The sequence below is a fragment of the Tiliqua scincoides genome, chromosome 2 (genome assembly GCF_035046505.1).
Source record: "Tiliqua scincoides isolate rTilSci1 chromosome 2, rTilSci1.hap2, whole genome shotgun sequence".
NCBI lineage: Eukaryota > Metazoa > Chordata > Lepidosauria > Squamata > Scincidae > Tiliqua > Tiliqua scincoides.
The window spans coordinates 56,686,865-56,758,953 of NC_089822.1; the positions used below are offsets into that span (position 1 = coordinate 56,686,865).

Here is a 72,089-nt window from a genome sequence, read left to right on the forward strand (position 1 = left end):
CCTGAGGTAGCAATCAGGTTGCACATGCCCAATCGCGATTTGTAACCTGTGATGGACTTTTCCTCCAGAAACTAGCCCAAACTCCTTTAAAAAGCATTCAGGCCAGTGCTGTCACATCATGTGGCAAGGAGTTGCACAGACCACACACTAGGAAAAGGACTTATGAAGCAGGTGAGGCAGCAGGGTATTTACGTTCAAGCTCCCTCATCATAGGCAGCGTGTATCTTCCAGGACACCCGCCTCTGAGCCCCACAGAGCCCTGCAGCTGCGGGGTGTGTGTGTGTGGGGGGGTCTGGCCTCGTAGAGTCCTCCACACGCCCTGCAGCGGGCTCTGCCTAGGGTTTTGCGGGGGGCGGAGAGACGGCAGGCGGCGTCTTCCCGCCCAGCGGCTCCTCCCCACTGCAGCGAACGTGGCAGGAGGTGGCTGCAGAAGCCGCTTCGAGCCCGTCCCGCCCCCCGCCATTTTAGATACTGGGACCGGCAAGGAGTGGGGCGCGGAGGTTCCCCAGTAAGGCGCGAGCCAGAGACAGGCAAGGGCTGCTGCAGCCCCCCCCCCGCCAGAGTCGCCCCCACGGCCGCCGACGCGTCACTGAGGTAAGGACTGGGCGGGAGGGGCGCGCGCAAGCCGGGCGCCCGCGTTCCAACAGCCTTCCCCTCCCCCACGACACGTTAACGCTCCCCGCGGAATGCGCATTCTGAAAGGAATGGGCGTTGAAGGGCGAAAGCGCTGTCTAAATGGGCGCAAGGACGTGGCATTCGAGCGCGCGCGTATACGGCGCCTCCTTGGCATTGTGGGAAATGTAGTCCGTTCCCTCGCAGGGCTTCAGCCTCGCGGGGCCTGTTCGGGGGGGGAGAGGAGGGAGTGCATCCCCTGGTACGACCGAGAGACGGCGGATGGACGCAGAGCAGGCGTCGTTGGTGTTCGGTGTCAGTGTGAGGGGCCCGGTGGGAGTGGTGAGGGGAGGCTGCTGAGGGGTGCAGGGCTTCCTGCAGAGACAGCCTCCCCCGCCTGCTCAGCTCAGAGGGCGAACTGGGACCTGCTGTTAAGGTGGGTTTGCTTCAGGTAAAGGCCGTGGAGGGGGTGGGACTTCACAGGACAGCCCCCTTCAGAAGCCTTGCTGTGGATGGGCTGCCTTGCCCTTTGGATCTTTATAGTGGTCAGCGTTTCTCAAACTGTGGGTCGTGACCCAGCTTCTGGTGGGTCCCACAGAACCTCCAGTGAAAACACGGGTGATGGAAACATCAGATAACTCAGTGTTTCTCAAACTGTGGGTCAGGACCCACTAGGTGGGTCGTGAGCCAATTTCAGGTGGGTCCCCATTCATTTCCAGTTCTTATTTTTAATTTGTAGGTGTGCGCCACTTAACGACAGGGATACGTTCTCCAGTCCCTGTTGTTATGTGATGAGGTCATTAAGTGAACATCCAGTCCTATCTATTGCCTTTGTTGTGTAAACAGACACTGCCTGCCAGGCACTAGCTGGCTGCACAGGCTACTGGAGAGAGATTGCCTCTTCTTTGCATTAAGAGTCTCTCTGTTGTGTAAACAGACACTCTGCTGTAGGCTGTGGGAGACTCGATTGCCTCATTAAGAGCATCTTTATTGTGCTTTGACCACCTTCATATATGTGGTCCATTGTTAAGCAGATGGTTGTTAAGTGGTGCACGCCTGTACTAGACTTGATGCTGCCATGGTATGTGACTGCATTTGGGGAAATGTTACAGGTGTGCACTCTTCACAGCCTACTATGTATATACTTTTAACAGTGATAGTAAATGGGACTTACTCCTGTATAGGATTGGTGCCTAGGATTGTTAAAAAATTTCCCTGCTTGATGATGTCACTTCTGGTCATGATATCAGTGGTGGATCCTGACAGATTCTCATCTAAAAAGTGGGTCCTGGTGCTAAGAGCTTGAGAACTACTGAGATAACTCATTGCCTCAAGCCCTGAGGGTATTCAAAAATCAGATAGCTGCTAACTGCCCTGCAAAGAGCTGAGCTCCTGCAGTTTGCAAGCTTCTGTCAATATAGAGAGAGAGATAAATGTTTGAGCGCCTTTTTTTCTGGTGCGTTTCTGGTAGTTAATGAGGCTTACTCCCAGGAAAGTATGTATAAGATTGCAGCCTCCATCAGCCCCATGTAGAAATGCTTTGTCTCTGAGTATAGCTGTTTGTTCATTTCCGTAAGAATGTTTGTTACTCATTTTATGTGGGAGAAAGTAAACAAAACACTCAAGGAAAACTGTGAGATGAGGCTAAATTGGCCTCCTTCCCTGCTGAACCCAGAGTCTTGGGTGTAAGGCTAGTTGCCATGCATCCTTAACTGTGTCCTTTGAGGTGGATATGGTGGGAGGAATGGGGATGAGTTAAACAGCCAGATCAGAATTAACCACACTCCTGTCAACAACCCCACATGGTTCTTTAACTTCACAAACTGATTTTAAACCTACCCTTCCCCACTTTAATCACATATAAGGACATCCCTTTTTAATGGTAACTGGGAGGGACTCCTATCTAAGAGCATCTAGTCCAGTATCTTCGGTGGCCTACCAGCTGTCTTGGGGAAGCCCACAAGCAGGAAAGGCATACTTTTCTCCCCTCACTCCTTCGCTGTAACTGAAATACAAAAACTTACATCGTAGTCTAACATCATCACACTTATCAGGTGAACTATGAGTGAACCTGTGCAGAATGCTGATTGTTACAGAAGCCAACCACTCATGAAGCAACCTGCCTTTCTCCTAGCAGTGCAGATGATGAATGAAGCTATCTCCCCCTTCTTTGCGCAGAGCAGTCTTTCAGATAGGAAGAAAATAAATTTCCTTTTTAAAAAATACCACATTTAATATTCCAAAAAGCATTTTTGGTTTTTTTTCACCAAACTATCTGGATTAAAATTGGATTGAGAGTCAGGTACATCTGTCATTGCAGGAGCAAACGTGGGTGACGCAGAGCTCGCTTCATAGCAGAAAAACACTGAATTTGCTCTTGTATATAGGTATGTCCATATGCATTTAAAATGTTTAGAACAGGTCTGAAATGGATTTTATGAATGAAGTACTGAGATTATATGCCTAGCAGGTGGGCAAACAAACTGGCCATTTTAAAATTGCTAGTACTACAGCCTCACAGTCCAATAGAGGGGGACCCCTGTATAATTTGGGTTAGGAACTGGAAAGTTTAGACTTATATCCCAATGACTTATGAGAGGGAATTTCCCCCCATAGGAAATAATGTGAATATGGTAAATGGGACTATATATACATCTATACCCTACATTGGATATAGAGAACAATTTTCTTCCATAAGAAACCACGGAATAAGGTAGGAATAATTACTGCAAAGGGACACATGCAGTTCCTGAACACATTTAAACCAGTACGTACCCTACAGGAGTGGCCCACAAGTTGAAAACTTCATGTCATGTGGCAAGTAGTGTTCCCTGTAAGGAGTCTGCACTGGTGCCAGGGCCCCTTCTGTAGCTATGTGGCATCATTGCTGCTGGACATTTGGTGATATCATCACCAAATTTTCACATTGCCAAGCTCCGTACTGTGCAGAGCCCAGCTTGGGTGGCCGCTCAACTGCACACATTTGAGGAAACATTGGTGGCAAGTTGGTGGTGGGTTGGCTGGAGGTAGCCAACCCATCTGCTGCCTCCCCTAGCCTGCCACCTCCATGGAGTCTGGACCAGTTCTGTGCTCATCTTGCACAGTGGCATGTGAGAAATGGATGAGGAGAGCTTATGTCTGTCACTTAGCATCCAGTACTGCTGTTGCCACTACCTCCTCCTCTACTGGCTGGTGGAGGAGATGCTTGCAGCCCAGCATTCTCCTGCAGCTATTAAAGGAGGAGGCCACAATGGTACAGGATGTGGAGAGGAGGATGGGAAAGATTTACTTCTCCCTCCCAGTGCTACTGCCACTTCCGCCTTATCCTCTTCTTCCTCCTCTAAAGGCTGGTGGAGGAAAAGCTGAGCAGTGAGGTAAAAGAAAAGCAGGCAGGCAGGGCTATGGCAGTCAAGGACATGATTGCAGGGCATGTTACTTCTAGTAGAGGTTGGGGACTTAATGTGGGGAGACTTAGAAACGGGGCATCCGGTAACTGTTCATTTTGGGAAAAGTCTCTTTGTTTGCCCCCTACCCCCCCTTCAGCACATTTTTTCCTTTCTTTGCAGCTTTTTTGTTGCTGAAGGAAAATGATGGAAGAGAGTGGTATAGAGACAACTCCACCTGGAACCCCTCCACCAAGTACAACAGGGGCTACTGTCACAACCACCACTCCTATCTCACTAGGTATAAGTTGTTCCTAAGCAACCGGTCTTGTTTATGTGAACATTTTGAGACTTAGAAATTTTATAAAATAGACAATCAGATAATTAAAATCATTAAAAATATAAATAAATGAATGAAATTGATGTCAAAGCCTAATAAAATGAATTTCATACCTCCAAAATTCCAATGAAGCTCCCCAGCTCCAAATACTGCATATTTGGTATCTTATAACCCTAGCCACCTCCCAGGACTCCTGAGTTTTGGAAAAAAAACAATTTTTGCAAGATAAGGGGAAAAGTTTCACACATCCAACAGTCCTCATCAAACCCTGTGATTAACTTTAATCAAGGAGGTAGGCTAACAAGCCCACGACACATCTAAACCAGCCATGCACCCTCAATTGGGTGGAGAAACTAAAGCAGAAACCAGCAAGGGTCTTCAACCAGCAGTAGAGGACCACCTGATTGAGTCACTCCATTTAAGAATCCTATAGGATTCTATGGCGGGGGAAGGGTGTAAAAACCTTTTACTTTAGAGCCTTTTGTGAATCATTCTTGCTTTGTTCATTGCATTCTGCCTTGCTGTCTGTGGGGCATTAATCCACTGATGCTATGTTAAGCCACCCGCATTCCAGCTTCCACCTGACAGCCACTGTGCCAGCCAGCAAGCCCTTTTCTTTTCTGGAGTTTCTCCTTCTATCTCTCCGAGTCCAACTGAAGCTGTGGAGCCAGCATGGGCTGGCCAGCTTTTCTTTTGGACCGCTTCTGTCTCTCTCCCTTCCTTTCTAAGAAAGTCAGCTTGGCTGCCTTGTCATGCTACCTTCTATGCTACTGCCTCCCTTAAGAACATAAATTATGTTATCAGGTGTGCTCCCTGGGGCATTTGGTGGGGCCGCTGTGAGATACAGGAAGCTGGACTAGATGGGCCTATGGCCTGATCTAGTGGGGCTGTTCTTATGTTCCTGTGTTCTCTGTTTGTGAGTGCTGTGTGCAGACTATATCTGCTTTTTCCCTTTTTTGTTGGAGGTCTGAGATTAGCCTTAGGCCTCCTTACGAAACACACTCCTTTGACCAACCCATCAGGGACTCCAAAATCTGCTTTCAGAGGCTTGAGTTGTCAGTCAAGCGCATTTATTTCATGGGGGAGACAGTCTTCCCCACTGGCCAAGTGTGACCACTGAAGGAAGCAGCTTGGCTATGAAGAGAGCTGTGATAATGGAACCCTGTGTGGAAGTGGTGGTTATTGGTCATCAGTTGGCACTTCCGTATCAAAGTGATCCTCTGGCAGAACAAGTTGCTGATCAAAGCTTCACAGGGAGTTCCTTCTAGAACAGGTAGTCCATATTCTCCTAGGTCAACTGGATATCCTTTTATTAATATTGTCATCTTATCTAGATTTATTTAGAACATAAGAAAAGCTCTGCTGGATAAGGCAATGGCCTATGCAGTCCTTTATCCTTTTTCTCACAGTGGCCCACTAACTATTTGGTTTTTTTTATAAAATGTGAGATGAGCTATCCCTCTGGAATTAGTAAAAGTTATTTCCAGCCTTTGTATATCCTCTGGATCATTCATATAATACAAGCATTTTAAAAGGAAAGAGAAGCAAGAAGAAAGGGATTTCCCTGTAGCTAGGCTACTTCCACTCACATAAATTATGTAAACAAGAAAAATCACTGCTACCGACACAAATTTATTACAAAATTATCTTTTTTAGGATCTTGAGAGAAAGGATCTTAATTTTCCATAAATATAATTTCATCAACAAATTATACCACCAATGATTGGAAGGAAGATACATGAAAACATCCTTTTTCAAAGTTCAAGATCCATCAGCATTGTGAAAATGCAAATTTAAGACACTGTTTTAGTGAGAGTTTTCAGCAGAACTATTTTGAGTTTGATGTGGATCCTTCAGCCAGTCGCTTTAGCTACCTGTCTTCTCTTTAGGATGGAGGGGAAAAGAAAGCAAGGAGGAGGATTTCCCCTTTTTTCTAGTATTGCCTAGGAACCACTACCACGTAGGATGTAGCTATGCATGTGCCTTACCTAGTGTATATTCTTTGGTTGTCCCTCCCTGTTATTATATTTTCATCTCAATAAATTGTATAACATTGTACCTGTATCTTGTCTCTCCTCCTTATTAAATGCCAGTCCATTAAGTTGTGTCACAAGCCCTTGCATTGAGGTCCCTGCACACATGTTCAAATCCCTTGTGTGCATGTGCTATATGTGGCTCAGAACATGCCCAGTAACATGTTGCTTAATAGACTGATCAAACAGTTAAAATGTTTGGAAACGTACTTCAGGTGCATTTTAAAACTATGTTTTCTGGTCTACATTAAGGATACTGAGGGCGCAATCCTAACCTGCAGTTATGCCAGCATAGGAGGCCCTGGAGGGTCGCAAACGTGCCGTAAAGCATGTTTGCACCTCTGTGGGTGGGAACCGTGTTGGCACATTTAGATGTGCTGACACGCGGAGACAGGCAGAAACCTCTGCGACGGCTCCCGCGATGCCGCTTGTGTCAGCGCGCTCATGCCAACGCAAGCGGCAAAGGTAGGTGAGGGGGGGTGTTTCTGGGCAGGGGGAGGGCGGGCGATGGGTGGCCCCAGGGGCAGGTGCGTGGGGAGCTGGGGCAGGGCTGGGACCCGGCGGTTATGCTGGATCCCAACCCCCGTCCCCGGAGAGAACCTTGAGGCTTCCAGCCGCTCTGTTCTCCTCGGACTTGGGCCGCCTCCAGAGGTGGTGCAGGTCCAAGGAGACCCATTGGGGCGCACAGCCCTTACCCAGGGGTAAGGGGAAGAGCTTCCCCTTGCCCGTGGCTGAGCTGCTGCACCCAGTGAACATGCGTTCGCGCAAGCCTCCTGGCTTGCCTGCTCCAGCGCAGGTTTGGATTGCGCCCTAAGTGAATGTTTAATTTTCGCAGCAAATCTTATTAGGTTATTTAGGAAAATTAACTTGTAATATAGTTTATCTTGCTTTGTTGTGGGTGAACTGACTCAATATTGATTTGAAAGTGGTTGTTAACTTCTGACTTTTCAGGAATTCGGTTCTCTGAAGTGGTCACTAGAGAGCATAATTCACCAGCTTGCTAAAGATTTCAGTGTTGATGATATTGAGAAGTTTAGTGCAACACCACTAATGTCAGCTGTCTCTCTTCCCCCCCCCACCCTCAACTTTAGCTCGTCCTCTTCCTCCATCAACCATGTCTGCTCCCTCATCTTTTCCTGCTCAAACATTCTCTTCACCTATACCACCCACGGCATCCTCACTTCCTCCTATGGCTTCTCCATCTTCTTTGCCTTTTGTGTCTTCTGCAGCCATTTCAACTGATGCACCCCTTGGCACTCCTAATCCACTGTCTATGACCCCTCCAATCACGTCAACTTTCACTAGCCCTATTTCTCACTTCTCACCCCCTCCTCCACTAAGTTCTACTCCTGGCCCTATTGTTTCTCCACCTCCAACTGGTCCCCCCATTTCAGGTTTTTCTATTGCTTCAACTTATGATATTACCAAAGGCCATGCTGGTCGAGCACCACAGACACCACTGATGCCATCATTTTCTGCACCATCAGTCACAGGTAATGACACATTGTTGTAATGTGGGATCTCTTTTGTCAGTTTCTTTACTGTGGAAACTAGTACTAAATGTTTACCAGGAAATGTGGGCTGATTCTTAGTTACTCGTTTTGCCAAATTTAATTCAGTTCTGGAGTCTAGTTGGCACATATTCCCAGCATGTAGGTTTTACACGTGGTAAGATCTTTCTAGCCATCATGCAACTCTGTCTAGGCATTATTTTTATACATGCAAGGGAGTAAAATGAGTACTTTTAGTACTTTTCTCTGTACTTTTACTGAGAAAAAGTGTTTTACTTTAAGTACCTTAGTGCAGTGGTTCCCAAACTGGTAGATTGTGACCCACTAGTGAGGGAAGCACTTATCCTTGCCCTTTTAAGGGGGGAGCCCTATGGAGAGCTCCCCAGACCCCCCAAACCTCCCAGGACTCCAGTACTGGCTGGAGGTAAGTGAAAACTCCCATCCCATCCCTGGCAGCAGTGTGATCCTGGGGATTGTGTTGCTGCAGTCCCCCTGCCCCACCAAATACATGGTTCCCTTCACCTAAGAAGGACTTTGGAAACCACTGCCTTGGTGTATAGTTATGTTTCATTTCAGCTTGTACAAGTTCATAGCTTTGGTTCAGTTTCCGCACATAGATTTGCTTTCTTAGATATTATCCTCCAAAACCTGCTCCTGAATAATCTAGCTCAATTATGTTAATTTATTGCAGTATAATGGATCCCCAATTAAACAAATACTGTTTTGTAGAAAAGTGGAGAACTCAAGTATTGTATTAATTTCTAAAAACAAGAGATGCCAGGTTATAATACAGTGAACTGTGATGACTTATGCTATATTTTTGTTTGCCGCTGATTTTCAGGTGCTTTGACAAACCCTGTGATACAGCAGACTTCATTGCCACCATCATCAGCATCTGGCATTGGCAGTGGCTCTACAATTACTTTCCCAGAGGAACACGAAGATCCCAGAGTTGTTGGCATGCCGAATGAAGCATCCACTGGAGGACTGTGGGGCTTTATAAAAGTAAGGGTCACATTCAGATCCCAGTTACAGCAAATATCTCTCTTGCAAATGAGTCAAGGTGTTCGAAGTATCTGTTAAAACAGGCCTATGCAACAGAAACCCTGGGGATCATTATAGCCCCTTTTCTTTCTATCTGCACTCTCTGGGGGGATTCCCAGTGCTATTGGTTTGCAACCCTTTCCCGTATTTGTGGGAACATCCATGCACTCATCTGAAGGTGGGGAATCAGGAATGAATAGGAGAGTCTGAGCATTACTGTGACTATGTTGCCTCTTCTCCTCCCTGAATTCAGAGGTGTGCAGTGGAGTCCTCTCCAGCTTTCCCCAGTATCTTGCAGCTAACTAGCTGTCTTGCACTAACCATGTGAATCAATCAGTATGTGAACTGTTGGGAAAATGACACCTTTGTACATTGTTACCACTTATTTCTTGATTATATAAGTTAGGGTCCAATCCTGTTTGGCTCTAGTGCAGGCACTGAGCTCCAGCACTGGTGCTGTGTGTTGTAAATATGCTGGTACTGGGTACTGTAAACATTTACGCCACCATCAAAATAGGGAGCACCGGCCCAGTGCCAGGTAGAAGATGCCCCATGACCACCCGGAACAAGGTAAGACTGCTGAGGACAATGCAGCCTTTTGGGGCAAGGAGAAGCCAACCCAGGAGGGAAGTGGGATCCTATCCTCCATGTCAGGCTGAAAAGCCCGACACAGAGGTTTTCAAGTCTGTGCCAGCAAAACAGCTGGCACAAACTCGAGAAGCCCAGTTGCCGCGCCTGGGGATTTCCTTAGCTGAAATTAAATCCGGATAAGACAGAGGCTCTCCTCGTTCGGAAATCCTCGATGCAGGTGCTGGACTATCGGCTTGCGCTGAATGGGGTTGCACTCCCCCTGAAGGAGCAGGTCCGCAGCTTGGGGGTCCACCTGGACTTGCAGCTGCTCCTGGAGGTGGTGGCTGTGGCTAGGGGGGCCTTCGCTCAGCTTCGGCTGGTGCGCCAGCTGCGGCCGTACTTGGATCGTGCAGACCTGGCCACGGTGATCCATGCCTCGGTGACATCGAGGTTAGATTACTGTAACGCGCTCTATGTGGGGCTGCCCTTGAAGACGGTTCGGACACTGCAACTAGTGCAGAATGCGGCGGCCCGTGTGGTTACTGGAGGTAGGCAATTTTGTCAGTCCGCTTCTCCAGCGGCTGCACTGGCTGCCCACTCATTTCTGGGCCCAATTCAAGGTACTGGTTTTGACCTTTAAAGCCCTATACTGCTCTGGGCCAGGGTATCTTAGCGATTGCCTACTCCCGTACAATCCGGCTCGTCCTCTTAGGTCATCAGAGAAGGCCTTTTTACAAGTGCCGCCACCTAGGGAGGTACATGGAGTAGCGGCAAGAAATAGGGCCTTCTCAGTAGTGGCACCAACACTGTGGAACTCCCTTCCCCTTGACTTAAGAATGGCTCCCTCTCTTGAGACTTTTCGGCGAAGCCTGAAGACCCTTTTGTTTAAACAAGCCTTCTGAGTTCTCGGTCTTTTTAACATTTTTTTAACATCTTTTAATATTTTTTACAGGCCTGATTCTTATGATTTGCTGCTGCTCTATGCTCTTTTTTTACCTAACTATTTTTTGTCTGACTGCTGTTTTTATGATATGTGTTAATATGTTTTTATTTGTTTTAAACTATGTTTTTAATCTGTTTTAACCTGTTGTAAGCTGCCTTGAGTCCCTTTGGGGAGAAAGGTGGGGTAAAAATAAAGTTGTTGTTGTTGTTATTATTATTCCTTGGGAGAAGGGCCCAAAAGTCCCCTTCTACCAGGTCACCATCAGGTCACCACCAGGTCACTCTTGCAGTCACCGTCGTGGCACTGCTGCTCCTCCAGGCACCAGGAAGGATAGAATTGGGCTGCCTATTCCATTTGCATCTGGTTTTTCCTCTAAGAAACTGTGTGCAATGTACTTGGATTTATCCCATTTTATCATCCCAGCTAGTAGGTTAGGCAGAGATCAAATTATCAAGCACAGACTCTGTCTTTGGAAAATCCTTGCTCATGCTGTCGAAGTTAGTTGTGGGGGCATCTGAGTATTCTAACTATGGTGCAGCTGCCAATAAAGTGTTTCAATATCACTGTGTGTTTGCGCTCAGTTGTCCATGAAGACCGAATGATATTGCATCCTTCTCTCCCAAGGTAAAATATGTCCATTTGTATCAGTACAATTATTCCTGACTTAATTATTCCTTTTTCAGCAAACATCCATATGGAGGGCTCAGGTAACCAAAGAAAATGTGATTTATTTGATCTTCAATGCAGCCTGATATCGCATCTCAAACCCTTAACCCCCCCCCCTTTTCCACCTCTGTGCATCTGATGACACGGTGGTTTGTTCAAACCACAGTTCTGGGTTCAGATAAGTCACAGAGCAAGTAATTAAAAGAAACCACAATAGTTCAGCACCACAACTTGAGAAGGAAAAGAGGGAACACATGGACTTTGGTGGGTTCATGACCAAATATATTCATGAACCCAGCTGTAGAGGGGAAGGGAACTAATGGTTTACAGTTTTTATGCTAAAGGAAATGCAAAATCCTCACATTTGGGTTTGTTTTCTTTTTTAAAGTGCATGCAAATGGAATAACAATTTAAGGAGAAGACTAGCATTACAGCAGATTGAACAAAATAATGTTCATTTGTTCTACAGGGTGTGGCTGGGAATCCTGTGGTGAAGTCAGTGCTTGATAAAACCAAACACTCTGTAGAGACCATGATCACAACACTGGATCCTGGGATGGCTCCATATATCAGTAAGAAGACTAGCAAAAATCTTTCTGGTGGTACTGGTTAAGACTGTATCATAACCTCTCTGTAGGAGTCTTCTTTTGGGGGAAGTTGTGTCATGTTTTAAGTGAGGGGGCCTCATTTGCTCCTACAAAAGTGAGATTGACATCTTGTCAGGGCTTCCTTTGCCATGCTGCTCTACTCTCCTTCCTTCCTTGCAGGGGACCCTCTAGGAATAGAAACATTCCACTTCCTCAGAAGGAACTTTTGAGGAAGGAAATGTTTCTGTTCCTGGAAGGTTTGTGAAAAAGGAAGACAAGCAAAGCAGCACCACAGAGGAAGCCATGTCGGGTAAGTGCGGGAGAATGTGAGGGGGGGCAGGTTGGGAGGCTTGCTTAACCAATGCTGCAGTGACCAGCATTTAACTCTTTTAACTGGCATCTCCACCTGCCTGAGAGCCCAATCCTGAACTCGGCGCTCCAGCTTTCCGCCGGAGTGCACTGTCGCAAACGTGCCATAAGGCACATCTGTGAGGCTTACTGCCAGGCCAGCACTGGGCTAACGCCGGGCACGCACCCATCCTCTGCTGCTCAGCGGTTTCATGGACCGCTGAGCCGCAGCACGGTAAGCAGGGGTGGGAGGAGGCATTCCAGGGAGAGGAGAGGCAAGCAGAGGGCGGGGAGGAGGCAAGGCAGGGAAAGGGCAGGCAGGATGCATGCCGGGGGAGGGAGCAGAGAGGCAGAGAGGTGGGTCCATTGGAGCTCCATTCCACCGGATCCTGTCCGTTTGTGTAGGGCTTGGCACCCTAAAAGAAAGGTCGGCAGTAAAGTGAGTAGCCCCATTGCAGGGCTGCTTCCCTTGCCCAGGAAAAGGGGAAAAAGTTCCCTTCTTCCAAGGTGCCGCCTGCGGCAGCCCAAGGTATACAGGATATGGTGGCAGCTGTTTTTGGTGCCACCAAGGCTGGGTGCCCCAGGCAGCTCAGGTTTGGGCTGCCCATCAGTTAAGATTCCAATTAACTGAGTTTGGGCACAGTCCTAACCAGGTCTACTCAGAAGTAAGTCCTGTTTTGTTCAATGAGACTTACTCTCAGGAAAGTGTCGTTAGGATTGCAGCCTTTGCCACTCAACTAAGTACCTGATAATGTGGCTTTTATTGTACTACTACTGAAGAGTGTGTTGAAGACTATATTTATACAAGAAGTTATAGCTGTGGTTAATTTTAACTGTAGGTGGGTACCTAGGACTAAGCTGAAAAATGGGGGTTCCCAAAACTGTTCACACCCTGTGAAAAAGGCCAATCAAATAAAAGTAAAAATGTCTGTTTCCTTTAACATGATCTCACACCTCTGTCAGTGTAATCCTGTGCATTGAGTTGAATGGGACCTAGTCCCATTACTTACTCCCAGGTGTATAGGATAACAGCCTTAGAAAGGTGAAATTGCACTGTGCATAGTACTATAGACCACATCCCTTAAAGTGCCTGCTGCATTCACTTTAAATGAATCAGAAGTGCTTTGCCAAGAAATGGCAAAGAATTGTAGATTTTGCTCTAAAAGGCCATTTTTTTCCAGGCCCACTTGTGTAGAATTATGTTTTAATGTGCTTCTTATTCTACAGAGTCTGGTGGAGAGTTGGACATTGTTGTCACTTCAACTAAAGAGGTTAAAGTTGCAGCCATAAGAGATGCGTTTCAGGAAGTGTTTGGAATGGCCACAGTTACAGGAGAGGCTGGACAGTCCAACATTGCACCACAACCTGTGGGCTATGCAGCTGGGCTGAAAGTGAGTGGTTATCATTTGGGAAGATTTGGTAGGAAAAGTATCTCAAAAATTCAGGAACACGTTGTGATACTAGAAAAAAATTCTAAGAGTTCACTGTATCTTGGTTATATACTCAACATACACCAACATCTTTTAGAGAAGATTTTGTTTGTTTGTTTGGTGGGGGGTTGGTATTATGACTATAAGAGTGGACTCCAAGGGATATACAAAGGCTCTGGACAAGGGGCGCTGCAGCCAACTGCCAGCCCCATATTCACACACCCAACCTTTATCCACTTCCACCATGGTCTGCTTTGGCATGCACCACCAAGCGCTTCCCCCTCCTTCATGCTCACACTTCCTCACCTTTCAAGGTTCCAACAGTGGGCAGATAGAAGAAAAAGGGAGCTCTGAGAAACTCCTCTTGATTGGGTTACCAGGCAGCTTACCCAAGCGGTTTGGTGCCCAGGTTTCTTTGGTCAGCAAATAACATGCATAAAAACTTCATTGGATATGCTTTTAGTTAATAAGTAGGGACAATGTCCACCCTGGAACATGGGGCAATCAAAGAGGTTTCCAACAGTATGAGAGTACATACATTTTAAGGTAGCAGAAAACAACACATTTAACTAAACTACTTACTACATATGGTTGGTTCAAAGTGTCCTGCCATACAGGGTTGTCATTGGCCATGTGTGCAGTGGGATGCTCTGTCCATTTGAGCAAGAGCAGGCAACAACAGACTTGCCTGTCCTAGCCTAATACTGATCCAGTCCAATCACATTCTTAATTCTTGCTGAATCATAATCTGACCTCCTGTTGCTAAGGCACATCCACCCTGTCCCTGAGTGCAAAGATCCCAGTGACAGCTCATGATCTGTGTCCTTGCAGCCCATCAAATAACAACTGCTGGATACTTCCCTTTTGCTCATGAAGCAGTAACTCTCCAAAATGCTGGCATCAGGCATCTCTAAATTGCCAGCTTATTCTACTGTGAAAGAATTAACCTCTGACCATCCATTCTGACTTCAAAAGTGAGAGCAGATCTTACACATATGCATTACCCATCTTCTGTCCTGCCTCCCTTCTTCCCAAGGGAAGAAATTGCCACATTAAAGTTTCACTCTTCAGGGGGTCCCTTGCTATACATCACCTTTCATCTCTCCACAAGGAACACCACAAAGAGGCAAATGCTATCTCTATTACAGTGAAAACATCCTATAATACATTAAAAATTATCAGGAATAGCCCATTTTCATATTGGCACAAAAGCTTACTTCCTAATATGCATAAGAAAGTGCAGTGAAGTGTCTCATAACCCTTCTGTAATTTTTATTTGAAGATTGCAATCCTATGCATGTCTACAGAGAAGTAATTCATATTGATTTCTATGGCACTTACTCCCAGGTAAGTGTGGATAGGATTGTGGCCTTGGTTATTTTAAGTTATTGATTTTTTTTTTCCTGATTTCTTTGTGGCTATGGTTTATCAATGAGAGTTGCATTAATTCATCACTTCCGTGTTACAGTGTATCTTTCCTGTTCACTTCTTTTGTTTTCATTTAGGGAGCCCAAGAAAGAATTGACAGCTTGCGCCGGACAGGAGTGATCCATGAGAAACAGCCTGCTGTGTCTGTTGAAAACTTCATTGCAGAATTGCTTCCTGACAAGTGAGATGCTTGTCTTTAATGTTTTCCTCAAAATAAAAATCCATCCTCTGTGTGCATCTGTGGGGTCATAAAGAATTGATGTTGCACAACTTTCCACAGAAGAAAAAGTTGTCATCTGTCTATAGCAGTTACTTGGTGACTTTTAGCTTCCTCTGGCATAGAAACATATCGATTTGTACTTAAAACCTGAAGAGCTTGAGACCTAATTAAGGCATAATGCTACAATAATACTTTCGTGCGAATATTGGGATTACCAGCATGGCTGTTTAGAAGTTCATCACATGGTCTTATACTAAATCCAGTTGCACAAAAAATCTGAAGTAATCGAAAGACAGTTGGAGCATACAAAATCATAAAAGCTTATGAGTGTTTAACACTGCACGTAATTACCACCAAACTTTTGGATCTCTGTCTGCTAATTGTAATGTATTTTCTGTAACTCTTTGTTAGCACAAAAATTAGTTATTTGTTGTTTGTGAATCTTTTGCTTCACATAGTATTGGAAAACTAAAAAATTATTTCTGTTGCAATACTGTTAATCAGCTGGAGCTCCTTGTCTGATCTTTCAAAGCTACAGTCTGTTCTGGTCCAGCCAGTTCATGCCTAGAATTAGACTTCATACTGAATTTATAACTGCTCCCTTTTTTCACCACTGCAGGTGGTTTGACATTGGTTGCCTAATTGTAGAGGATCCAATCCATGGTATTCATCTTGAGACGTTTACACAAGCAATACCAGTGCCTCTGGAATATGTGCAGCAGGTGAGTTTTCACTTTGAAGGAGTAAACCTTCACTTTGAGGGAGCCCTAATCTCTAAGCTCCAGAAGACCAGCCTTGGAGTTTTCATTGTGTATGAACAAGTGAATCAGATTTATGTGCAAGATGGCCACAAAAAGCTCAATCTGATGATTGAGATGTAAAACAAAATTTTAATTATTTTTTGTATTACAAGTCCTTCAAGCATTCAGAAGATGCAAAACTATGTTCAATGCACATTTTAGCTGCTGTGATCTGGAAAATGAAATGTTTAAGAAATGATAACTTTTTAAAAACATACTCAGGATACACATTTAGTAATATTTTTGCCCTAGTGAATTATATAAGGTTGGAGATAATCCAGTTAATTTGAATAAAGGTTGGGCTGAAACAGGTGGGTCACCACAGCGTTTTTGGTACATTGTACATATAGGCTTGGATCCAGAACGGCGTGAATGATCTTACATCAGTATAAAAAAGATTCTCACCTTTTCCTTTGAATTGCAATACCCTGAATACAGCACCCTGATGCTCAGTAACAGTGTGAGATATGGTGAATTACAATTGAAGGGGGAATTGTTACATCTTGCAAGTGTGAATGCTCTCCGAGCCAGCGGGCACTCCAGGTGATAAAAGAAGGAGGCCAGTTTCCCAAAGCTGACTGGAACATGGAGATAGAGTGGAGAGCATGTGGTTCTGGCGACACTAAACAGCTCTTGTTCAATATAAAGAATTCTTTGACGATTCTGTAAGCAGCATCACAGCCAGTCATGCCTAGCTCTGCACTGTCCAGCCCTATTGGCTTAAATTTAGTTAGAAGATCGGTGATCTCTAATGGCAGGACTGAATCCGACAATAATTGGTGCATTAGACCAGAGGAGGTAGGGTTAAATATAATCCTAAACCAAAATTTCAGTAATCTTAGCCATGCAGTCGTCTTTAGCCGAATTAACCCCACCTCGAGACACAGAACCGAGTAGGGAACGCACCTGGGTAAACCCAAAGTCTTCCATAAAAAGGAGGCTTGAATGTGTTCTAGTGGTTGGTTAATAGCCTTATACCAGACAGGAGAGGCATAAAGAACTTGGGAAAGAACTTTTCCCTTAAACGCTTCCAGAGCGGCTGGAACATAACCATTGCTGCAGGTGAAAAAGAAACGGGAAATAGCTGAGGATGCTAATTTGGATGCGTTCTGCACTGCCTTATGATGAAAAGCCCAAGTGAGCCTGTAATGGAAGTTGATTCCCAGTTACTTGAAATGCTTAACCTGCTCCATTTTATTGTCATTACAAGACCATTTAAAAGCCTTCCATCTGTTGGCAAATATTATCTTAGATTTAGCATAATTGATTTGCAAGATTGAGCATAATTGATTTGCAATTTGTTGGACAAAAAATACTCTTCAGTGTGATTCAGCAGACGTTTTAGGCCAATCCTAGTATGAGATATCAGTATTGCATCATCCACGTACAGAAGTAGTGGCACTTGGCTTGCACCAAGCTTCGGACAATGGCTATCTACTTCCTTCAGGAATGGGGCAAGATCGTTTAGAAACAGATTGAAAAGCATGGGGGCCAAGACACAGCCCTGTTTGACCCCTTTGTTAGTGATGATGGAATGAGTTATATTCCCACTCCAGGAGCGTCTAAGTGCGCTAACTCCAGGAGCGTATTTAGATGGAGGGACCTAATCAGCAACAGCAATCTTTTATCAATCTCCATGTTTTCCAACTTGGACCAAAGAAGCTCCCTGTCCACAGAAACAAAGGCACCTTTCAAATCAAGGAAGGCTACATAAAGGCGAGCTTTACATATGGGCCAAATGAGACAGGATCAGGCAATTGTCCAAAGTTGATTTACCCTGACAGAAGCCAGATTGCTCGGGGCCTAAGATGCCTTGCGAAGTAACCCAGAGAGTAAGTTTATTGCATAGATATTTAGCATAGATCTTACCTATTACAGAAAGCAAACTAACGTGCCAAAAATTTCCTGGTATGGTAGGGTCACCCTTTTTGTGGATAGGAATAACTGTCACTGTAAGCCAGGCATTGGGCAATAGGTCAGATCTGTCGATCATTGTAAAGACATGGGCAAGTAACTGGCCCACCATTCCAGATCACCTTTTAAAAGCTCAGGTGGTATTTTATCTGGACCTGCAGCCTTCCCTGGCTTCAATTGCATAATTAGCTCTTTAATTTCCTCAGGGGTGACAGGAGGACAGATAGGCAGATCCACAGAGGTGAAGTCAGGGTAGGTGTCCGGGGATTTGTTCTTATCATAAAAAATGTCTGTGAAGTGTTGAACCCATGTAGATGATTGAGTAATGGCAGGGTCGTACGTTTCTGATCTACACGAACCCGCTACAACTGCCCAAAATTGTTTATTATTTTTTTGTTGAATTGCTTGATGCAGCTTGTTCCATTGAGTTAAAACAAACTTTTTCTTTTTCTCTGTCAATAAAACTCTTAGTTGTTTTTTGAGAATAGAGTATTTAACCAAACAATCGGGGTCATTGTACTTTCTAAAATCTAAATAAGAAGCCCTGATACACACCTTAAGATTCCTACATTCACTGTCAAACCAATCCTTTTTGTCAAATGCACCGCGTGTTTTAACTGACTTGGGCTTGGTACTCAAGACCTTAAAAATGTAACCAATAAAACCTTCAAAGGATTTGATTTGAACAAAGGGATCAGAATCCTGTAGAATGGCCGATAAAAAATCTCTGCTTGCTGGTTCCATACTTAGACGATGGAAATTTGGGGAAAGGGCACTGTTAGCCACAATTTTATACCTACACTCTGGATTTGTATCTACCTCAGCTTGCGATGGAACACTCCCAGAATGGAGGTCAAGGACCAAGATTAAAAGTAAATGGTCACTAAGGGTTAGGTCCCCAATGGCAAAATCTTTCACATGATGTTTCATTTTAGTGGAAACTCAAATGTAATCCACAACACTGGCGTCACAAGAAGATACAAAGGTAAATTCATCAGCATTGGGGAACTTTTTTAGACCATTAAGCTAGAAAATGTTAGAGCTGATGGAAAACTTAGCAAGGGCCATACCATTAGCATTATAGTATGGACTGCCTGCTTAGTGCACAAATGGGGGGGAGAGAGCTGTCATCATCCACATCCCAGGCTCTGCGGAAGATTTCTGCTGAATTCCCCACCTTGGCATTTAAATCACCCAGCAAAAGGATTTCAGCATGGGGGTGGGGCCTCTTAAGGTCATTCATACATGACAATAGATCATTCCAGAGCTGGGTCCTTTGTAAACTATTAAGCAGAGGAGGACGGGAACTCCAGCTTGCTTTAATGTAAGTACTATCTTTATGTAGAAGACTTTTTTTAATGAAGTGATATAAATATCATCCTATTTAATGATATGGAAATGGCATTATTGTATGTTTCTGCTAGTTCTTTGCATCTTGCTTTTCTCCTATAATAAATAATTCACACTTTATTTCACAGGCTCAAAGTCAAACTCCTCAGGATTACAACCTAAGATGGTCAGGTTTATTAGTGACAGTGGGAGAAGTTATAGAGAAGAACTTACTGCACGTCAACAGAACAGACTGGCATGTCTCATTCACCGGCATGTCCCGTCGACAGATGATCTACAGTGCAGCCAAAGCGATTGCAGGGATGTACAAGCAACGTTTACCACCAAGGACCATTTGAAAAGGAACTAACTCTAAACACTGAAGAAGACTTATTCCTTCGACTGGGGTTGAAAGCAATGACTGCGTCTTCAACTGTTTGGTGATCCTTTTCTCAAGCGCCTCAGTTTTGTAATGAACTGTAATTCTGTTTGTTTTAAAAATGAGAGTATCCTTTGGATCATGAAAAAGAACAATTCTTAATTCACTCGTCTAATCAGATAACTCCAAAAATATAAGAGAGAACAAGCCAAAACATTCATAGCAGAGACAGAAAGTATCACAGCCTATTTAGTGAACTGCATTTTCATTTCAAACACTAAATATTTGACTATATATTCAATATTTGGTTTAATTGGCATACTAATGTGTAATAACTGCTGCAATGATATCCTTGGTTCCAAGAATAAATTTGGAAACCAACATCAAAGGAAACAATCACTTACAGCCTAATCCTACCTAAATCCCTGCACAGCAAGACAGATGTGCCGGCACAATTTCCACTGTATGCTATGGGGGATTTTCGGCTGCTAGAGGTCCCCTCAGGGTTAGGGGACATTTGTTCCCTTGCCTCGGAGTAAGCCCCAACAGCTGCAACAGGTCAACTTGGATTTGCACCAGTGATACCGCTGGCACAAGTCTGTGTCGATCTGTACATACAGATCAGACCTTGGCAGGGGGGTTAATGTAACCTCTCTCCCTGAACTGATCTGCCACTCCCTCCCCCTGTCTCTACCCTGTTCCACCCTTCCCTGCCCCTGTCCTGACCTGCTCCAGCAGGCCTCTCAACCACCATTGGCACCAATAAGAAGACTCTAGTCTTTGCACCTGAGTGTCTAGGCCTTGTGCTGTCACAAAGCATTTTATGGTGCTTTTGCAATAGCTTATGCCGGCAGAACACATATTTCGCTGTCACAGGCCCTCAATAGGATTCAGCCGTTAGTGTTGCAAGTTTACAGGGAAGGATAGAGAGACACATGCAAATGTACATAAACCTTCAATGAAATAGTTGTATTTTATAGCCTTTTTACAGTCACTCATCTTAAGACCATGCAAATATAATTTAAAATGGTGTTATGGGTATCTCTTTTACTGCCAAGAAAAATCCCAGAAATCAGTTGACTGAATGCCAGTCTTTTCAATAAAATAGATGCATGTACCCTGTTAACCATTCTGAAGTTAGTTTTGCATGCATCTTATGATTCAGGGCATTACAAAATTAAGACTTAAACAGCTTGAAATCCATGGCTAAAGGACAGAATTTTTAAAAATCTTAGCCTATAGCTGGAGTATAAAACAACACACTACCTTTTCAACTTTATTTTAATTTTTTTAACAGACGTAATTCTTTTTTGAAATTGACAGCATTACTGATAAAATCAGTACATGAAAACATCTGAGCAGTGCATACAGTAAATCAGCTGGTGTGTATTTTACAATGTCCATAGCCGTAGGGGACTGCCATAGAGTCCCATTGGCCTGAGGAAATTGATGGCAAATATGGTAAACTGTATTTTTCAAAGTATAATAGATACCTGCCTGTTGTATATGTTGATTGCTGTCATTATACAGAACCTTATCAGCTTTTCCTTTATTGCAGATTCTGTCCCTTATTCTATGCTTAAATACAATCTAAACTGTTCATATTTGTAAAACTGCTTATGGAAGAGAGTATTTTGATAACCTTGTCTTAAACAAAAAAGAAAAGCTCTCTCTGCCTTAAATGCAAGCTTCTCAATTTTTACTACTTAAGCTTTATCTTTTGTAGATGTTTTCAAAATACAATTTTTATATAGGGTATTCTGGTTAGCCAATTTCTTATATTTCTGTCCTATGAAAAGAAATCTGTCATTTTTGCAAGTAATATATTTTGCCGTTCTTGGCCTACATTGTAAATCAGAATTAAATAGAGGTTGCTCCTATAGGCCTGTAATATGTTTTGTTTCTTTGACTTGTTTAATAGTTTCAACTTTCAGTTGACTTGATCGACTTTTAAAAATTATTTTAGTACGGCCATGGATTAAGTTTGACAATACAAATTTTTGTTAAAAGCATTTGGGGGAGGGGAGTGGAGGAAGGAGAAAAGATGCTTTATTTATTTTGTAATATCTGTGCAGAGAAAAGGAAAAAAAAGATGAAAAGGATTATCTGCTCTTTCTTTATAATTGCCAAAAAGCTCCATTCTTCATTTTTTTTTCTCATTTGGTAATGGTCCATTTTCTGTTGGACTATCATAAAGGAAGAAGGATTTCTAAAAGCACCTAATGTCTCATGTTGCAATAAGTATCTGTTAGACAAACTGTTCTTAATCATTGCAATCTACCTGGAACAATCAGGTGGCACAGAAATATGTTACAGTTAGTCTGGATACAATATAGAAATCTTTTTCATTCAAAATTAATGTCTCCTTTTCCCACACTAGAGCAGCAGTTCCTAAACTGTGTGTCATGGGGTCCATGGGATATTTTTCAGGAAGTTCCAGCTACTCCATTTTGTTCAGAACTCCATTACTGCTGGCCCCACTGCAGGATACAGCGCACACCCCACTGGCATGGCTGCATTGGTGCCGGAAAGTTAGTTAGGATTGGGCTATAAGACTGTAGGCCCTACATTGACAGAACTGTAGGGGCACCATAAAAGAATTACTCCAGCACCAAGTGTGCAGTGAATGGGGTAAGTCTGGGAACCTCTGCACTAGACAAAGGAGATGTTTCTGTAATTAATTTGCAGATGAGCCCAGGTATAAGTGTATCCTTTTATTTTTTTTCTTTCTTCCTGTTTGAAAGTTTTCCTTTCTGGGGAAGAAAGGTTTCTTGAGCATGCGCTCTCCTTCCTACCCATGATCAATTTGTGGTATCTTTTACCTTTTACTTTTTTTTCTTGTCTTGTGTGATGGTATTTAAATATGTTTAGACTTTTTGACTTGTCTTTCTATTCAGTTGTAAATTCAAGACAGTTGTCAATGTTCAGTAAATGAAAATGTAGATTTAAGCATGCGCTCTCCTTCTGACTGTTCCATCCCCATATAGATTTGACTTTGGGGCTCGATAGAAGTTGGAAAAGGGCTGTGTCATAGAATCAGCAATATGGGAGAAAGTGCTCCCTAAAATATATCTTCAGGAACAAGTGACAGAATCCAAGATATGCCTGGTCAGGCCAAATAGGGCACTGTAAACTAGCATCACGAAATCTTAATAGCTTTCTAGGGCATCTGATAGAGCACCAGTCTATTCTTGTGGCCTGAAGTGAACAGAAACCATTATTAGTATTGTATTTGAATGATGTGTATCTAATGCTAAATTTGGTTTACAGTGGAATCCTATGCATGTCTACTCAGAAGTAAGTCCCATTTATTTCAGTGGAACTTCCCAGGTAAGTATGCATAGGATTGTAGCCTTAGATTGCCTAGAACAAATGATATTTTCTTTCTTGGACAATTAGTTATGGACCTGAAGAAATTCCATATTTTGAATCATAGTCCTGCACATAAGAACTTATCTTCTGCTGAGTTAGAATAAAATCATTCTAGATCTTTCCTAGCTACAGGAGATTCTGATTCTCCAAATTTCTGTTCCTTTGTTATCTAACTATCCTTTGTGACCCAAACTGCCTGTATATTTCTATCAGAAGACAACCATTTGTTATTTTTAATAAGGCACTCAAAACATTCCCATTCTTTCCTAAAAAAAGACACCTACCTAGTTTTTGAGATCCCATTGCTACACAGACATTCATGTAGCTGTGCTTATTTATAGCAGTAGTAAGATCTGAACCATAATCTCTTAATTTTTTGAAGATGACTAGTCATGTCATGGGTCTGCAAAGCCCAGTGAAACAAACTACTTCTGCTAGCCAAAAATAAAATTGGTTCCATTATTAGGGTGTACATGTTTGTTTGTTTGTTTAGGCCCAGGCTTTACTATAAGCAAACATAATAATGGTCATAATAAACATAATCTATTACACAAATAGATTCAGAGCACTGTCTGAAAAATGGTCACCACGCCTTTTCTGTTTGGTGCCATGCAAAGTAACTTGATAAGGGTTTTATTCCAGGACCAGCCCATCCATTAGATCAGGTGTGCTACTGGCTGCCTCAGTAGCACCCTGTGACCATTGGCCACCTCTGCAGCTGCTTCACCTTGTCCCCATTTGACCCCCAATACTTACTTTTTTGGAAGTGAGGTGGTTCTTCTGGCTTCCTTGTTCTAGCCAGTTCTGTCTCCTGTTTCAGAACACAGCAGCAGAGCAAGGACAGAGGAAGAAAAAGGTAAAAAGGGATAGTAGGTGGGTGAGCTGGGCTGCCTGCCTGCAGCACTGCCGCCAAAGCCTGGCAGCAGATCTGAAGGAGAAAGGAGATTGTCACCACCACTAGGGTGGTGACAGTCTTTTCAGTCTGCCTATTCTTAATTGGCTGGGGATGGGGGGAAATCTGGCCAGTTCAAAGGAGATAGAGGGCAGTCTAATTTTTTATTTCTAAGAGCAGAATTGAAGTGTACCCTCAGACACCAGCTTGGTTTTCACCTTAGAACACAATCCTATGCTTGTCTACCCAAAAGTAACTCCCATTGTTTTCAGTAGAGCTTACTCTCTGGGAAGTGAGCATAGGATTGCAGCCTTAGTTAAGAGGTCAACTTGCTTGTTATCTAGATAAGGAATTGGTTTCTCCACCACCACCTTTAAGGTTAGCTATTAAGGACCCAATCCTATCCAATTTTTCAGTGGTGGTGCAGCTGTGCCAATGGGGATTGCACTGCATCTTGTGGTGGGGCAGCAGTCACAGAGGCTTCCTTAAGGTATGGGAACATTTGTTCCTTTGCACCAGTGCTGGAAAATTGGATAGGATTGGTCCCTAAATTTCCTTTTCCCCCTCAAGATTGTTAAAAATGATATTAAAATTTAGTTTTTATGTTGTGCTTTTGAATAGCATCCCCAAAATGATTCACAACGTTCATAAATGACGATGAATTTCATTAAAAAAAAAAATCTTACAATTTAAAATTTGGAACCATAAAAGAAATTGACCCAAGAGAGAAAGTGTGGGTAAGAGAGCCAAGATAAGACCAGGTTGAAAAATGGAATTTTAAAATACCAGACACAAAACCAGAAATAAAACAATCCTCTGCCACATCCTCTGAGCCTCAGCGAGAAGCTATAGAAGGAATAAGTGAGTCAGGAGAGTGAGCATATGATGGCGTCTTTGCCTGCGTTCCTGGTTTTCGTGCACCAGGCTTTCATGGCTCCTGTGGTTATTAAACTATGATTAAATCTCCAGGGCAAACATAGCTTATATAGGGTGTGTCTCAGGGCAAAATGCTTTCCATATGTTTGCTGTTCCTGTTAAAGAATCATCCATGAAGAATGCTTCAGAAGTTGAGTTCGGCAGAGTACTTAGACACATGCTGATTAGGAAATGAAATTTCCTTTTCATACAATAATTATGAAACCTATCCATAATATTTTTCCATTCCAAGTCAGTATACTTCAACCTTTCCAGATATTTGTTCACTTCATAATTTCCCTATTTTGGTTTGATCATATTTTTGGAATAAAATTATTTTAGTGCATGGAATATACTGTATGTTCAGGCTGGCAACCTATATGTGCTATTATATTCACAATGCACTCATGCTCTTAGGGTAGGGGTTCTCAAAGTGTGCATTGCATTGCCTTAGGTGTTGCAGCGCACTCACAGTGTCTCCAGTGGTCCCTCCTACTGGTGTTCCTGGGTGTCACCATCTTGAATCTTTCAAAATCTCAAAAGATTTGGGCAATGCCATCTTCAATCTTGCAAGATTTTGTGAGATCCAAGATGGTAGTGTCCTGCTGAGCTGGAAAGAAGAGGCTGTGGGGGTGCCAGGAGCCCAGTAAGTTTGGGAATCACTGTCTTGGGTATATCTGTGCAGTATGTTGGAAATAATTGGTTTTATTATTTTTTTTTAACATTGAAATGAAAACTACAATGCCTTCTGTTGCTGAATTTTAAAATTCAAATAAGAATCCTTATGCATAAGAACTGGGTGTGTAGGGCATTTAAAAGGATGTGGCTCAGTTCTCATTCACAAACTATTCTGCAATATGCCCACTGAATATACACTGGAGAGGGAATTAGATCTGATCATGGCTCCTTGATGAGTTGCACCTGTAAGACGCATGTACTTGATGCATTCACAGATTATATTTTCAGTTGAATATTTGTGAAATACACAGAGCACCCCCTCGTATTTGCATATCTCATATCCGTGGATTCAGTTATCCACGGATTGGGCTGCAGCCCTGCTGTGTGCAGCACCCCATGCCCCCTCCCCCACAGGCACACATCCCCTTCAGAGGCAAGGGGAGCTCAGCTCCCATCACCTCCAGAGATACCTCTCAGTCCACCAGAGACCATCCGTCCATGGCCTCTGCTGGGCTCAGAGTGAGCCCTAGAGCTAAAAAAAAAAAAAGTCACTTCTGGTTTCTCCATGAAACTAGATGTGACTTTTTAATGCCTTATAAGGCGGTGGGAGGCCCAGAGAAGCCGTCCTTTGCTTCCCCAGGTCTCCCAATGCCTTATAAGGCATTAAAAAGTCAGTTCGGATTTCACGGAGAAACCGGAAGTGAGTTTTTTTAAGCTCTAGGGCTCAGAGGACCCTTCGGAGGCAACACTTTATTGGTTTCATGCTATGTCATAACAACATCTCATTGACTGTTCGAACAATCAATCTCATTCGTCTGTTTTGAATTAAGGAAATGTACTTTTTTGTTACATTAGACAGTTGCATTTTTGTTTTCTGGTTTTTTGGCCATAACTTTTGATAGAATTGAGATATTTCACTCTGGTTTTTTCCATTGCATTCTACTGTACATTCCACATCCAACAGTACATAGCATGATGGCATTATTCCTAACCAACATGTTTTTGGTTACTTGTGGTGTCACTCCCCCCAAGGCTGGTACCTAGGGCAGTCTGCCCTCCCCGCTCCTCACTAGCTACGCCACTGCCCCGACCACACACAGTTGCTGATAACATCGTTTGATGAGTTTTTAATTACAAACAGCTTTGAGAGCCAAATGATAACAAATTAATCAACCCTTTGAAATGGCTTGAAAACAAAGGATTTATGGAACTATGTTAGCATCATTCAACATCATTCATTATTTCCTTATAAATCAAAGTGTTCTTTGTCTGGATGTTGTAATTTTGCATTCAAATCTGAAATTCTTCTTCTAAAGGAACATTCTTTATGAAAATGCATTCCAGAGCTCCAGGGCCTGCAAAATGACTGGAATTACGCTTTTCCAGTATTCAAAAATACCAATTATCAAATATAATGTTTTATGATGAAAACTCAATTTTTCACTCCATAAAAAGAAAGTGCCTCAGTACAAAACCTTCTACGTCAAAGAATTATGCCGAATGAGCTCAGTTATTCCAACCACTACTCTGAAAGATGGCTCAGCTGAGACTCTGGCTGTAGGGCTCACAGGGAAAAAGAAACTGGAGACTGATCCAGACCTTTGCCAGAGTTGACTTAGTTCACATTTAAGCACAAAAAGACATTCACTGTAAATTCAAGCAGAAAACAATTCCGTCAATGTTCATCCCTCTTATTTTACAGCCATAGTACTCTGGCAAGAACAAGTCCAAACTGTGTTGTCTGAATTGTGAAAATCCACCAAGTACTGTACAATGAATTCCCCCCACCCCTGGAAATGTCTGAAACAAGACCAACAATTATTTTTATAACTGTACAGAAAACGGATTCTCCACCCAACAGTGCCTAATTTTATTTTTCTAGTACCTTACATGCATCCATGGACACAGTGCACAATTGGAACAAAAAGCTTCCAGTACTGGTGGATGAATTACTTTAAGCCTCTGCCCTACAATCCAGAAGAGGGCAGTATCTCTGCAGTGAATTTTGGTAGACATAAATTTATATAAACTACCCAAATGATCATAGTTGAGAATAATTTCTCTGCTAAGTTATCATAGAGGAGAAACCAAAATATGTATTTCTTGCTATATTTTCCCCCACAAACTAAAGCTGTAGCAATGCACACCTACATGGGAGTAAATTGAACTTAGTGGGGCTGATGCCTAAGAATACATGTTTATAACTAGAATGTTAAATAATTTTGCAGGATGCAATTTTCTATTTGTCCATTTGCTGTCTCACAGCCCAATCCTATCCAATTTTCCAGTGCCGGTGCTGCTGTGCCTATAGGGTATGCACTGCTTCCTATGTTGGGGGTGCAGTCACAGAGGCCTCCTTAAGGTTTGGGAACATTTGTTCCCTTATCCCGGGACTGCGTTGCGGTTGCACTGGTGCTGGAAAGTTGGTTAGGGTTGGGCTGAAACTTATCACTTCAGCACTATAAAAAAACAGTCATGCTAATTAATTTGGTCTCTGCCAAAGGCAAAGGGATTATCAGAAACCTTGCCCTCTGTTACATCTGATTTTTTTCTGGATCGGAGACAACATCACAGAGTTCCTCCATGGCCTTTCCTGACTTTTGCTCTTTATATGTGGCTTACTCTCTAGGAGACTTTTGGTCATGAGGAGGCCTCCCAATAGCTCAAGAGCACCAATCACCTGAGTAAGCCAACTGCCCACACTATATCCACAGAGAGAATCTGGTTCCCATGCTCTCCATCAAACCAGCAAATGGGAAAAATTGGGGGGAAAATGGGAAAAATTTGACCAGTTGTGTAGGCCACCTCCCCTTTCCCTAGTGGCAGGCAGGTATTGTGGACTTATAGTGGATTCAGAGCCCAATGCTATCCAATTTTCCAGCACCAGTGCAGCCGCAATGCAGCTCCAAGGTAAGGGAACAAATGTTCCCATACCTTAAGGGGGCCTCTGGAACTGCCTCCCCACCACAGGACGCAGTGCATGCCCCATTGCCATGGCTGCACCAGCAGTGGAAAATTAGATAGGATTGGACCCTCACATGTTTTATTTCTAGCATTGTATGATGGGGCATTGTAGGGAGAGGGTCTCTTTTCCCAGGTAGCAGCATTTAGTATCATTTTAGGATCCCCTTATTTTATATATATATATGGGAAAATAAAGCATACATTTTCTTCACACATTAGGAAGCACTTGACTGCATTGTTATAATTATTTAGGATATCTATATATCACTTCATTTGTTTGGTTGAGGAAGAATAAACCCACCAATATAGGAAGAGTAAAGGCCTGACTAAAGGGAATTTGCCAGAATTTTGATTGTTGTGGCATAGGTTGATGTAGCTTTTGTGCCTGTTCAATCTTCATTATAACGGAAAAGGTCAAGAAAATTGTTTATTTTCTGAGTGCAATCCCAAAATTTCAGAGTAATAAAGTAGCACTTGCAGTCTCCAAGCACTACTGATTTAGACCCTGAAGATACAAAGATTTCAGTACGATGCTCTCATTTGTCACTGCTTTTTGATAGAGTGGCTTTTTATTATTATTTTTTAAAGCAATTTCACAAGGAAACCTGTTGGGGGCTGAAAGTTGTTATCACATTTTGTTCTTGTAAAAAATACTGCACATAAGACAAGATGCTGTGATTAGTGTGATCATCAGGAAGTTTTTAAAGAGAGGATTTGGGGAAGCCAGGATTTGTCACCAGTTACTTAACAGAGGCCCCCACAATTCTGGAGTTGACACATCCATCAGCCTTCATTTTCCTCAGAGACTGACTGAGAAATGTCAAGACTTTATTCATTATCCGAGTGGTGAAATGTGCCACAGGGCTACTTTCAAATACCCTGATAATTTGTTGGATTGTTTTCTGCTGCCTTTTCCACCTCTTTGTTTAAAGCTCATATACTCCCAACTGCTTCTCTTCCCACAGTAAATAGTGGAGATAGTGTGGGCAGTTGGCTTACTCAGGTGATTGGTGCTCTGGAGCTATTGGGAGTCCTCCTCATGACCAAAAGTCTGCTAGAGAAGACTTTGTACCCTGATTTGTACCCTGATTTGAGAAGAGTTACCGCACCAACCCTCTTGTGTTTGTACAATGGTATCTACAGCCCAAATTCAAATGCCCCAGCTTACTACCTCACAGTGTATAATTAGATTGGGTCGCGTTTGTGTGTGTGATTTTCCTTTTGCTATCGGGGAGGAGACATTGCCCTCTTCACAGAGCAGCACTTCCCAGTAAGTTTGCTATCTGATTAGACATATTCTCATTAACTAGACTAGACACCATTCTTGTCTGGAAGATTTTTGACAGGGTGGTAATTATATTTGTCTAAAAGTCAACAGTTGCACATGCATTAGCTATCAAAAGTGTTGCGTGTGAAGACAGACAGTACATAATTATTATTGACGTGTTTCTCCATCTACCGATGTTTCTGCATTATCAAAACACCAAAGTGTGTCAACATAACTAGCAAGGGGGGTGAATGGAAAGATATGGCAATGTCCCCCTCAATTGTTTTAATGGAAGGGGACTGCATTGGGAATACTGTTGGCAGTTCAAGTATCAAAACAATAATTTGATTTAGCAAAAAATAAACTGAGACAGAAAGCAGTAACTGTCTATTATAATGCCAACCAGGTTTTAAAAATTGATTTATGCATTAAGTGTCTAGACTGACCCATCTCAAACACGTAAGCTAGGTAACATTAATTTTTAAAAAAATCTTCAGATGAAAGCATCAAAAATTGACTGTTTGCTTTCAGTGAAAGACTCTTGCACTATCCAATAAATCTGCACCAACAAACAAAATTCAGACTGCAATCCTATACACAATTTCCTAGGAGCAAGCCCCATTGAACACAGTGGGACTTACTTCTGAGTAGACATGCATAGACTTGTGCTCTCATTAATTTGTGGCATAAATGCAGTTTAATAGCAAGCATTGCTCATGGACCTCAGAATTCATATTCTTACAGCCCAATCCTATTCCCCATCCTACTAATTCAGTGATGCCAAAATACCTACTGCTGCATCCTGGGGTGGAGGGCAGTTGTGGAAGTCTCCTCTGGATAAGGGAACATTCATTCCCCTACCCAGGAGTAAGCATCTGCAGCATGTGGGGGGGGGGGCTAGTTGAACCTGCACTAGCACATTTGATGGGGCAGGTCGAAGTGGGTCCAGGAAGGGGGCTAGGTTCCATCAGCCACTACTACCCACTCCCTTCACTGACTTGATCTGCCCTTTCCTATGCCTTTGTAGTCCCATTCTGCCCTCTCCGAGCCCCTATCGCTGCTTCATTCTGCCTTCACCATCCCATTCAATATTAGTCATGTTGTGTGCCCTTTGGTGCTTGACTTACATTGGAGCTCAGTGTTTTTTCAATCAAACACTGTATCCAGCACACGATTGTGGCCAGAAGCAGCTCAGCCAGAGGTAAGGAGAAACTTTCCCCCTTACCCCTAGGTAAGGGCTGCTGGCCACAATGGGCTCCTCAGACTTGCACCACCTCTGGAAGTGGCACAATTCAGAGGAGAGCAGAGTGGCTTGAAGCTGCTCCGTTCTCCCCGGAACAGGGGTTGGGAGCCGGCATAACTGCCGGATCTCAGCCCCACATCCTGCTCCCCGCCTGCCCGCCCACCCCCAGGGCCGCCCATCATCCGCCCTCCCCCCACCCAGGAACGTGTCCCTCCTTCCTCCTCCCCACCCCCCATGCCTACCTTTTCCGTTTGTGTCGGCGCAGGCTGGCCAACACAAGCGACTGAGGGGAAGCCAGCGCAGAGGCTTATGTCAGCCTCTGCAGACCGGCGCTTCTCGGAGCTCTGGCCTGGCTTCCCCTTGACGAGGCGCAAACATCCTTTACGGCACGTTTGTGACCCTCCTAGGCCAGCCCAAGGGACTTGGGCCGGCATAGGGTGCAGTTTGGATTCCACCCTTAGTGTTTCACTAACAAAGGACCAATTTATTCAGGATCCAAATTAAATTTTACAAGTTATTGTCTTGGTAAATTCTTGCATGGGAGACAAATAAGTTTGGAAAAAAACAATAGTGTCCTCCTGCCTGAATTAATGTTGTGTGACAGATTTCATAATCCAAACATTTCCTTTATCAGATATATTTACGTTCATTTGTTTGTATGTTGCTTAAAAAAAAATCTAATTATGTACTAAGTGCCAAATGGTAGCTACCGTTTTGGTCCTGATGTTGAATGAAAGAACTACAGATTTTTACATCCACATTTCAGCCTTAGTAGTGACACTACACATAGGCCAACAATATTAATAGTTACTGTTTCTATAGTTAGATATATTCCACTCACAGTAGAAAAGTTGGATTAAGATCAAAGACATATTAATTGATGGTTTCCTGACTCTCACTTTGACGTCTATAAAATGCCATGTGTTTCAAAACTACAGTGGATGTTCTGCTATAAATATGTTCATTAAAACAAAAAACAAGCACTGAGTCCCTGTGGTACAAAAAGTTTCATTGATTCAGAAGTTGTGACAATTTACATCTGAACTTTCTGGTGAAACTTGTCGCTTCACAGTACATTATCGCTCACAACCAACTCAAAATATTAAAGCTAAATTATCTATAGTTCTGGTATAGTTCTAGTATTTTAAAAGTAAAAGCAAACCCGTTTGATATGCAATTACAAGGTTATTTTTAGATTGGTCTGCATAACTGGTGACTAACCACATTAATCACAGCCCACCAGCCATGCTTGGCAAATCACTCTATTTTTGCTTCCTGCCTTAGAATGCACAACCAGTATCTCTGAAGTCTGTGGTGTGTGAAAGAAGATGGTCCACAATACATGGCTGGTAGTCTGTGCTTGGCTTGGGGCGGGGGGAGGTCACAAGTTGTGTCAGGCACTGCCAGACTATGCTAAAAATTGACATTTCCAACTAGGCCTAGTTATGGGAGAATAGGCCTGTTTGCAATTTACACTTTAACAACCTATGTACAGTGTACAATTGTGGACTCTGTCAAAATGAACCCAAAATGAATAGTTGTTAAATGTTTGCATTTAACTGCGGATACCCTGAGTAATACTGTGTACTCAGATACAATCGTTGTTCATTTGTGTCATGGCTCAGCTATTCACACATTCAGGTACAACCCACATACAGTGTACAATTGTGGTTCTGTCAAAATGAACCCAGGTACACTTGTTAAGAACATAAGAACAGCCCCACTGGATCAAGCCATAGGCCCATCTAGTCCAGCTTCCTGTATCTCACAGTGGCCCACCAAATGCCCCAGGGAGCACACCAGATAACAAGAGACCTGCATCCTGGTGCCCTCCCTTGCATCAGATATAGCCCATTTCTAAAATCAGGAGATGGCACATCATGGCACATCATGGCTTGTAACCCATAATGGATTTTTCCTCAAGAAATTTGTCCAATCCCCTTTTAAAGGCATCCAGGCCAGATGCCATCACCACGTACTGTGGCAAGGAGTTCCACAGACCAATTTTGTTGTCACGGAAATAATCAATTGATCCCCTGCAGACATTCTGTAGCTGAGTACAGTATAATGTGTGAACTGCTTGAATATTGCTGCAATACCCAGGGAGTATACTTCATCACAGCAAGTTCTAGTTAAAGAGAAGAGACACACTGGCTTCAGGAAGAGATGTGGTATTATTATAGGAATACTGTAGCAGTACTGCTAATTGAAAACAGATTTGGTTGTTCATGTTGCTCAAGTCCAGAATCAAGAAGATTGGTGTGTGTGCAAGGATCAAGACAGGACTTCCACCAGACTTCATAAAGCTCTCTGACAGAGAATTTCATCAACTTCTCAGATTTTGTACCTCAGATCCCTGAGTGAGGTTTCATGTAGTTTACAAATGTCCATCAGTTCAAATAATCAACTGATTATTTGAGCAAGGTGATTATAAGAGCAAGGTGTTGCTCTTTTAAGGTGCTGCAGCCTCGAATTGCTTCCCTCCCCTGCCCCGTCACATGAAGTGATAATGCTTCTCACTGCCAGGTGGGTCAGCATCAATCACTGCTGTTGCCCCCAGCCTCTGATTACCAACTGAAACAGTGCAACAAAAAGCACCTCTGGACAGAACTGCAAGATATTCCACAAATCTTTTTTAGGCAGATTTTTTTGTGTGATTTTACACAAGGGATGGTTTTTCTCTGGCTGGAACAATGAAAGCAAAATGAAAGAAATAAAGGGGGGAAGGGAACGTGTCCATGCTACCCTGGTTGCTAAGAAGGATGGGATGCCAGGGGCATGCAGTGGGTGGGAATCCTGGTGTATGAACATATTGAATAAGACTTCAGGTCCTTAGTGGAAGAGGCACAGAAAGGAAGTGCTCCCAGAAAGGCTCGGTATGTTTACATGCACGAGAGAGAGGATGAAGGCAGTGCATTTAATAACAACATTCTTTTGCTTCAGGTAAGTACAGTTTTCCTGTTCATCTATAATAATATTTTGAAATTGAAATGCATTTTAATTACCTGCAGTGCAATGAACTGCAGGTAACTGAACACATAGTATTCTGAGATTTTCTCGTGATTTTTTCAATATTTTAAATATTTTTGCCATATTAGGGTGTTAGAGCCCAATCCTGAGCTCTTCAGTGTCGGTGGTACAAGTGTACCACCGGCACTGGATGTTGCAATTGTGTTGTAAGGCATGCCCCTGACACCCTGTTCTGAGTCAGTGCTGGCACAAGCCCAGAGTCAGTTAGCCCTAAGTTCAGCACTGGGTGGATGCCACCTGGAGCTAGGTAAGAGCTTTGGGTGGTGGTGAGGGCCTTGGGAAATGTTCCGGGGCAGGACGGGGGGGGGAGGAACTGGGGCAGGGGGAAAGTTGAGAGTGGCAGAGCTCTGCTTCACTGGATCCTGAACTCCATTTCAGACCAGAAGACCTGACATGGAGTCTCTCAAGTCTTTGTCAGCAAAATAGCCAGTGCAGACTAGAGAAATCCCATTGTGGGGCTTGGGGCTTCCCCCAAGGAGACCTCCAGCAGTTGCTATGGGGCCACAGGATGCAGCAGTATAGTTTGGCACCTCTGTGGCACCGCTGCACCTGGTGCCAGTGCTGCCTTTTAGGATTGGGCTGTTATTCTATACAGCTAGTTTAGGATCCATATTGGATTGTGCTTCTGATGAGCTGTTAGGATGACACTGAATGTTCATCAATATTCCAACTGCTCAAGAAACCATGCGGTCAGAATGTTTGCATCCCAGCTTTGTGGGGGGGGGGATAGTTGTGAATTTGACTGGGATTAAAAAACCTCATTCAAGTTCTAGGAAAAGGGCCAGTTTTTCGAAGCAAGCTGAGGACAAAGAAAGGGGTCTTAGAACATTGAGGTGCTTAGGGGCAGGGTGATTGAAGAAAGTAGGTAACAAGCAGGTGAGTAGTAATTCTCACCTTCTATAGGTGTAGAAGGGTGTGGAAAAAGCGCAGAGACTGCTAGGAATTAGCTATAAGTGGGCTCTGACCTGCTTTGCAGAAGGTCAGGAGGGGCTGCCAAAAGATAGGAATGGCTAAAGGAAGCAGGAGTAAGTAGGCAATGAAGGGAAAAGCAGTGACCTGGGGAAGCAATGGATGATGAAGACATACACAGCACAAGCTTTGCATGTCTACACAGAAGTAAGTTCCATTATAGTCAGTGAGGCTTACTCCTAGGTAAGTGTGGATAGGATTGCAGCTTAGTTGAAGAAAGAGCTAAGAAGAAAGTAGCACTGGAACAAATATTTGTGTAAGTTCTAAGGACAAAGTGGAACTATTCATTCTTGATGAGAAGAAAGTGAGAGTAGAGAGTAAAGCAGAGAAGTTTGGAGATCTGAGAATGGTGAGGTAGAGAGCCAGTGATCCTTAATGCTGCCACAGCTAGGTCTGCTGTGCCTTCAAGAGTTCCACATCATGCAATTTTGTGACGTTCTAACCATAATGGGCCAAACAGCACTTATAAAGTAGTATATGTGGGAAGGACTGAATTTCACATAGAGATTAAACAGCTGATTCCTGACCTGGGTTGCAGCCTTCTAGATTTTATTTAAAGTCATGCTGGGTCCACATGTTCCTTTATGGACACAGTAAATGCAGTTTTCTTAATTGCATGTCTGTTGCAGAGGCATTTCATTTTTCCACCACTCAAACTGAAATACCTGGAAAAGGCAATACTTTGCCTAGGGGGTGTATCCATTGCTGTTGGCACTGAAAGTGTAATGATGGTTGTAAAGGAATAGGCAATGCGCATTTAACTGCTATGAACAACTACTGCCACAACCTGTCCCCCATGTTTGTGCACACATTGGCATACAAAGATCATTTGGCACCTGGGACCCCTAAATTTTTGGCACCTCCATGACAATTATTTTCAGTAATAGTCATGATATAAAGTGAATAATAGTAATAATGGCCAGAGAAGAAGCACAGACAGTGAAAATTTTCTTTATTGAACTTTATTATATGTTTCACATATGTAGAGATTGTAACATTAGAGATCATAACCCAAAACAAAACAGGGAAAGAATGCCCATCAAGATAATACACAGTGGGCTTGTGGTCTATCATACATTCAAAAGCAGTTTTGTTATAATATAGAAGAAAGGCAAAACATATATACATTTGTGAAGAATACATGTGGTTTTCTGGAATGCTTGCTTGCAACAAGCTATTTAATCCCTGTGGTAGCCCCACTGTAATCCACTTTTTGTTACAGTGTACATCTTTTGTTACAGGAGTCTCAGTGTAATCTACTTTTTGTTCAATGGCAATTGTGCTTTTTTGATATAATTTTTTATAGAGTAGAGTATATTTCAGCACGGTTTGTTTCATTGCATTTTTCATGAAATTACGCATTAATTGATATATAACATGATGGTATTATTCAAAAATACCAAGATTTTAAAAATTGCAAGGTGGCCTCTGTCACCTCCCTGCAGCTTGGCACACAGGGTCCGTGGTCTCCCCCCCCCCCCCCGTTGTCTTGATGTATTGCTTAAGCAGAGAATACATCTAGCCTTATTTAAAGCAAGCATGAAAAAGCAGTTAACAGTAGTAAGGATGTGCCCACACAGCAGTGCACTGCCATTGTATCAGGCTTTTTTTCTTTCCTGATCACAAGCTGTACACTCTTCACAGTACTGTGACTGAACACCGTCAGTTTTACTATAAGTTGCAAATACCCCTTTAAAGAATAATAGAGTCCTCTTATTGTTAGTCTCAGGGAACAACAAATAGAAATATTGCATGTTCTGGTCTGGTCTATTATAGTTAATAGGCATCTTTTTAGTGATTTTTCTCTAGTTACCTTCTCTGATCAGAATTAAGTAGCAAAGACTGAATCCATACCTACCATGGCATTGCTCGAGTCCATGGTTCAGAATCTTCTGTGGACCTGAGTCCTGGAAAATAGTATTGGAAAATACCACTGGCTGAGGCCTTAAAGAGCAGCTCCCACTGGAACTGAGTAGGAAGGACAATGGTCTGACTCAGTATAAAAAAAGCTTCTTTTATCCAACAACTTTTTTTTTCCAGTTTAGCTTCTATTAATAAAAGAAACATATTTTCTTTCCTGTACCTTAGCTTGAGGCATATGCATTCCCATTTGTTTCAACAGGGCTTTCAAAGGAGATTTTTTAGGGGGATTGCATCTTCAAAAATACTTTGAATGCAAATAGTTTCAAAATGCAATGCTGACTTTATTTGAAATGCAACCATCTGTCATATATTAGGATTGTGTGCCCACAGAATTTTCTTTACTAAGATTATATGGTAAGCACAGAGAGAGAGAGAGAGAGAGAGAGAGTTTAAACTGCAGGCTGTGAATGCTTCATGACTGGGAAGTTTCATGAATGCTGGAAATTTGATTTACACATTTTGAATGTATATTTAAGCAAAATCATCCAAATGCTGCTGCTTTTCAATAAGGGCAGAAATAACTCCATCCATCATTTTTGAAGAGTTTAACTTTTTGCAATATAAAACCCAGATATCATCAGAAGCAATGCTTAAACGTTCACACAAAACAGGATATTGCTTTATTGATTTCTTCTGGGGCTAGGATGAGACACACTGGTAGTTTGCATTCACTGCCACTGTCCCAGGGTACAGAGACCAGGCAGAGGAAGGCTGGGAAAAACCCCTTCCAGGATAGCACTGAACCCCAGGAGTTCTTATTAAAAATCCAATCCACAGTAGAAGGGCAAAGAAACATGACAATCTTTTGAATTACTTGTTAACATGGACTAAGGCCTAGTTACTAGGCGGACAAATGGTCAAAATGTAACTAGTTTATTAGAAGTCCAAACAAGAGGGAAATAAATATGGAAAAAGAAAGGTGGGTAGTAAAAATATGAGCAGGAGGATGGAAATGCCTGAGCTTGGTGAAAGAATAAGAAAAGGTTTTCACCAAATTGATGTAGTCAACATTCATTCTCAGTAGATGGAGCTGGGATGCAACTCAAACTCTCAACCAACAACCCCCCTCTGCACATTTGTAGCTGGAGTCACAAAGCAGCAAATATCCATGACCACAAGCTAGCTAAATGGTCCCTAGATTAAGCTAGTTAGAATGCTCAAGGAATCCTCAGTCATTGCACTCATGGGTGAGCAAGTGCTGTTCCACTCTGAGCTCCCAATCAATGAATCAGGCAACTGGCAGAGAACAACCCTCCACTACCTGTGGGCTGTGAAATAGATAACATTGCTTTGAAGATGCAAATTACCCAAATGGAGGAATGGAACTCACCTGGTCATTCCATTCCGCTCCCTTTAGATGGACAAGTTTGGCTGCCCAATTGCTATGTCAGTGGTTCCCAAACTGGTAGGTCGTGACCTACCAGCAAGGGAAGGACTTGTCCATGCCCCTTTAAAGGATGGTGAGGGAAGAAAGCAGCAACACAATGCCCAGAATCACACTGCTGGGAATGGGGATTTTTTACTTACTGGCAGTCAGTGCTGGAGCGGGGGGGAGGGGGGTCTGGGGAGTCTTTCACATGTACCTCCAAGCTTCTCCCATCCCCGGCAACAGCATAGGGATCATGTTGCTGCCATAGCCCCTTCCCCCCACACTTACAGTGCTCCCAACTCCTTGTAAGAGTTTGGGAAGCACTGTGCTAAGCACAAGTCAAACTCAGTATTCCAGGTACAGAAGAATTTCCTTAATCCACAAATGCATGTGGGGCTGGAGTTTCAAGCAAACAGAGTTTCAAACAAAGGACAAAGGCTGATTGCAAAGTGTGCCCCTGCAGATTTTTGGGCTGCTGAATTTGCACAGGAAATTCCAGGGAGTTAAAGGTGTCCAAAAACATAGGAAATTAGGCAATAAATGGGGGGGGGGGAGGATAGGCTTCATCACAGCTACTTACATGGAGCTTCCGTATAGGTATCATGGCTCATAACCAGGGACGTGGGGGGGGGGGGTGTGTGTGGCAGGTGAGGTAGAACTGCCTCATTGTGGTCCATGGAAAAGCACTGCAGCTGCCTTGCCTGCTTGCACCTGAAGAAGCTCTCCTTATACCCACTTTCTTGAGTGTAAGGAGAGCCTTCTCAGGTGTAAACAGGTGGGGCAGCTGTGGTGCTTTTCCATGGACTACGATGGAGTAGTTCTGCCTCACCTACTGCCCCCACACCACACATTCCTGCTAATAACCACTGATACATCTTTCCTCCATGAATTTGTCTAGTCATTTTCCCTTGCCCAGTCTCCTCCTGTGAACTGCCAACAAACAATTACTCATTACTTTCCTTTTTTCCATACTGTATATTGGAATAACTGTATCCACATCAAAGTGGTACCCAGCCTTCCATGGTGTGGTCCTGTTATGAATCAGAGCAGGAAAATTCTGTCATTTGACACACCTAAACATTTTCTCTCTTTAATTTTAAAGTATTTTTAGATACATTAGACCAGTGGTTCTTACCCTTTTTAGCCATAAGAACATAAGAACAAAAGAAAAGCCCCACTGGATCAGGCCATAGGCCCATCTAATCCAGCTTCCTGTATCTCACAGCGGCCCACCAAATGCTCCAGGGAGCACACCAGGTAACAAGAGACCTGCATCCTGGTGCCCTCCTTTGCATCTGACATAGCCCATTTCTAAAATCAGGAGGTTGCACATACACATCATGGCTTGTAACCCATAATGGATTTTTCCTCCAAAAACTTGTCCAAACCCCTTTTAAAGGCATCCAGACCAGATGCTGTCACCACATCCTGCAGCAAGGAGTTCCACAGACCAACCACACTCTGAGTAAAGAAATATTTTCTTTTATCAGTCCTAACTCTCCCAACACTCAGTTTCAGTGGATGTCCCCTGGTTCTGGTGTTATGTGAGAGTGTAAAGAGCAACTCTCTATCCACTTTATGCTTCCCATGCATAATTTTGTATGTCTCAATCATGTCCCCCTCAGGCGTTTCTTTTCTAGGCTGAAGAAGCCCAAACGCTGTAGCCTTTCCTCATAAGGAAGGTGCCCCAGCCCCGTAATCATCTTAGTCGCTCTCTTTTGCACCTATTCCATTTCCACTATGTCCTTTTTGAGATGTGGCGACCAGAACTGGACACAATACTCCAGGTGTGGCCTTATCATCAATTTGTTCAACAGCATTATAATATCAACCGTTTTGTTCTCAATACCTTTTCTAATGATCCCAAGCATAGAATTGTCCTTCTTTACTGCTGCCACATATTAGGTAGCAGCACGCTTTCTGAGGAAAAGCAGCACGCTGCTTTCTTTGCACATGTGCAAGCTGCTCTTAGTTACGTCTCATTGCCTGGAAGCTTAAAATGGCGACGCCCAGGCTTTGCCCACTTCCGAAATGGTGCCGCATATGTCTTTTGCCATCTTCCAAGATGGCTGCCACCAGCATTTCGCGACCCACCTGAAATCAGATCATGACCCACCAAATGAGTCCCAACCCACAGTTTGAGAACCACTGCATTAGACTATAAGAAGCCCTGCTGCATCAGGCCAAAGGCCTGTTTAGTCCCACATCCTGTTTCCCTACAGCAGTCCACCAGCTTCCTCTGAAAAGCTCACCAGCAGGAGATGAAGGCACACCCTTCTCCCACATTAACTGTGAGCCAAAGTTTGTCAGGGCTCCTCTGAGCGACATGCAGACAGTCTGTCATTCTTATATCAATGTTAGAAAAGGTTCCATGTGGCATACTCAATATATGGTTGTGAATATATGGTTGTGAAGGAGATAGACCAGCCAGCATGAAAGTCAACATGTCCATTTATTTCCTGAATCAGGAGAAGTGTTTTAAATTTTTGCAGCTAATTATTTGGCAACCTTCAGTCTCGAAAGACTATGGTATCACGCTCTGAATGGTGGTTCTGGAACAGCATCTAGGGTGGCTGAAAAGGCCAATTTGGGAGTGACAATCCCTTCCACACTGGGAGCAAGTGCAGTCTGTCCCTGGTCTGTCTCCCTGGCTGTGGGCCTTCCCTCTTTACCTCACTCTGTTGGCCAAGTGTCTCTTCAGAATGGGAAAGGCCATGCTGCACAGCCTGCCTCCAAGCGGGCCGCTCAGAGGCCAGGGTTTCCCACCTGTTGAGGTCCACTCCTAAGGCCTTCAGATCCCTCTTGCAGATGTCCTTGTATAGCAGCTGTGGTCTACCTGTAAGGCGCTTTCCTTGCACGAGTTCTCCATAGAGGAGATCCTTTGGGATCCGGCCATCATCTGTAAACAAATACATAATTTAAGTTATGCCCTTAAGGGCCCAATCCTATACAACTTTCCAGCACTGATGCACCTGGGCCAACAGGATGTGCGCTGCATACTATGGTGGTGGGGGTAGTCACAGAGTTCTCCTCAAGGAAAGGGAAAAATAATTTTCTTACCTTGGGGCTGCATTAAATCGGCAGCTGCATTGTTGTTGAAAAGTTGGATCAGTTCAGGCCCTAAATTTCATATCCCTGGCAGCTAAATTAGGTCTAGAACAGCAGCCACTCACTTTCATGTGAAGTTTCTAATCCAGTTAGAGATTTGTGTGCAGGTGCTCCTAGCCAGAACAATCAGTGTGGCCTAATGATGAATGGAAAGTGCTCCTGAAATCTACTTTTAGAAGCTTTCCTTTTTTTTTTTTTAAGTTAGACTTGTAACAACCGTAGCCTGTAGTATCTACTCTCTCAATTGAAGTCATATGCAGGTGTCAGGGGTTCATAATCTTACTGTACTGAATTCAGCTATCAAAATAAAAGCACATAAATATTTTACTGTAAAGGCTTGTGCTCAGCACAGAGAACACAGAATTGCTACTTTCCCTAGTGTTGTGATCTAATTTAGGCTCCGCCTGTGACTGTCTGAACTATTGATCCAATTAAAAGCTTCTGATGTGCCTGTGGTTCTCTTGCTTGCTCATGAAGGGAAAGCCCTTGAGAAAGAGGCAGCTGCTGTTAGTCTTTGTTAAGAACACAGAACAACTAATCTTATGCATAGTCAGGACTTACGCCATGCAAATTCTTTTGAAATGGATGTGAGCGGCACAAAAACATTTCCATGCAACGGCCACAGTTCTCATCATATCTTTCCTGAATTTGATGGGGTGGGTCAGGGATCATGTTCTGCATTTTTGTTGACCAAAGGCCAGCTTTATGCCCACGTTATGTTTTGTTATTTAAAACAACCACCACCACCACCACAATTCTTAGGGTTGGCAACCTTCAGTCTCGAAAGACTATGATATAAGCCTACAGCACCCGGTATTCCCAGGCGGTCTCCCATCCAAGTACTAACCAGGCCTTACCCTGCTTAAAACCAGCAGAATGTTACTGTTATCTCTGGATTTTGGTGTGTGTGCTGTATTTCAGGCATACCTACCCAAATTGAATGCCAGTAGATTCCAAACAAACCAAATATTTTCTCATACAATGTCAAATTTATGGAATTGTGGACATGATATGTACTGATGCAGCTTAGATTCATTTAAGAGTGAATTAGACAAATCCATTAAAGAAAGGATGAGTGTATTTGTCATGATCACCACATGGATCCTCCAGATTCAGAGGTAGTATGCCTCTGAACTGCTGGGAGGGGGGAATACAGCACAGAAGGGCTATTGCCTTCATTCACTGGTTGTGGACTTGATCCTGGAAGTATCTGGTTGGCGACTGTGGGAAACAGTGCTGGAACAGAGAGACCTTTCATTAGACCAGTGGTTCTCAAACTGTGGGTCTGAAACCCACCAGGGGAACATGACCCAATTCTTGGTTGTTTGCAAAACTCACAGGGCAGATTAGGCTACATGCATCAAGGGTTAATCAAGCTGCTACTTTGGGGGAGGCGAAGCACTGCTACCCAATCAATATTATAGCCACACCCCTTGGCAATTATAAATCAGGCAGCAGCTTCTCAGGCCTCTAAAAACTTTGAGAACCACTGCATTAGACTGATCAGGGCCAATCACCCCGGAGGCAAACTGAAGCCTCAGGCAGCAGACTGGTGGGAGATGTTCACTTCTGCCCACCCATTTGCCTCCATGGCTCTTCCTTCTTTTTCTATTCCCTGGATTAGAAAAGGAAGAAGACAAAGGGTGAGGAAACGTGGAGGGTAGGAGAATGCTGAGCTAGAACATTCAAGAATGGGAGGAGCAGAGACTGGTATGTCATTGTGTGAGGGGGGGGCAGCATTTAGCATGTCACCTCAAGCATCAGGAGGTCCTGGGCTGGCCCTGGGTCTGGGGTCTGATCCAGCTCTTTTAATGATGGGGCATCTGGGCTGGGTTATATTTAACAGAACAGAACACAATGAATTCATGATGCCTGAATGTAACACATGTCAGAATTCTCAGCAAGATTTAAAAGCCCTTGCTTTAATATATTCAAAATTATAATATATTCAAAATTAGCTAGTATATTCTTTAATATATTCAAAATTAGCTTGTAAGGCAAGCAAATGGGAAACAAAAAGACATTTGAAGATGTTCTGCACTGCTTTTGAATCCGTATGTGCGGTGCTTTGTTTTGCATTGATCTTTATGTGCCATTTCTCAAAACTGACCAAGAGAGACAGAAATGAAGATGGAATTTGAACCCTTTAAGGTTGATGGAGTCGGAGTCCAGGCTAAACCAGGCGGACTTGGCTGGTGTCTGAAAATAGAAATGTTTATGAACTTCATTGCATGTTGGTGGTTCAGTGTGATGACAACTATAAATATTTAGGTGTACTTGTGCAAATGATGGATGATTTACTCTGAAACCCTGAGTGAGGATGAGTCACAGAGACCTAGAGAGCTTGTTGTATTTGAAGGGGTATTTTCTGCTGAGAACTTTCCATTTGTCCTGCTCTTCCAATGTGGGCATGCCACATCTCCTAAAGGATGCCTCAAAATCATCGGAAATTACACTGAAGACTATTCAAAGAAAAATTATATTTTACAATTTGAGCCTGTTTATGTTTACTGTAAGTAAACAATTATGGAACTTCCTATTGGGGGAATTAAGAACTATCCCCTCCCTCATGACTTTTCAGCAAGGGCTCAAAATGTTTTTGTTCTGTCTTGAGCTTGGGTGATGAGCTATGCCCCTTGTGCCTCTGTAGCAGTGCCTTGGAAATAAACTGTTTGCCCTCCTCCAAAGGTTTTATTGCTTTTAAAATTATGGTTTTATTTATTGTTTTTATATGCTGCATATTTTAATTGGGAACTGTAAGCACCTTGGGCATGTGCTCCGACATGGGAAAGGCAGAGTACATAGTTACAGACCTGACCCCTTTGCCACCTAGGGCACAGGACTTCAACATGCCACCCCCGTGCATCACACCGCCTCCCCCAGATACTTATCTAGCCACAAGGAGCCTCATGTGGCATTCCTAGTGGCTCTGAAAGCCTTCTGAGGTTTCTGGCGCACTTTTCTGATAAAAACCGGAAGTATAGTTTAAGAGTTTCCCCTGGGGGCTGGGGATAAGAATAGGCCCTCCGTCTGGCTGTACTTGTTGTAAGAGGTGACTAAACAGCTACCAGGTAGATGGGACTCACTAGGCTGGGAAGGCAGCTCATCTGAGAGAAGGAAAACTCTGATCCCAAACCTCCACTGCCTTGTGGTTACATCCAGTTATAGAAAAGGCTTTAGGAGTCAACCTCGAGGCAAAATCTGGAGCCGGAGTCCCTGAGGCAGTTCATGGCTGAACACAGTCACGTTCTGGCAACTCCTGTGACGCCGCTGGAACCAACCGTATTGGCCTCTGCCTTTCCATTGGACCATTTCAGCGACGTGGAGAGGGGGGATTTGCTGCATGGGTAACAGCCTATCCGCCATACCTACTTTACCCAGGCTTCGCGCACTGAAGAGGACACCCTGTTCCAGAACCAGCATTCAGAGCGCAATACCATAGGCTTCCGAGACTGAAGGATGCCAACAAGAAGTTTAAGAGTGCTCCACAGGCCTCAAATGGCTTTAATAATAATAATCCATATATTATTAAAACTGCAATGACAATTATTTCCCTTTGACCCTAGAAAAACTGACCCTGTAGAATCAAACTTCCTTGCTATTAAACTTTTATGGATAGAACTAATTATCTGTTCAAGAAGAACATAAAGCTCAAGAAAATGAATCATAAAGAACCACAGATTTATCATCCTTCTGGGGTTTACAATATTCTCTTGCTTTGCCCAAAGATCATTAATGAATCATTTATCTTCTGTGATTGACTCTGCTAATTGTGTTCCCATTTGCAAGCTCTCACTTTGGAGAGTCTTATCAATTAGCAACTGAACCAACAATGCGGACAGCCAAAAAGTCAGGCAGTTTCTTAAAACTTATCATATCTAAAATTGTTTCTGAAAGTAATAAATTCGGAAACTGCTACATGTATTCTTAGTACAGTGGTTCTCAAAATCTCTTGGAGTTTGAGAATTGCATTGAGTTTTTGCAGGGACAGAGGGATGGTGGCGACATGATTGCCAGGATCATGGTGCCTCTGGGGACAGAGGGGCTTTTGTGGTTCTCCGCCAACCTCCAGGGTGAGCAGGGAGCTCCACAGACCCCTGTGCAGGGTTCTTTGCACCTCAGAAAATGGAAAAAATGCAATAGTGACCCACTTCCAGTTTCATGATCGCAACACGGAAGTGGATCATGTCTGCATTTTTTCAATTTGCAGGGAACCCTGCAGATGGGTCCACAAGGCTTGCTGCTCCCTCCATAGGCTGGCACAGGCAGATGTAAGGAAAACAAAAGCCCCTCTGTCCCTGGTGGTGGCATAATCCTGGTGATCACATCACCCCCTCCCTACTTCTTATGGGGGCAGAGACAGGCCTTCTTGGACTGGTGGGTAATTTTCTAGCATTGGTAAAGGCCTGGAGGTACATATTTAAAAAAAAAAACTGACCAGAGAGTCTAGTGGAGATAATGAGATGAACCTAAATCTTCCATATTGATTTTAAATAGCCTGCCAAATATATGGCTCCTGGTCACCATTTATATATGTTTTTATGCAATTGCATTAATACTTTTAAATTTTGTCCTGAAAGAAGAACTATATGGCTTAGAGCACAATCCTATGCATATTGGTACAGAAGTAAGTTCCATTGTGTTCAGTGAGGCTTATTCCCAGGAAAGTGCAGATAGGATTGCAGCCTTAGGACCCAATCCTATCCAATTTTCCAGTGCCAGTGCTGCTGTGCCAATGGAGCATGCACTGCTTCCTGTGTTGGGGAGTCACAGAGGTCTCCTCAAGGTATGGGAACATTTGTTCCTTACCTCGGGGCTGCATTGTGGTTGCACCAGTGCTGGAAAGTTGGATACGATTGGGCCCTTAGTTGAGTTGAATGATGTCAAATTATATATCACGTTATACTGTGGAGATCTTTGAAAAAGCGCAGATGCTAAATTGGTATTCATTTTCAAGGCAAGAGAACTGGAATTTAAGACACTGAGGGCCCAATCCTATCCAACTTTCCAGCACTGAAGCAGCCATGCAAACGGTGTGCACTGCATCCTGCAGTGGGGGGGGGGGGCTGTCATGGAGGCCTCCTCAAGAGAAGGGAATGCTTGTTCCCTCACCTTGGAGCTGCACTGTGACTGTATCAGTGTAAGTTTATAGGCAACTGAAGTTAGTTGGTGAAAAACAAAAGCTAACTTTTTGTTTGATTCTAACAAGTTTGCTTGGACTGCAAATTTAAATGGTTGTTTTTTGTTCTAGAGCTGATTGTTATGGATTGTCTAGCACCTTCTTAACGATGACAACCTGAATAAATAAATTGCTGTCTTACTGCTTTCAAATTGATCTTAAGAAATTTGCATAAATAACGTGTGCGTGGAGGGAGAGAAGAATTTCATCATGTTTATCCTCCATAATCCTTGATTTTGCAGCAGATGTCATCTGTTCTGCAATCTTGTCATTTTTTTCAGACATCCTTTTATACACTACGACCGATGTGAGGAATGGAGGAGGAAATGAAAAGACGGTCATGACAGTTTGAAATGTTGTTCTTTTCCTAACCAAACAAACAAACATAAAAATGAATTATTAAAAGTACATTGCATGGTTCTCCCCACTTTGCTACAATTACACAATAAACAAACATTTCAGAACAAGCCAAACTTAAATTAATTGGTAAAGGCAGTATGATATGCTAGTACAGGCTCTGAAATGCAGAAGTACAGTGAACTGTAAAGGGTGCTGCTTGCATCCTTGTACAGGTGGAGGAACCACTTTGCTATCTCCATTCAGCTATGTTTTGGTACCCCAGTATTGGCAGTATAACACAAAGGCTTAATTCAGACGTAATCCAAATAAAAAGTAATTTTGCTGTGTTCAGGAGCCACATCTGAGAAGTCACCCACCCATTAATTCCTTTTAGCTCAACAAAACTCAACATCTATGGCTGGTAGGTTGCAACCCAGAAATTGTACCTTTACCTTCAACACTGTATAAGCAGTAAAAGAGACTGCCACTACAGTGCCTTCTGTTCTATTCCTTCCTTTCCGTGTCACATCATTTACTCTTGTCCTCCATCCTCTGGGACAAAGTTGAAGTTTAGATTGTTCCAGCAGTTGAGGAGATGGGGGAGCAATGGGACCCCATAGGAAACAGGAACAGCAGCACCAGCGAGCTCTCTTTATGCTTTCATATAATGGAAAGCAGTGATTTCTGGGTTGGGAATGAGCAACTCTAGACTTTGGACATGTTGAACCAAAAGGGACTGTGAACGGATCACTTCTAAGAGGGGAATGGAATTATCGGTAGATTGTCCTTCTTCAAGCAGGGGTTGGACCAGATGGCCTTGAAACTCCCTTTCAGTTCTGATTCAATACAAACCCTATCAACGGAGCCATTTTAATAGTTTGGGAATTATTATGTTGCGGTCCATGTCTGAAAACAAATTGAAAAGTCACACCCAGCAAGCAGAACAATCTTAAAAAGAGCAGGAAAATTTTCCAGAAATACATGTACTGAAATATTTACGTTCAATGCACTTATATTGGCTTGCAGCATTCTAAAGATTTTACTGACTTAACTGTATGACATGGAAAATTAATGTTTACTATTCTACAAAAGGGACATGTAGAGAACTGATAACTGGCAGTACAGACATAGTTCAAAGTGTTTTGTATAGTCAATAGCTAAGATCCCATTATATCACAGTGACACTGAAATAGCATTTAGCCTTGCAAATGGCTTATAGTACACTGGTTTTTACTAATCAAGCTAAGTTAAAGAATGCTATTCTCTTTCAAATATCCTATTAATTAAATCACAAAGAAAATTGTCTATAAAGTTTTGTTACTAGGTATTTCTACTATAGCTAGAATTAATTGCTGAGTCTGGTTTGAACATTCACTTTGGAGAGTTACTGATTAAAATATTTTATATAATTCTCTCTATTCTTTATTATACTGAGAGTTCAATTCACTGAATGTGAATTGTTAATTCACTAGAAAAGGTCTACCCCACCTTTCTTAAAAGGCACATTTTGTGACGTTGACCATCAAACTCTACTCATTCTTGTGAAACATAAAATCAAGAAAAATTGCATGCTTATAAGTCTCACTGAAACCAGTTGAACACTGCTGTTAAAAATATAGTATTGTTATACTGTTAGCCGCATTGATTTCAATAGGATTTAGGCATGTTGAACATTTGCTGGATAGTGCTTAAGGTAGGGAGCCTGGCTCCAAGACCATATAAAGAAGGCAAAAAGAACGTGAAAAAAAAAAGAGTAATGCTTTTTCTAGCTGCAAGGGGAAATCTGGTTTGAGGGAATCAGGGATCCAGCAGGAGGCATAGTTAAGGTTATAATATGAATAGCATATTTATTTGCCATGTAAACCTGAGACAACATGGACATTAGCAGTGTAGCTCTCTGAAAAAAATGCATTCCTGCCAAAGGTTTCAAGCCTCCAAATATGCCTTTAAAACAAATACGCGTAAGAATTTCAAGATCAAGCTATGTTCCTTTTATTAGAACATAAAGGCAACCGAAATCTGCACACAGATGTCCATTAGCTTCAGTTCATATAGTCTAAGCCCCAAGTCATTTATTTAGGATTGCCATCTCTCTTTCTTGCAGGCATCCTGACAGGTTTGACAGGCTGAGCCTTGATAGGCTGAAATTCTGTAGATGACATCATCACAAGTCTATGCAGGAAAAGTGTTACCTGTTGAAATTCTGCCAGATATGCAACTGGCAAAGAGGAACACTGTGGGGGAAAAATGTGATAGACTAAGAATGTCTGCTGTTAACAAAGGCAAAAGATGTTCAGTATGGATGAATGAGTGCAGATGTTCTCAGTTAATGTTTGGAATCGGTGACTAGATGAGGGTTAACAAGTTGAAATTAAATTCAAACAAGGCAGAAGGTCTCCTGCATAGGATACCTGCAGATTCAGTGATGTGTATCACCTGCTCTAGATTGAAATGCACTTCCCTTGACAGACTAGGTTTGCAGCTTGAATACTCTTTGACTCAGTTTGGTAGCCCAGAGCAGAGAATGGGGAGGTGATGGGGTGGGGGATAGGCTAATTAGGTTCCGGAAAGAGGTGGGGAGAGGTGGCAGTGGTGGTTGCTGAATCCTAACCCGGGAATTGATTTTGCAGTGCACCCCAGCAATTTTGCTAGCACTGATCCAAGGAGAAACCCTCCACGCCATGAAGGCTTACCACTGGGTAAGAGAATAATACTCGGAGGAGATCTCCATAGGCCCCCCCTACCCTCAGGATGCAGCAGTAGCCATTTTGGCACCACTGCATCGATAGAGGGGGGATGGAATAAGGATGGGCTGTTCATCTCTGGTAAGTGTGTTTAAGATAGCATCCTAATCAAACTAAATTTACTTCTGTGACTGCTAAACTAGGATGTAATGACAGATAGTAATTGTTTATGGGACACAGAGAATAATCACCTCTTTCTTAGTTGTTTCTAGCAGAACTCAACAAAAACTCTAATCCCTTCCAATTCAACAATGACAAAGGCTGTAATCCAGAAAATGTCTAAAGCATTTTCTGGATTACAATCATGTTATTACTATTCCCAGTATCTGAATCTTGTAAAATACAATAATTAAAGAGAGAGAGAATTACACAGACTGTATGTGTCTGAAACAGCATAATCCCCTAAATTACAGGACATGGCTTCACTGTGCTGATTGATGCTGGCTGGGAGCACAGTTAAATATGGTCTTCCCTGTGGAGACCAGGCAGAGCAAATTTAATGAATCTCTTGGGTACAAAGAGTAGAAGGCATTAGCACTGGCACAACAGAAATAATAAAATGTTCATTGATAGGCAGCACAGTTTGTTTTTCTTCAACAAGCCACTGAATTATCATCCTATATATTTTTTTTCCATACAAATCCTCTAATTAATGAGTTTGCCTGAAGGTCACTGATCATAATGAATATTCCAATTGGCTAATGCAAGGCTGCTAACTGGCATTGAAAAGGCAGATTACTGACAGCAATCGATATTGCACAAAAGGGGCAAAACACTGGGAAATGTATTGCCTTGATTTTTACAAAGATATAGGGAGGAACACCCTGATATTATATATATAGATATATTGTACTCCTTTAGAATGTTAATGTTTTCTGAACATGGTTCAGGCAGCCTGCTAGGATGCTGTTACTCACTGAAGCTGAAGCTACTGAGGAGTAGCTGAGGCAGAACTGAAATCATGGCTTGACTCAGGAACAACAGTTGTCAGCTAATTGGTTCTAACATAAGCAGGAATCACATTCATGCTTTAAAAAAAACAAAACTGTCATGTAAGACTCTAAGCCTTTAAATCCCAGTGCCAGTTCTTGAGAATCATCTCTTCTTGCTTTGGACTACAACCAGCAGTCTGAAGAATGGAAACAAAACTACCTGCAACTGCTGCCGTAGAACCCAGGTTAACTTTTCTCTTGACTGGACAAAGGTATTTCTTCTGTGACAAAGCCTGAACAGTGCTAATTGTCTATTTCTGCTTAAGGGTATCTTAGTGTGAATCAAAACTAGCTGCATATTATAAATATTGGAGAGAAGACTGAATAAGCAATATGATGCAACTTAAAATATATTTTTGGGCTATTGGTCATGTATAAATGCAAGTGTGCTAAGGGCTATTTTTTAAAATCTACATGTATATGGAAAGTTCACCTTTAATGTTTGGCTAACTTAAAAATGATATTTTCTATGTTGCTGAGACTGTGGCTGAACTCTTAGACACCTTTTAAAAAAAATTTTTGCTGCTACTTGGAAGTAAACCCTTTAACTCAGTGGGACTTACTGCTCTGAAAATATGCTGTATCAGGCTGTATATTCTATGAGAACATTGCATTTTCCATGTATAAGTCATACAAAATGCTAGGTAAACATATACAAAATAATAGAACTTGAGAAGTAATCAAATATAATTAAAGTGTACTATTTAGCATAGCTCTAATAGCTCTCTGAGTATTGCTGGTATAATAGCAATAGCAACAATTTTTTTTTAATGGTAATATATTTTTTTAAAGTTATAACAATTTCTTAATCTGTTGAGTATCATGAAGTACTGTAATTTTCTTTCAGCCCAACCCTAGGCATGTCTACTCAGAAGTAAGTTCTATTAACTGCAGTGGGGCTCACAGCTCAATCATATGCATGCCTACTCAGAAATCATTCTATTTATGTCAGTAGGACTTATTCCCAGGTAAGTGTGCAGAGGAATGCAGCGCTGCTCTCAAGTAAGTGTGTGTAGGACAGCAGCCCTAAAAATCTATATTACCTCTTAATGTTAAGGTAGAATCTTGAATTTATTAATTAGAATGTGTTCTCTACTTATGATGTGAATATTCAAAGATTTGTTCCCTCCAATCTGTTGGAAAGTCACATTTCTGTGACAATTGGCAGCTTGATTATTTGTATAAAATATTTCAACCATAAATTCCACAAACTTGATAATCTACATTTACTAACTGAAGTTGATGAGGCCAGGAATACATACATAACACAATAATGGTGATTAATATTTTCATACCATAGCATGGGAATGAATGCAATTTGAACTGAATTTTTGGAGCCTAATTAGAAAGTTCAAATGCATTACGTTTATTGTTCTTATGATAAGAATCCATTTGATAAAGTGGACTATAGTGCATGAAACCTTATTCATAAATTTGTTACAGCAAACACCTATGCATGTCTACTCAGCAGTAAACTCCATTGAGTTCAATGGGACTTGCTCCCAGATAAGTGAGGCTGCAATCTTATGCACAGCTTTTAAGGTGCTGCAAGACTCTTCATTGATTTGAAACTATTTTGTAGATGCTGAATGTTTAGCACTACCGTAAAGCAACTTATGACCTCAGCTGGAAAGTGTACTAAATGAAAATGCTTAGATACTGGGTGACAGACTCCCACTGGACATATGTAGAGATGTGTGGCAGGGCTGAACCATTAAGCTAGGAGTTTGACATACTTTTCTACAAGCTACAGAATCAAATGTTAAGCTTAAAAGTTAAGTGAATGAATTTATTTTGTTGTAACAAGAGTGTATTTCACTTTCTAGGTTATAAGGTTTAAGCCCTCAGCCTTGATGGGATTCTTGCATAAAAATCCAGCAAACTGAACAGGAATTAACAGATCTTTGAGAAAAAAACAAGTAAAAAGACATATGCAAGAACAAAGTCTTAAAGTTAGACCACCATCTCCATCTGCTACATTGTGTCTTACTAGGGTGATGAATACTATTATTGATTTTTATTGATTTTATTTATTTTTAACATTTTATCATAACAGCAACCCTTTTAAGTAGGAACCATAGCCATGTACATTGGACTAACAGATTTACTGATGCATAAGCTTCTGTGGACTATAGTTCACTTCATCAGATGTATGAAATGTTATCCTCAGCTAGCAGGCAGGTTTGTGTGTGTGTGTGAGTTTGGAACACAAGAAATGTGTTTTCAGCTCACCTTCTAGCATATATTAGAATATTTGGCTGTCTTCACCACCGCTCTTTCTTGTAAACAAAAATATGCTTTAATCTTTCTTCATAGTGAAAGTGTTTCAATCCTGCATTCATTCTGGTCACCTTTTTCTATACCTTTTCCTAGCTCTGAGACAGGCTTGAGATTGATTGGCTTGAACTGTTCAAGGAATTCCAGATGTAGATGCATATTGGGTTTATTTAAAAGCATTAGAACACTGGCAGGAGAGTGGTGGGGTCTCCCTCACTGAAGGTCTTCAAAGAGAGGTTTGACAGGCATCTTTCGGAGATGCTGTAGAAAGATTTTCCTGCTTCAAGTAGGGGGTTGGGCTGGATGGTCTTGAAGGCCTCTTCCAATTCTATGGTTCTAGAATCAATTTCAATCCTTGTCCTCATAATTCTAAACATTCAATCTGCCTTTTTAAAAAAATATTTTGTACTGTGCACTAAATGTCATATTTCAGAGAATTGTCTATCATAATTCTTAAAATCTTTTCTCCTAAAATGATAGAAAGATGTGATGTAAATAGATAAAGCTGCAATCCTATAACACTTTCCTGGGAGTAAGTCCCACTGAGCATGTTGGAGCTTACTTCTGCATAGGATAGTAGGTATGTGCAAGCTCTTGGTTTTAGAGGCAGGCTGCCTCTGATTGCCAGATGCAGGGGAGGGTACCGGGATGCAGGTTGTGTCTGTTGTCTTGTGAGCTCCCTCAGGCATTTGGTGGGCCACTGTGAGATACAGGAAGCTGGACTAGATGGGCCTTTGGCCTGATCCAGCAGGGCTCTTCTTATGTTCTTATTTGAATATTTTCACCTCAGCATACATTGCTTTACATGTACTTACACTGAACTCAATTCACTATTTTGTGGTTCATTAACCCAACTTGAAGGGATCCTTCTGGACCACTTTGCCCGCAGTAGCATACCTATGGGGGGGCGCACAGCACTATGTTTTGGATGTTGCCTCAGCACGCTGTAAAAGCTGCCCCTTCCCCTCGCCATCGGAGCCACATTCTGGCGGTGAGAGCAAAGCTGAGGAGACACTTCCACTTTGCTCTCACCACTGGGAATGGCTCTGAGAGTGAGGGAGAGTGGCAGCTTACACAGTACATTGAGGCACCCTGCAAAACTGAGCGCTCTGCTCCCCCTACAGCTATGCTATTATTTTGCCCTTTGCTTCAGTGTTTATTATCCTGAAAAATTTGGTTTATGGAGGTGAGCTTCACTGCTCTCTCTTGGCTCCAGAGCATTTATGATTAAGTTGATATTAAGCTTTTTCTCTCTCTCTTTCAGTATCTCATACTATTGTGTCCAATGACATTTGCAGAAACAGGAGTTAGGGCATTGTTGATATTGTACTACTGATGTGATGTCTCTGTGTATATGATACTGTTCACTTTATCAAGCTCTTGAAAAGTACAACCAAGAACAAACAATGGAATACAATAAGTAGCACCAAATTAGCTCCTTTCATGAATGGAAGCCACATCTGCTTACACCAGTGTCTCTCAAACTGTGGGTCAGGACCCACTAGGTGGGTTGCAAGCTAATTTCAGGTTGGTTCCCATTCATTTCAATATTATATTTTTAATTTATTAGACTTGTCGCTACAGTTGTATAAATTTGGGGAAAAGTTGCAGATCTGTACTTTTTAACAGGCTACTATGTATATGCTTTTAACAATGATAGTAAATGGGATTTATGCCTGAGTAAGCGTGAGTAGGATCGCAGACTAGGATTGTCAAAAATTTTCCTGCTTGATGATGTCACTTTTGGTCATGACATAGCTTCTGGTGGGTCCTGACTGATTCTCATTCTAAAAAGTGTGTCCTGGTGCTAAAAGTTTGAGAACCACTGGTTTACACAATTAGGAGAGTCTCTGATTCCTTCCTTGCAGCCCCCCTGCCTTATCACAAGCCACTCCAGGGGGCTTATCACAAGCCATTCCAATGGCTCTCTTGAACTTCAGAAGCAACTTTTTGCCAAGCACAAGGGCCTGCAAAATGTACAAGCATGGCCCCTATGCAACAGAGCAGCCATTTTCAATCACTGTGCTGTGGCACACTGGTGTGCCACAGATGGTCTACAGGTGTGTTACAGGTGTTTGGGGTAGGATCATTTCTTAGTAGGGTCACTGGGGGATGCAAGCCCTTGCTGACAGTGCAGTGTGACTTGTCAATTGTCAAAAACCTGATGGTGTGCCTTGACAATTTTAATGCCTTGTCAGTGTGCTATGAGATGAAAAAGACTGAAAATTGCTGCAATAGAGCGTCTGCTGAATATGGTTCTTAGGCAATCAGAGGCTCTGATCATAGTTTTCAGGAGTAGAGCCATAGTACATTACCAAATGCTGAAGATTTATTCCAATTAATTTTGAAAAAAGAATGTGCTTCAAATATAGTGAATTTAACCCATTTAGTTTTGTCTCTAATCATTTTTTAGGATGAGTATTGACCAATTTGTATTGCTGGTTGGTTACTGAGCCAAATTTCAATTTGGTTAATTTCCATTTGCCCTGTCCAAAACATCATTTCTTGCTTCAATTGAATTACTTTTGCTATTCTTCTTATGTTAAATGTCCTGTAATATTAATTTTATTGTTGGCAACTTTCAGTCTCGAAAGACTATGGTATCACGCTCTGAATGGTGGTTCTGGAACAGCGTCTAGTGTGGCTGAAAAGGCCAATTCGGGAGTGACAATCCCTTCCACACTGGGAGCAAGTGCAGTCTGTCCCTGGTCTGTCTCCCTGGCTATGGGCCTTCCTTCTTTGCCTCTTTGCCTCAGACTGTTGGCCAAGTGTCTCATCAAACTGGGAAAGGCCATGCTGCACAGCCTGCCTCCAAGCGGGCCGCTCAGAGGCCAGGGTTTCCCACCTGTTGAGGTCCACTCCTAAGGCCTTCAGATCCCTCTTGCAGATGTCCTTGTATCGCAGCTGTGGTCTACCTGTAGGGCGCTTTCCTTGCACAAGTTCTCCATAGAGGAGATCCTTTGGGATCCGGCCATCATCTGGATATTAATAAGATACAATATAAATAATTGATACTATTTTATTGGCTGGAGTTGTTACCCATGCTATTCTGCTGTGCAACGTTAAGAAATAGTCCATTTCTTTTGGTTTGGCTTGACTAAACAGCCCAATCCTATTGGGCTGCCCTACTGGTGGGTGTTCCACCAGCACTGACTGCCTTATGGCAGTCGTGAAAATCACTCCTGTTGGAAGTGGATCCCCCTGGACCCACCAGGGCAAGTTGGCTGGGGAGGTGGTATGGGGCAGAATACAGGTGGGGGACGGCAGAATGAGGGGGGGTGGGGTGGGGATGGGCACAGTTTATTTTTTATTTTTCACATTTTTATACTGCCCTTCCTCCAAAGAGTTCAGGGTGGTGTACACAGCTGCTCCCTTCCTTTTTGTTTTCACAACAACCCTGTGAGGTAGGTGAGAGAAAGTGACTGACCCAAGGTCACCCGGGAAGCTTCATGGCTGAGGGGGGATTTGAACCTGGATCTTCTAGGTCTAAGTCCACCTCCCAAACCACTGCACGACCCTGGCTCTCAGGGTATACAGTTCCAAGTATACCACTCTGTGCTACAAATATTTACCGCTGGGTAAGGTGACAAATGTTCCCTTACCCAGAGGAGACTGTCCCTTCTGCACTATGCAGCAGCAGCCATTTCAACATCGCTGCATCAGCAGGGGGGAAAGAATCGGATTGGGCTGCTAGTTATTAATGGGGAACAATTGACACAGAAAGTTTGGCTGCTTTTGTCAACAATGCCATTGGGATGTATCTTGACTTGAGTCATACCTACAAGTTAGGGTGTGGGATGAAACCCTTTTTACCTGATCTGGAGAAGTTAGAGGATTTTTGGAAGGAAGAGACAATTGACCCCCAGCCCTTCCCCAACTTCGGTAATGTTGCCAACCCTCCAGGAGCCAGCATCAGTCTCCAGATGACTATCGAAAGCACTCTTGGGGATTTTAACAGAGCCTCCAGAAATTTCCAAGATAACATCACATTTGGGGAAAATAATCTTCAAGAATAATTTCAGACAGAGAAGACAGTCTTATCCAGCACTCTGATAGGCTTCAATATGCATTGTGAGACCTGTGTGTTTTGTGGGATAATCCTACATGGAAGAGGCTGACTTGTAACCATATTTCTCAACAATTATGTCTTAGGTAATCAAGAACCTCCACATGGCTCATGGATCATGATGATTTCCATGCACTGATGATGAAAAGGAAAAGTTTGTGGGATTACTGTTTCATTTTTCCTGGAGAATGGATGGAGAGGCCTTCACCTCCACTTTCTTCTCTTCTGGGAACATTCCCTCAGAAACAGGCATCACATTGGAACAGAAAACAACCTTTGTCTTTGTGATTTTATTATTTGTTTTCCTAGGGATTCTCATTGTCCGGTGTTTTCGAATCCTTCTAGACCCATACAGGAGTATGCCAACCTCCACTTGGGCTGATGGACTTGATGGACTAGAGAAAGGCCAATTTGATTATGCTCTGGCGTAAAGTCAAAGACTTAGCAACTTCATTCAGAAGCCTCTGACATGCGGAAACCATTTCTTACCCGGGCCAAAGCACTTTAGGTTGTTTAATTCACTTCATAGCATGCTAAAAAGAATGAGAGACATCAGCAGCTGTTTCAATGAAGATAATAGGTAAATTTGTCACTTGCAAAGATGTATTGGACAGATTAGAACAATATAAAATGTACACAGCTGTAATATATTGCAGCTGAAACAGTTAGATTTGCAGCTGCTGGGAATACTTTTATTTCTGCAAGTATGTGCCTCCCCCCAATCTTTAATTAGCATTTCCAGATTTAAAGGAAAGCATGTAATTTTTCTAGCTTTGTGTATGGAAAAATAGGCAATGTTTTTCAGACACAGACAGAAATACCTTTCTAATCAATTCCACTTGCCTTTCTTACCAGAAAAGTAAGGTACCAGGGTTTCTCAGAAATGTGAATTAAAGATTTATAGGTTAAATTTTTTTCCAGTGGAAAACTGCTGTCTTGTAATGCACCCATGAGGATAAATCCATAGCTGAAATCATAGATATAAATAATGATCCTTTCCTGGTATAAGGACATTGTATAAGCTGTGTTATTTCAGATATTGCTAGATTTTCTTAAGGATTAATTATAACAATTTTAGGACTGATTTGGATAATATGCTGACTGTACTTGCCCAGGCTGCCTCTCCAAGGGCAGTGGGACAGTGTCATATTGGGAAGAGATGTGTGCACTCATGCTTTTCTCTCATATGATTGGATTGAACTACCGGTAGTTGGAATATCGCTCATGCTTAAATTTAGTTGACCCATAGGTCTCACTCAAAGATGTGCATAGATGTTCCATACATCCTCAACTGTCCCTATTTTCTAGTTCTGTTGCTTATAAACAATATGTCTGTTTTGTTTTTTGGGGAGACTAGGGGGTTCTGGGGGTACTTTTTTTAAAAAAAAATGTTGTTAGCATGAGTTAACAAAATCCCTTTTTCTGAGCCAATAGATTTATTTTAGTCAAAGGAAGCTATTCAACATAATATTAATGGGGGAAACCAACATATCTTGGACATATTCAAGCTGGAACAAACTGTATTCTTTTTTTTCTTTCTCCAAAAATGGTTCCATTTGGAGCAATGACTGTGAAAATCTTGATGATGAGAATCTTTTCTAAAAGTTAATAAATATATGTTAAAAATGTCTTTCTGGGCTCCATACATTCTTTGACGGTGAGAGGGCCAATGGCTTGACTTAATTTAAAAAAAAGTCTCATACAAATCTACCCCCAGTATCAATGGATCCAGTATCTGTGGTTTCACTCATCCATGGTTCTCCTGCCTCCTCTGCAGCCATTATCTTTGCTCTTCTTTACTAGTTGTTTAACACAGGAAGAGGTTCTCAGCGACAGACCTCTCCAGCCCCTTTCCTCAGGGAAAAGGTCTGCAATGGTGCCCCCATGGCCTCTCCCATGTGAAAATCTGCCCCTCCACTCACCAAGGCAGTGGTGAGGCAGACGGGATGCAGGGGGAGGGGCACGAGAGGGGTTTGTGTGTATCAGGAAGTTGAACAGGGAGCCATGGTGAGGCAGACGGGATGCAGGGGGAGGGCAGGAGAGGGGTTTGTGTGTATCAGGAAGTTGAACAGGGAGCAGTGGTGAGGCAGACGGGATGCAGGGGGAGGGGCAGGAGAGGGGTTTGTGGCTATCAGGAAGTTGAACAGGGAGCAGTGGTGAGGCAGACGGGATGCAGGGGGAGGGGCAGGAGAGGGGTTTGTGGCTATCAGGAAGTTGAACAGGGAGCAGTGGTGAGGTAGACGGGATGCAGGGGGAGGGCAGGAGAGGGGTTTGTGTGTATCAGGAAGTTGAACAGGGAGCAGTGGTGAGGCAGACGGGATGCAGGGGGAGGGGCAGGAGAGGGGTTTGTGGCTATCAGGAAGTTGAACAGGGAGCAGTGGTGAGGTAGACGGGATGCAGGGGGAGGGCAGGAGAGGGGTTTGTGTGTATCAGGAAGTTGAACAGGGAGCAGTGGTGAGGTAGACGGGATGCAGGGGGAGGGGCAGGAGAGGGGTTTGTGGCTATCAGGAAGTTGAACAGGGAGCAGTGGTGAGGCAGACGGGATGCAGGGGGAGGGGCAGGAGAGGGGTTTGTGGCTATCAGGAAGTTGAACAGGGAGCAGTGGTGAGGTAGACGGGATGCAGGGGGAGGGGCAGGAGAGGGGTTTGTGTGTATCAGGAAGTTGAACAGGGAGCAGTGGTGAGGTAGACGGGATGCAGGGGGAGGGGCAGGAGAGGGATTTGTGGCTATCAGGAAGTTGAACAGGGAGCAGTGGTGAGGCAAATGGGATGCAGGGGGGAGGGGCAGGAGAGGGGTTTGTGTGTATCAGGAAGTTGAACAGGGAGCAGTGGTGAGGTAGACGGGATGCAGGGGGAGGGGCAGGAGAGGGGTTTGTGGCTATCAGGAAGTTGAACAGGGAGCAGTGGTGAGGTAGACGGGATGCAGGGGGAGGGGCAGGAGAGGGGTTTGTGTGTATCAGGAAGTTGAACAGGGAGCAGTGGTGAGGTAGACGGGATGCAGGGGGAGGGGCAGGAGAGGGGTTTGTGGCTATCAGGAAGTTGAACAGGGAGCAGTGGTGAGGTAGACGGGATGCAGGGGGAGGGGCAGGAGAGGGGTTTGTGTGTATCAGGAAGTTGAACAGGGAGCAGTGGTGAGGTAGACGGGATGCAGGGGGAGGGGCAGGAGAGGGGTTTGTGTGTATCAGGAAGTTGAACAGGGAGCAGTGGTGAGGTAGACGGGATGCAGGGGGAGGGGCAGGAGAGGGGTTTGTGGCTATCAGGAAGTTGAACAGGGAGCAGTGGTGAGGTAGACGGGATGCAGGGGGAGGGGCAGGAGAGGGGTTTGTGGCTATCAGGAAGTTGAACAGGGAGCAGTGGTGAGGTAGACGGGATGCAGGGGGAGGGGCAGGAGAGGGGTTTGTGTGTATCAGGAAGTTGAACAGGGAGCAGTGGTGAGGCAAATGGGATGCAGGGGGAGGGGCAGGAGAGGGGTTTGTGGCTATCAGGAAGTTGAACAGGGAGCAGTGGTGAGGCAAATGGGATGCAGGGGGGAGGGGCAGGAGAGGGGTTTGTGTGTATCAGGAAGTTGAACAGGGAGCAGTGGTGAGGCAGACGGGATGCAGGGGGAGGGGCAGGAGAGGGGTTTGTGGCTATCAGGAAGTTGAACAGGGAGCAGTGGTGAGGTAGACGGGATGCAGGGGGAGGGCAGGAGAGGGGTTTGTGTGTATCAGGAAGTTGAACAGGGAGCAGTGGTGAGGTAGACGGGATGCAGGGGGAGGGGCAGGAGAGGGGTTTGTGTGTATCAGGAAGTTGAACAGGGAGCAGTGGTGAGGAAAATGGGATGCAGGGGGGAGGGGCAGGAGAGGGGTTTGTGTGTATCAGGAAGTTGAACAGGGAGCAGTGGTGAGGTAGACGGGATGCAGGGGGAGGGGCAGGAGAGGGGTTTGTGGCTATCAGGAAGTTGAACAGGGAGCAGTGGTGAGGTAGACCGGATGCAGGGGGAGGGGCAGGAGAGGGGTTTGTGTGTATCAGGAAGTTGAACAGGGAGCAGTGGTGAGGTAGACGGGATGCAGGGGGAGGGGCAGGAGAGGGGTTTGTGGCTATCAGGAAGTTGAACAGGGAGCAGTGGTGAGGTAGACGGGATGCAGGGGGAGGGGCAGGAGAGGGGTTTGTGTGTATCAGGAAGTTGAACAGGGAGCAGTGGTGAGGTAGACGGGATGCAGGGGGAGGGGCAGGAGAGGGGTTTGTGGCTATCAGGAAGTTGAACAGGGAGCAGTGGTGAGGTAGACGGGATGCAGGGGGAGGGGCAGGAGAGGGGTTTGTGGCTATCAGGAAGTTGAACAGGGAGCAGTGGTGAGGTAGACGGGATGCAGGGGGAGGGGCAGGAGAGGGATTTGTGTGTATCAGGAAGTTGAACAGGGAGCAGTGGTGAGGCAAATGGGATGCAGGGGGAGGGGCAGGAGAGGGGTTTGTGGCTATCAGGAAGTTGAACAGGGAGCAGTGGTGAGGCAAATGGGATGCAGGGGGGAGGGGCAGGAGAGGGGTTTGTGTGTATCAGGAAGTTGAACAGGGAGCAGTGGTGAGGCAGACGGGATGCAGGGGGAGGGGCAGGAGAGGGGTTTGTGTGTATCAGGAAGTTGAACAGGGAGCAGTGGTGAGGTAGACGGGATGCAGGGGGAGGGGCAGGAGAGGGGTTTGTGTGTATCAGGAAGTTGAACAGGGAGCAGTGGTGAGGTAGAAGGGATGCAGGAGGAGGGGCAGGAGAGGGGTTTGTGGCTATCAGGAAGTTGAACAGGGAGCAGTGGTGAGGTGGACGGGATGCAGGGGGAGGGGCAGGAGAGGGGTTTGTGTGCATCAGGAAGTTGAACAGGGAGCAGTGGTGAGGCAGACGGGATGCAGGGGGAGGGGCAGGAGAGGGGTTTGTGGCTATCAGGAAGTTGAACAGGGAGCAGGGGTGAGGCAGACGGGATGCAGTGGGAGGGGCAGGAGAGGGGTTTGTGTGTATCAGGAAGTTGAACAGGGAGCAGTGGTGAGGTAGACGGGATGCAGGGGGAGGGGCAGGAGAGGGGTTTGTGTGTATCAGGAAGTTGAACAGGGAGCAGTGGTGAGGTAGACGGGATGCAGGGGGAGGGGCAGGAGAGGGGTTTGTGTGTATCAGGAAGTTGAACAGGGAGCAGTGGTGAGGAAAATGGGATGCAGGGGGGAGGGGCAGGAGAGGGGTTTGTGTGTATCAGGAAGTTGAACAGGGAGCAGTGGTGAGGTAGACGGGATGCAGGGGGAGGGGCAGGAGAGGGGTTTGTGGCTATCAGGAAGTTGAACAGGGAGCAGTGGTGAGGTAGACCGGATGCAGGGGGAGGGGCAGGAGAGGGGTTTGTGTGTATCAGGAAGTTGAACAGGGAGCAGTGGTGAGGTAGACGGGATGCAGGGGGAGGGGCAGGAGAGGGGTTTGTGGCTATCAGGAAGTTGAACAGGGAGCAGTGGTGAGGTAGACGGGATGCAGGGGGAGGGGCAGGAGAGGGGTTTGTGTGTATCAGGAAGTTGAACAGGGAGCAGTGGTGAGGTAGACGGGATGCAGGGGGAGGGGCAGGAGAGGGGTTTGTGGCTATCAGGAAGTTGAACAGGGAGCAGGGGTGAGGCAGACGGGATGCAGTGGGAGGGGCAGGAGAGGGGTTTGTGGCTATCTGGAAGTTGAACAGGGAGCAGTGGTGAGGTAGACGGGATGCAGGGGGAGGGGCAGGAGAGGGGTTTGTGGCTATCAGGAAGTTGAACAGGGAGAAGTGGTGAGGTAGACGGGATGCAGGGGGAGGGGCAGGAGAGGGGTTTGTGTGTATCAGGAAGTTGAACAGGGAGCAGTGGTGAGGGAGACGGGATGCAGGGGGAGGGGCAGGAGAGGGGTTTGTGTGTATCAGGAAGTTGAACAGGGAGCAGTGGTGAGGCAAATGGGATGCAGGGGGGAGGGGCAGGTGAGGGGTTTGTGTGTATCAGGAAGTTGAACAGGGAGCAGTGATGAGGTAGATGGGATGCAGGGGGAGGGGCAGGAGAGGGGTTTGTGGCTATCAGGAAGTTGAACAGGGAGCAGTGGTGAGGTAGACGGGATGCAGGGGGAGGGGCAGGAGAGGGGTTTGTGGCTATCAGGAAGTTGAACAGGGAGCAGTGGTGAGGCAGACGGGATGCAGGGGGAGGGGCAGGAGAGGGGTTTGTGGCTATCAGGAAGTTGAACAGGGAGCAGTGGTGAGGCAGACGGGATGCAGGGGGAGGGGCAGGAGAGGGGTTTGTGGCTATCAGGAAGTTGAACAGGGAGCAGTGGTGAGGCAGACGGGATGCAGGGGGAGGGGCAGGAGAGGGGTTTGTGGCTATCAGGAAGTTGAACAGGGAGCAGTGGTGAGGTAGACGGGATGCAGGGGGAGGGGCTTGTGGCTATCAGGAAGTTGAACAGGGAGCAGTGGTGAGGCAGACGGGATTCAGGGGGGAGGGGCAGGAGAGGGGTTTGTGTGTATCAGGAAGTTGAACAGGGAGCAGTGGTGAGGTAGACGGGATGCAGGGGGAGGGGCAGGAGAGGGGTTTGTGGCTATCAGGAGGTTGAACAGGGAGCAGTGGTGAGGCAGATGGGATGCAGGGGGAGGGGCAGGAGAGGGGTTTGTGGCTATCAGGAAGTTGAACAGGGAGCAGTGGTGAGGCAGACGGGATGCAGGGGGAGGGGCAGGAGAGGGGTTTGTGTGTATCAGGAAGTTGAACAGGGAGCAGTGGTGAGGCAGACGGGATGCAGGGGGAGGGGCATGAGAGGGGTTTCCATCTAAGAGAAGGAAAACTCTGATTCCAAACCTCCACTGCCTTGTGGCTACATCCAGTTGTGGAAAAGGCTTCAGGAGTCAACCTCGAGGCAAAATCAGGAGCCGGAGTCCCTCAGGCGGTTCGTGGCTGCACACAGTCATGTTCTGGCAACTCCTGCGACGCCACTGGAACCAACCGTATTGGTTTCTGCCTTTCCATTGGATCATTCCAGCGACGTGGAGAGGGGGGATTTGCTGCATGGGTAGCAGCCTATCCTCCATACCTTCTTTACCCAGGCTTCGCGCACTGGAGAGGACACTCCAACTTCGCCATACGGCGTCGGCACAACACGGGAAGCAGCAGTTACCAGTTATAAGTCTTTGCTCGATTGGCGTAGGGCATGACGCCAGGGGCTGCTTCCGACGGTGGGAGAGATCATTGCATCTCATTGGGCAGCTACCGCCCGCCTTAAGCTGGGCAGTCCCCAGCCAGTAAGGTGTTGCCTCGCCATGGTCCGTTAACCTCACGGGGTGCGTGGGGTTTAGGGTGAAAACCGACAAGCGGATCGACAACTCTGTACCATGCAATAGAAAACAGAAAACTCCTGCCCGAAAGCTGGGCACCTGGAACGTAAGGACAATGACACCTGGCTTCTCTGATGACCTGCAAGCAATAGACGATGCACGCAAAACAGCTGTCATCGACATGGAGCTGAGCAGACTGCAGATGGACATTGTCGCCCTTCAAGAGACAAGGCTGCCAGATTCCGGATCTGTCAAGGAGCGAAATTTCTCATTCTTCTGGCAGGGAAAACCACCAAACGAAACCAGGGAACATGGTGTTGGCTTTGCGGTCAGAAATATCCTGCTGAAATCCATCATCCCACCTACTGTGGGAAGTGAAAGAATTTTGTCCCTGCAGCTCCAGTCATCAGCAGGACCTGTCACTCTCATCAGTGCTTATGCACCGACTCTGTCGTCTCCAGCAGAAGCCAAAGACAAATTTTATGATGACCTGGCCACCGCTATCAAGAAGATCCCCGTAAAAGAGCCATTGTTCATCCTCGGCGATTTCAACGCTAGAGTTGGTGCTGATAACAGTTCGTGGCCCACTTGCTTAGGTCAGTTCGGCACTGGGAAGATGAACGAAAATGGCCAACGCCTGCTAGAGTTTTGCTGTCATCACGGTCTCTGTGTCAGCAACACGTTCTTCAACACGAAGCCCCAACATAGAGTCTCTTGGAGACACCCAAGATCAAAGCACTGGCACCAGCTCGACCTGATTCTCACCAGACGCTCCAGCCTTCCCAGCATCAAGATCACACGCAGCTATCAGGGTGCTGCCTGTGACACCGACCACTCGCTGGTGTGCAGCAGAGTGAAACTGCAAACAAAGCGACTGTATCACACGAAAAGGGAAGGAAGACCTCGCATTGATACGAGCAAGACCCGGGATCAGAGAAAAATGGAGGAATTTGCATGAGCGCTTGAGGAATCTCTTCCAGGCCCGGTCGATGCAAACGCATCCAACAGATGGGAACATTTCAAGAATGCCGTTCACAACACCGCCTTGTCCATATTTGGCAAGAAGACCAACAGGACAGCAGACTGGTTTGAAGCCCACTCTGAGGAGTTGACACCAGTCATTGAGGAAAAGAGGAGAGCTCAAGCAGCATACAAGGCCTGTCCCAGTGAGCGCAACCTGCAGGTCCTCCAAGGTGCTCGCAGCAAAGTCCAGCAGACTGCCAGGAGATGTGCTAACGACTACTGGCTCCAGCTCTGTTCTGAGATACAGATAGCAGCTGACACGGGCAACATCAAGGGGATGTATGATGGTATCAAGCAGGCCCTAGGTCCAACACAGAAGAAAATTGCCCCTCTGAAGTCTGCAACAGGCGAGGTCATCCAGGATCGGGCGCAGCAGATGGAACGCTGGGTGCAGCACTACTCTGAGCTATATTCCAGAGAAAATGTAGTCACCGAAGAAGCGCTGAACAACATTGAGTGCCTGCCTGTGCTGGAGGAGCTTGACAGTGAACCAACCCTAGAAGAACTTCACGTGGCCCTGGACTCCCTTGCCTTTGGCAAGGCACCTGGAAAAGACAGCATCCCTGCTGAAGTCCTAAAGTGCTGCAAAGAGATCATCATCACTGAGCTGCATGAAATCCTTTGTCTCTGCTGGAGAGAAGGTGGAGTACCTCAAGACATGAGGGATGCAAACATCATCACTCTGTACAAGAACAAAGGCGACAGGGGTGACTGCAACAACTACCGTGGCATCTCTCTCCTTAGCGTTGTAGGAAAGTTGTTTGCCCGAGTTGCACTAAAGAGGCTCCAGGTACTTGCAGAGAGCATTTATCCAGAATCACAGTGTGGATTCCGAGCCAACAGGTCCACCACTGATATGGTATTCTCCCTTAGACAACTGCAAGAGAAATGCAGGGAACAACGACAGCCACTCTTTATAGCCTTCATAGATCTCACTAAGGCTTTCGACCTGGTCAGCAGGGATGGCCTCTTCAAGATTCTCCCCAAGATTGGATGTCCACCCAGGCTCCTCAGCATCATCAGATCCTTCCACAAGGACATGAAGGGCACTGTTGTCCTTGAGGGCTCCACATCACACCCCTTTGACATCTGAAGCGGCGTGAAGCAGGGCTGTGTTCTTGCACCAACCTTGTTTGGGATCTTCTTCGCTGTCCTGCTGAAGCAGGCCTTTGGAACTACAACAGAAGGCATCTATCTCCAGACCAGATCAGATGGAAAGCTCTTCAACCTCTCCAGACTGAGAGCAAAGTCCAAAGTTCAGCTGAAATGTCTGCGTGACTTCCTCTTTGCCGACGATGCAGCTATCACTACCCACTCTGCCAAAGATCTCCAGCAGCTCATGGATCGTTTTAGCAAGGCCTGCCAAGATTTTGGACTGACAATCAGCCTGAAGAAAACACAGGTCATGGTTCAGGATGTGGACTTACCTCCCTGCATTACAATCTCTGCGCATGAACTGGAGGTTGTCCATGACTTTGTGTACCTTGGCTCAACGATCTCCGACACTCTTTCTCTCGATACTGAGCTAAACAAACGCATCGGTAAAGCAGCTACCACGTTTTCCAGACTCACAAAGAGAGTCTGGTCCAACAAGAAGCTGACGGAACATACCAAGATCCAGGTCTACAGAGCTTGCTCCTGAGTACACTTCTGTACTGCAGCGAGTCATGGACTCTTCACTCACAACAGGAGAGGAAACTGAATGCTTTCCACATGCGCTGCCTCCGACGTATTCTCGGCATCACCTGGCAGGACAAAGTTTCAAACAACACAGTCCTGGAACGTGCTGGAATCCTTAGCATGTATGCACTACTGAAACAGAGATGCCTGCGTTGGCTCGGTCATGTTGTGAGAATGGATGATGGCCGGATCCCAAAGGATCTCCTCTATGGAGAACTCGTGCAAGGAAAGCGCCCTACAGGTAGACCACAGCTGCAATACAAGGACATCTGCAAGAGGGATCTGAAGGCCTTAGGAGTGGACCTCAACAAGTGGGAAACCCTGGCCTCTGAGCGGCCCGCTTGGAGGCAGGCTGTGCAACATGGCCTTTCCCAGTTTGAAGAGACACTTGGCCAACAGTCTGAGGCTAAGAGGCAAAGAAGGAAGGCCCATAGCCAGGGAGACAGGTCAGGGACAGACTGCACTTGCTCCCAGTGTGGAAGGGATTGTCACTCCCGAATCGGCCTTTTCAGCCACACTAGACGCTGTTCCAGAACCACCTTTCAGAGCGCGATACCATAGTCTTTCGAGACTGAAGGTTGCCAACTAACTAACTCACCAAGGCTCTGCCCCCCCCCCCCAAGGCTCATGGAGCCTTGCACAACCCAGGGCTCTGTCAGGGAAGCCTCTCCTAGGTTTCCTGATGCTATAAACTGTGCTTCCGGGAAACCGGAAGCACAGTTTTTGACCCCATCGGGAGCCTGAGAGAGACTTCCACAGCGTCCTAGAAGCTCATGCCTGGGGCATTTGCCCCATCTAATACAATGGGAGGTCCACAACTGCAGGTCCTTAACTGAGAAATACAACATGCAGGCAGGTACCCTGCACACTAGAGGGAAACTATCTGAACGATAACAGGCAGCAAGGAATAGCTGTCTTGGACATTTGCTTCAGCATGGATGAGTTATAATTTTTTTAAATATATAAATTGGCTTCTGTTTCCATTACCCCTTCCCTCATGCATTCATCATATAGATTTTGAATGTTTGAAAAGGCGTCAATGTTTTTATCATCAAGATATCTTGTTGAAGGTGGGAGTCTTCTCCCTTGGACAGAGCCATATTCTTTTCTTTTTACTTCCTACTTGGTCTGTTCATATGCTCATGACCAGTTCAGATGTACAAATCATAACTTGATGGTGCGTTCTTCAAGTGATGATGATGTATGGCAGGAGATCTGGTCTAGAGGGTAGAGCCTCTGTTAGCCCGAAGATAACATCAGAAGGTCGCCAGTTCGAGGACACCCTGGAGCTCCCTGAATGGCTGAGAATGGCGAGACCTTGAAGCGGCTGACAAGCCCAGCTGAGTGATTCCACCTGCTCTTGGTGTGAGCAAAAAGCATCTTGGCTGCCCTCCATGTGAGAGATGGAGCTGCTTGTCAGTCTGCCTGGGAGAACTGGAGGCCAGAAGTGAGACCAAACCAGGATGATCCATTGTCCAAATGTTGTTGGTTCTTGAAAGAGAGAACCTCTAGGTTTGTAAAAATCCCCCTGAGGGATTTAGAAATGCCTGCCTATGTAAACCGCCTTGATTAAAGTCAGAGGAGTAATCCGATGACCAGAAAGGCGGTATATAAATACCTAGTTATTATTATTATTATTATTATGAGTGAACCTGCCATGTGACCTTTAATAAGATAAATAATAAGTTAAAAAACTTAACTGTTTGCAAACAGGCTTAGGCTGTATTCCGGATATGATTTGATTCTAACCACCTGAGACAAGGCCAGCTACCTGACTATTAAAGAGCAAGAACCAGAGGTTACCTTCAGTGTTGGTCCATTAGCAGCCCAACACGTCTAAATGGGAACAGGTTTCCAATTTAATCATTTTGGAAGTCTTATTTCACCTGTCATGAGTCTCTATGTGTTTAATCTCTGTCTCAGAAAATTTATTGTGGGGGGCAGGTCAAATTAGAAGAGTGTGATTGGCAGTGATTTAATATCCTGATTATTCTGCAGGTGATTCAGTCTATTTTCACCCCAGGACATTTAGCAAAAAAAATCTCACACCTTGCCCTTGTGCAAGACACCCTTGTCCCTTTTGCATCTGTATCCATTAGAAACTGCCAGAGTGTGCTATTAAGAAACACTTCACCACCACTACCTGGATTCAAGAGGGCTGGAAGCTGAACAGAAGCAGGTTGCTGCAACAGCACCACCTACTTTATTGGGAACTTTACACATAGCACCAAACAGATGGTCAGCCTTTCTGCTCTGACACCTCTTTGGGATAAAGGGACCCCTGCCTCTCTGCCCTCCTCACTAATGTGCCTTTGAGAGCATGCCACTTTTGTCAGAACAGCAAAATAGGGGAAATGACTACATTTTCCCTGTACCATAATCCCAATCCTGATCCGTGTTCACTCCTCACTCTGCATAGCTGCTGCCTTCATTTTAAAAATGTAAAGAATAACCTAATGAAATGAAAACATTTTATTCCAACTAGATTTGATGCTAAATGATTCTCAGATAGGCCAGCCTGCAGCATCCTAGCAAGATTTTTTTTTCCTGTTCTGAAGCAAACAAATGGCTTAAAACCTGCTCTTTCCAATATACTAGCTGATGCTGTGATATCAGTAGGGTTAACAACACAGCTGCGTGCCACACCTGAGTCCATCTGTTGGTAAGAGTGAAACTGGACCAATTGGGGATTACCAGAAAGTAAATCTTGGGAAGATGTAACTCAGTGCTATTAGGAGAGTAGCCTCATGTTACTGAAAGCGCACAAAGGTAATTGTCTTGGGTGTATTGTTCTCTTTACACTTTTTGTTCTTTTGCTTTTATGTGCAATAAAGAGGATATTGGAATGCAATTCCCTTCTGCTTGGTAACAAAGATGTGTGTATGTTATCTATAGGCTGGATATGTGACCATTAAACATGTTTCTAGCCATAGGGGAAATGTGAAGTAGCAATACCAGCTGTTGTCATCATGGCAATTCCAATGGGATGCTAACCCCTTTAAATGTGTTCTTTATAAATTTACTTTTTCTGTAGGTGAACAGAAATAACAGGGCTCCTATTTGCTCTTTTTGATATGAACACATTTGAATGGTTTTCAGTGAAATTGTGTTTACTCAGAAGTAAGTCTCGCTTTGTAATAGGATTTAGGCTGCAATTCTATATGCCAGTGATTTTCAGTCTCTCATCTCACTGCACACTGACAAGGCACTAAAATTGTCAAGACACACCATCTGTTTTTTGACAATTGACAAGGCACACCGCACTGACAGCAGTGGTTCACATTCCCCAGTGGCCCTAATAACAAATGATCCTTCCCCAAACTCCCATGGCACACCTGCAGACCATCCATGGCACACCAGTGGGCCATGGCACAGCAGTTGAAAATGGCTGCTATACACACTCATGTGGAAATAAACCCTGTTGAATTAAATGGCACTTACTTCTAAGTAGACATGCCTAGGCTTGCACTGTTGCTCAAGTAAGTGTGCAGATGATTATAAGCTCTGAAATGCTGAAGAGAGCCCTTTAAACAAGGGGTTTCTAAACGTTTTGGCCGAAGGGCCACATCAAATATCTGGCATAGTGTCGAGGGCTGGAAAAAAAAATTAAATATAAAATTTAAATACATTAGAGATGCAACTTGAATGAATGAATGTCCAGGATTTCTCCAAGCACCAACACAGCCCAAGAAATAAAGCACACACTTAAATGGGCCCCCACTCCTCCACCTCACAAGCACAACTATGGTTGTGTTTGGTCAACTGGTTCAGAGGCTCTCAGGGGATCAGAGGCTGGCTGCGGGCCAGATAGAGGCTCTCCACGGGCCGCATCTGGCCCCCGGGCCGGGGTTTGGAGACCCCTGCTTTAAGCTATCTCTCTCATAACCAAGGGATATCTATTGTTGTTGTAACAGCCACAATACAATATCACAATTCCATTGGGCCAGAATCTATGCTTTTAGTGTAAGAAAGTGAATTTTGTCATTTCTTGTACTAAAGTTATTAGTTTTCAACCAGTTCTTTTTTAAATCCAGGGAAATCTACTGAAAATGGCAGGTGTGCCAAGCCTTCTCCCACTTTCTTGCCTAGAATGAAAAAGGAATTAATTGAATTAATATTTTTGTTTTAATATTGCTAACTAATTGTATGGGTAATTGGGCAATTTAGTGAATCTCTGCTGCCCATGGTGTAATACTGGAGCCTTAGGAAAAGCTGAGCCTTGATATAGTAATTCTGGCTAGATCCTAAATCTAGAAAAAGATGAGAATATTATATTATAAAAGATGAATTCTAAAAGATGAGAGAGTATAAAATACTGCAAATTGCAATATTTTCCCCTTGGCTTAAGTTGCAAAAAACCAGAGCAGCTGCATCCATCCCACTATTACTCCCTCTTCATACAGTATGAGTCAGGATAGGAGGAAATTGAGTGGAAAATGAAGAACTGTGCCAGAATCTTGGTTTCACCATAAAAACTTTAAATCACAAGTCATGTTTTGGCTTTCAGCTATCTTTGAGGGAGAAGCAAAAAGGTAGTTTAAAAATCACAGTTGGCTCCAGGTTTCAGGGAGCCCTTAGCCAGTGGTGTAGCTAGATTATTTGACACTTGGGGCCCATAAATTTTTGTCACCCCACATATGACAAAATTAATTTGCCAGCAGGTAAGGGCGCCCACCCGGATGGGGAGCAAAATTAGGTGCCAGTCAGAATGGGAGCCCAGGTCTACCTGGCAGGTAGCTTCAGGCTCCAAGTCCAGATGGGAGCCCAGGTCTACCTTCTTAGAAGAGGAGACCAGGCCTACCTGACTGAAAGAAGTGGCTCCACTGCAGTTGGAATGGGAGCCCATTCCAAGGCAGGTAGATTTAGGCTCCAAGTCCAGATGGGAACCCAGGTCTATCTGCCCAGCAAACCTTGGCTATAGAGGCCAAAGTTCAGCCAGGAGTCCAGGTCTATCTGCCTGGTTGACCTGGGCTTTGGAGTTAAGGTAGTGCTCGTACTCCCCCCCCCCACAAACACAAACACTGGCTTCAGCCCTGGTGTCACCCCCTTCCAGGGTGTCACCTTGCTAGCACCTTTTTGGTTCCATGCTCTGACATAACATTTCATTGGCTCTTTGAACAATCAGTCTCATTGGTCTGTTTTGAGTGAAGTAATTTTGTACTTTTTGTTACATAAGTCAGTTGCATTTTTGTTTTCTGGTTTTTTGGCCATAACTTTTGATAGAGTTGAGATATTTCACTCTGGTTTGT

At 44.2% G+C, this 72,089-nt stretch overlaps 2 protein-coding genes across 5 annotated transcripts; both read left to right on the forward strand.

The window, feature by feature from the left end:
* The first annotated feature begins 410 nt into the window (after positions 1-410).
* PRRC1 (proline rich coiled-coil 1) lies at positions 411-21,755 on the forward strand. Of its 4 annotated transcripts, XM_066617511.1 has the most exons (10): positions 411-594; positions 2,933-2,999; positions 4,179-4,296; positions 7,460-7,861; positions 8,721-8,884; positions 11,572-11,674; positions 13,265-13,428; positions 14,973-15,076; positions 15,735-15,837; positions 19,308-21,755. In XM_066617511.1, exons 3-10 carry the CDS (start codon positions 4,200-4,202, stop codon positions 19,515-19,517), a joined length of 1,347 nt encoding a protein of 448 aa, XP_066473608.1. In that variant the 5' UTR covers positions 411-594; positions 2,933-2,999; positions 4,179-4,199; the 3' UTR covers positions 19,518-21,755. The 4 variants fall into 4 exon arrangements, with proteins under 4 accessions (XP_066473608.1, XP_066473607.1, XP_066473610.1 ...); XM_066617510.1 differs by lacking the exon at positions 2,933-2,999; XM_066617512.1 differs by lacking the exons at positions 411-594; positions 2,933-2,999 and adding an exon at positions 902-1,048.
* Positions 21,756-57,002: 35,247 nt separating this feature from the next.
* Positions 57,003-57,295, forward strand: CTXN3 (cortexin 3). Its single transcript, XM_066618163.1, is given in 2 exon segments — positions 57,003-57,030; positions 57,033-57,295. Coding segments are annotated over 2 exon segments (291 nt in total).
* The last annotated feature ends 14,794 nt before the right edge of the window (positions 57,296-72,089 follow it).

Excerpts from the sequence above, each read along its gene's own strand:
- PRRC1 (XM_066617511.1), top strand. The coding sequence starts at position 4,200 with ATGATGGAAGAGAGTGGTATAGAGACAACTCCACCTGGAACCCCTCCA. Across the intron at positions 4,297-7,459 it reads CACCACTCCTATCTCACTAG|CTCGTCCTCTTCCTCCATCA; the intron begins GTATAAGTTGTT and ends CCTCAACTTTAG. Across the intron at positions 11,675-13,264 it reads TGGGATGGCTCCATATATCA|AGTCTGGTGGAGAGTTGGAC; the intron begins GTAAGAAGACTA and ends CTTATTCTACAG.